The sequence below is a fragment of the Parasteatoda tepidariorum genome, chromosome 6 (genome assembly GCF_043381705.1).
Source record: "Parasteatoda tepidariorum isolate YZ-2023 chromosome 6, CAS_Ptep_4.0, whole genome shotgun sequence".
Lineage (NCBI taxonomy): Eukaryota > Metazoa > Arthropoda > Arachnida > Araneae > Theridiidae > Parasteatoda > Parasteatoda tepidariorum.
In genome coordinates this window covers 35,137,955-35,210,043 of record NC_092209.1, presented here as the reverse complement: position 1 = coordinate 35,210,043, position 72,089 = coordinate 35,137,955, and the positions used below count along the sequence as shown (strand labels likewise).

The window sequence follows — 72,089 nt, the reverse complement described above, 5'->3', positions numbered from 1 at the left end:
TGTTGTTTATTTAGTTGTATTTAGTTTCAATAACTTTTCTTTATAATGCAATAAAGTCTGGCGAGCAGCTATTTAAACGATCGAACACTTCGTTTGTTTATTTGTGGCTTGAAGTTAGGCTCGCAGAAAATGCCGTTCATGGGTTAAATTTAGTAGGAACAACACAACCTGTGACGTAGGCTATATTATACCCAATTGCAAGATGCAATGTTTCAGCTTCAACAGAAACATGCTTCAACTTAATGCCTTATTATAGTTGCAGCGAATTCACTCCACATTATGATTCAATATTGAAACGATTTTTGTGAGAGTGTCTTATAATTAATTAGAACTGCAAAATTTAAATATAAATTTTTATATCATTTCGACAAAAATATTGCTGCTAAACCTTTATTATTTATAAAATTACAGAAATGGAAAAAAAAGGCGTATATTTTTTTTATTTATTAAGTGTTATGTTGAGTTTGGCGACTTTTGGCCTCAAAAATATCAATTGAAGAAACAAGTTTCGTTTTTTTTTCTAAGAGGGATCCATCTATCGACCTCTTCACTCCTCCTACTTGAATTTTTACTTTTAATCCTGGGGTCTCAGGTTCCCTCAACAGGTGCCACTGTCCCTTTTCTTCCTTTGACACAATTCGAGTTTCGTCCCTCTCCGACCTTGAAAAGGATGCCCTATTTATTCCGAGGTTTTTTAAGAATAGTTCAATAGTAACCATAGAACATTCTGTTTCTAGTCTGCCTCTTTTTTTTTTTTGGTTGTTTATTTTGCATATGAATGAAGTGATATACTATTTTGATGTTCTTTTAATTAATGTTTAGAAATAATTCGAGTATTGCTCTTGAATGTTATATTGCAAAAAAAATACAAATGCAAATATAATACAGAGAACAAAACTAATGTGATGTCAAATATTTGTGTTTGAAAATCTATTGTATAAAGGCAGATATTAAAAATTGCAATTCCGTTCAATATATGTGTGTGTGTTCGTAATTAAAATATATATAATCCTTAAGCAGTTATAAACTTTTGAACAAATCAATATCGTTTGATCGCTCGATGAACAATATCGTTTAAATTTGTCGCAACCTAAATACGGTGACAAAGTGAACCATATTATAGAGCAAGTTAAACTTCTTAAACTGGGTTAATTATGATTAAACAAGATACAGTTTAATTAAATATTATTATAGTTTTGTCAACTTCGCATGAAATTATGTTTTAAGATTAAATCAATGGTCTAACGTTAAACCAATTTTTCATACTGAGAAAAAAATTATGTTCAGAATGTGGTAAAATTTATCATGCTTCTGTTTCTATAGGAACACCAAAAATTTCGATATTTTTTACCGAAGCTCTTAGGTTATGATTTTGGTAATAAGGTTATAAATTTGACAATGAAATAGGGTTTTATAACAGGTGATAAAATTTGATAAATGTGGTAAAATTTAATCATTTTTTCATAGTTTTTTAGAGCTTGGCACAAAAACCATTTATTCGGTCAAATTTACTTTTCAGTTTTGTATTATTTACTAAATCTGTGGTAATAAGAGCTATAATTTTGAAAACCAGAATATCCTGTAAAACGTTACCATCGGAATGGAAAATTACGAAATGAACTGTTCAAATACCATATATTTTTGCTTTATTAACCAGAATTATGTTGTTGTTTCCTTTTTTTCTCACAGAAATGACATTACCATACAGTATGGTAATTTTAACAGAATTTTTTTTTCTACCTGCGAAGAATATAAAAACTTAATTTCACAATTTTTTGCAATTTTACCCAGTCAACGTTTTTTATATGCCTTTATTACGTAATTAAGTTTTTTATATTCTTGATCTTATATATCATTAATCATATTGTCTGCAAAATTTTCGGATTTTACCCCTTGAAATTACATTATGGGATCTGACCTCTAACAAGAATTTTGTCAAAATTGTATCCTATTCTATCACTATTGTTTTAAATTGTAATTCAAGCAAAAAATTGTATCTGATTATATCACTATTGTAAGAAAACTTCAAATTGTTAAAAAATAAAATACGGAAAATTATGGATAAGAAAGGAGTTTTAGAGCAAGAAATGTTATTTTAAAGCTGAAAAAATAGTACAAAAAACATCATTCTGCGCTAAAAGAAATGAAAATAATCGAAGACACATAGCTGTTTTAATTCTTTTTTAATAATCATTATTATAAATAAAGAGTAGAGCGGTGAGAAATAGACCGAAAACACCTCTTCCGGCTAAGTCTTGGCACTGATGGTTATAATTCTTTACAGTACCGCGACAACCAAATATTTTCAATTATTTACATTTGTTCACATTATGTTGTTTTCCGCAGTATAAAATAGATGCTTGTCGCGTTGAAGACAATTTGTAAAATTGGAAATTAAAATAATTTAAAAAAAAAAAATATATGTTTTTTTTTTATTATTATTTTTTTTTAAACATTACTGGTTATAATATTACCACATCACTTTTGAAAACACGAATTTAAGAAATACATTCCTTTATTTATGCTAATGTCTTTTTCAAAATAACATATTACTGGTTAAAAAGCTCATGTTGTGATGTTAGTGCCATCGAAAAACAGCCTTAACTGATTTTCATCAGCTTCTTCTGGTCCCCGCTTTATAAAAGAATCTTTTTCTCTTTCCTCTAGACACTTAGAGGATCGTGAATACGAAATATTAGTTGATATACTACAAACAATTACAAATCATTGGGAAGACGCTTACTGTGTTGTGTTTCAAATTACAAGCATAAAATTACAAATGTTTGTTTTAACTTAAATCCACAGCGCTATTTACTTACTTATTTATTCTACGTCTTGCCCGAATTCTTCTTGCCTCGATCTCGCCTTGGACAAGCTTGTCCATCCCGCCCGCCTTCTTTCCTTTTCCACCTTTCTTCTCCATGTAGTGACAGGCCCATAACATGGGTCTGCCTCTTTTTCGCTTGCCATCTGGTACCCACGTTAAGGTTACTGATGGTATTCTTGTAGGAGGCATTCTCAATACGTGGCCTATCCTTTTCCATCTTTTTGTTTTCATACTGATGGTTATTCGTCCTTGCCTGGTTTTACTGTTGAGTTTTGAATTTGATAAGATCTGAGGCCAGAATACTTTTAGAATATTTCTCAGATATCTGTCTTGCCAACTATATAGTTTTGTACTCTGAAGTTTTGCTAATTTCCATGTTTCTGTTTCATACAACAGTACAGTCTTTACCATTGAATTAAAAATGTTAGTTTTAGTCTCCAGCATTAAGCTATTTGATCTCCAAAATTTTAAAAAAATTTTGAAGCAAAAATGTGCTTTTTAAATTCTTGCTACTACTTCTGCACCTGTTGCTATCAACAATTGCACCAATGTAAAGGAATTTTTCAACATCCTCGATTTCGCCACTTTCAATATTAAGTACACATTTAATCTTGCTATTTATTCTCATAGTCTTGGTTTTATTTTTATTTAATTTCAATCCAAAATACCTGCATATTTTTTCAAAAATAATTATTTTGGATTGCAGATCATCAAATTTGCTGGCAAATAAAACAATATCATCTAAAAATAAGGTCTTCTAAAGTTGTAAAGTTCCATCGAATCTCCTTTTTTTTTCATCTTGGATTGCACTTTTTATTATCTAATCAATTATGATTACGAACAATAACCCTGACATCACACATCCCCGTTTGACCACAATCTCAATGATAATAGGCCATTTCAGGCTTCCATTCACCTCAACACAACATTTTAAATATCCGTAGAGTTCTCTAATGATATTTAAAACCTTTTCCTTAATTCTATATAACTCTAGAGTTTTCCACAACATGTCTTTACTAATAAAATAGAAGGCTTTCTGAAAGTCCAGTAACATCACTATTTAGGTATTTATTAAGGATCATAAAAGGAAATTAACATGACCTTATTTGTCCACACGTTAAAAAATTCAAGAGATTTAATAAAAGTAACTACAATAAATCCAGATGTTGTCATGTTAGAATAGAGTACTAAATCTCTGTCGTGCCGTATAATAAATGCACACTCTTACCAAAAACGAGTATTTTAGGGTCATTATTGAAATAGCATTGATGAAATACTTTTTAATAATGCAAGTTAACACGAGTTTAAAGGAAAGGTCAAATATTTAAAAGTTTTATTTGATTCACGTAAGCCTTAGTTAAAAACTAAAAGTATTTTTTATTAATTTTTTCTCTTTCGAGAAGATACATTGTATATATAGATATTTTATAGGAATCTCATTCAACTTAAAATTCTTATTTCTTACTAAAATACTAACTAACTAAATTAACTTTTAAAAACTAAAGCAAGTGTCGTATTTGTTTTTACATTATGTGTCGGAAATTTTTTCATGCTAATACTAAATTAATTCGCACTAAATTAATATAGAGCTGCAAAAATAACTTGGAAATAAACTAACAAAATATTTTTATCGACATCAAAAGTTTAAAAAAGAATTATGCTAAGCATTAATCAATGAATTCAAACTGGTGTGTAGAAGTTGGTTTTGATATATATATTTAACAAAACTTCTATTATTCTTCTTCTACATATACACTGAAAAGTCTGGTCAAAATTTATAATAAAATTTTCTATGTTCTTGAATCTATGGGAACACAAAAAAGCTCGGCAATTTTTAATGAAGTGGCAATGATTTTGGAAAAATTAACTATAAAATAATGTTTTATAATGTGCCATAAAATTTGGTAAACGCGGTTAATTTTATCATAATACCTTAGAACAAGACAACAAAAAAAAAAATTTTTTTGGTAAAATTTACTTTTTTGGTTTTATATTTTTTAGTAACTGTGTGGTAATAATTACCACAATTTTTAAAACCAGAATTTCCAGCAAACCGTTACCATATAAATGAAAAAAAATACAAATTGAGTGTTTAAATACCGTTTAATTTGGTTTTTATAAGCAAAATTATAATTTTTTACCCGACATGCTTTTACAATACAATACAGTAATTTTACCAAAAAAAAATTTTTCTCTGCGTGCAAAGCAAAAAACAATGTGAAATCGTTCATCGAGAGTCCCCAACAATCAGTTTTTTTGCACAATAGAAGGTTATAAGACCGTCGCTATGATGGTGTGAAGCCAGGAAGAGGAAGAAAGTAGGAAACGAGGAACCAGTGGACATTCCAAGAAACCGACTAAGAAATGGACGAAATCCTAGGCATTCAAAGAAGGAAAGATGACTGAGAAACCGATTGTTTGGTTACAAGAAACTTGCACTTTATCTTTACAAAAGGAAGCCAACTCAAACGTTAGCAGCTGAAAACAAACTCAGGGGATACTGAAGTTAAGAACTCTTCATATGGGCCATGGGTGAGAGATGACAGAATTTTGTTTTCACAAACGATACATTTTTTTTCTTCGAGTGAACAAAATAACAGTAGCCAAAAATATAGAGTATAGTTAACAGATGTCCCTGAACCATCTTGTATTGATTTACAGTATCAATGACTCCAATACGAAAAGTTTAGGGTGAGATATGTAGCAGTGATAAAGCACTACTTGTTTTTTCTAATTAGGATAAGCTGACCAGCGTCTTCAAGAAACTAAAAATAAAAATGGTAGTAAAATTTCCATACGAATATTTGAAAACTAACTGTTTCATCTTTCCGAATTAATATTCTTACAACAGAGATTCCTCACAGGGATTTTCTAATATAAATAATTTTTGAATAAGGTAAACAGGTGAGTTCTCAAATGCTGTTTTGGAAATTTCACTACCAGTTTATTAGGTTTTTTTGGTGCAAGCTGGTCATCTTAATTAGGAGGAAATTAATCAAAAATCATATGACTAATTCATACCTTGGGCGCAAAAGTTGTTTGAAACAAAAACTGGACTAACAAAAGGATTTCGCTCCAGCACTAGAGCTTTAGAAACTCAAAAATTATGTAAGGCATATTTTCCCGATATGGTGCAAAACTTGCCATCTTATTCTTCGGTCTTGAATCCAATGAATTTTGCTTAATCTTGGACACAAGGATTTGTGATAAAGCTCATAAGACTTTAAAATTAATAAAAAATATCTTGCGATTGGGAATGAAATAAATTACCAAAAGGAGTTGCAGCTCATAGCAGAAAAATTTCGCGGCTAGTTTGTTCATCTTTATATAAAGTACAAAGGCGGTCACTTAGAAAATGTGTTACTTCTAAATTTGTTTGGTAGGGATGTTTTATTGTTAATTTGAAAATTCGGTTTCGATATGTTAATAGAATTAATATCATAGTGTATTTTGCACGTCTCATATTATTTCTTGTCACATTGGTCTGTCATTTATGTAATGTAGCTTTTCAATATAATATTTACATAAATCAAAATGATAATGCAAGTTAAGAGTTTTAACAACAACTTAGTGTTACTGAAACCTTTTAGTTAACTTTCTTATGCATAAATCAATCAATACAATTTACTTTTTATCAATTTCTCCTCTCACGAGAAGTAAATGCTTCTGTTTATAGCAGTAATACCATTAATATTATCTGAAAAAATTCTAATTTTTTTCTATAAATACTCTGTACGAAATAAAACTTCTTGCTAACATTAACTTAATCTGTACTAAACAAATATTAATTTACAAGTGGTTTAATTCATATATCCAAAAAACGAAACAACTTTATTTCTTGCATTTCTAAGTAAAACTTGCCGTTTTTGTGAAGAAAAAGCCAGCATATCGAAACATTGTTCCATACTATGGAGGATAAGTTATACCAACACTGCTGTCGGCGTAGATCTAGTACAGAATATAAGGTCATCAACGATCCAAACAAATTCTATAAAACCATTTTTTCGCGTTGGCAAAAAGAGCTGAAACAGACTGAGCTATCAGTTGTGTAAAAATAATAAATAAATGTTCATATCAACAAAAAAATTTTTTACATTTTTATTTTAAATTTACTTGTTAATTTAAATACCAATACCAATTCAAATACCAAAAATATATACCAATAGGAATATGTTTCTATTGGGACCGGAGTATGCATCGTTCAATAGGAATAGTGTAACTATATAGTTGCCCTTCACAAGCAAAATTACGACAATTGATAAATTTATTCCACACAAAAATATATTTAAGCCTTTGGCTATGATATCTGCATGGAGAAAATCACATTAATATAACAAATATTAACACAAAAAGTAAGTGACTTTTTTATTTTACTTCTTATGACACTATATTTGAAAACGTTATTCTAATAAAAGTTCCTGTAATAAAGCGGAATAATAGTTTTTCTTCTAGATTTGCATATACTTTTAGATAAAATAAGGTTTTACAGCGTGTATTGTATGTGGATATTTTTGTTTTTGACCAATTACAAATAAACATTATGAACGAAAAATCTTTTTATTTTCAATCAAAAATCTATTATTATTTAATTGACTCAAAGCTATTAAACAAATTGTGAGAATATGCATTAGTACAAGCCAAGGAAAGTTTAATTGAATTGGTATAATATAGCTGGACGGCTGAAAAGCGCTATTTTAAGTTAATTTCATCCGTACATGTATCGCAGTATTTTTCTCACGGAATAAATTATAACTACATTTTAAAGACAATCCTCTGCAAAAGGGAAGAAAAATCGAGTTAAAAATGAAAAATAACGAGATTTAGAAAATTCAGTGGTTATTCTCTTTTTTAGTTACGATGCTTAAAAATGTATTCATTCAATAAAAAGTTCATTCGCTTTCTTTCTATTCACGTTTCAATTAAAACTTAATTTTTAAAACTTATAAGAAGTAAAATTTGAGATTGTGAATTAAATACGTGTATGATTTGCAGGTTGCTGAAATTCTTTCGCAAAGGGCAAAAATAAATACTAAAAGCACACTTATTTGTATTTTTTATATTATAATAAAAATGAACTTCATATATTGAAGGAAAGACGATAATTGCTTTTATTTTGGAAAATATATTATTACTTTAAAAAGACTCGCAAATGAAGTTTTGTATTGAAATTAAAAAGAATCGTTTATTTGTATAAATTGTATTTTTTACAATGTTTAAGTATTTTCTTTAAATATTTTGTCCTTATAATGATAATTTGTCCTAAATAATATTTTGCCCTAAGTGATATTTTGTCCTTATAATGATATTTTATCCTTGCGTTTAAAATTAAAATGTAATCTTATTTTTATGTAAAGGTATTAAATGTTTTGGCAATGATATTTTGAATACATTTAAGCGTCATTAGTTCAAAAGAAAACAATTTTAAGGAAAAAAGGAATCTCGGACATTACTATGTATTGCTTGAAATCGTATTTTTAGTGCCTTTCAAGTAGTATTTTTTTTTAACTTTACATGTATTTTAATTCTGATTATTGATAATATGAATTTATTTACTATAAAATTAAAAAAAAAAAAAAGAAAATAGATAGATCCCTTAGAAAGACTTGCAGCTTAAAAAACTACTGCTTTGATATATTCAACAAATCCATATTTATGCATTACTTAGAATCCCGAAATGGTAGCTCCCCGTTTTAATTCTTATTTAACGTTTTTAAAATTTTTTTGAAAAGATTTACGTTATCTGGTATGCTATAAATAAGAACTTAGCACATGGCAAATTAAAATATACTTGCAATGCTTTCATTGGTAGACCAATAAAAATCTGAATAAAAAAGTTGTTTCTGTATGTTTTGTGTATTGTGAAGAGTATTTTTGAAAAATTGAACTATTTGCTGAATTAAAAATAAATTTATTGATAAATAATTTCGGAATTCAATAAATAACTATTGAAAGAAACAATATTAATCTCGGACAACTTTTTTTTAATTACAATTTCAATAATTGAAAATTTTAAATTTTCAAATTTCAATTTCCAACTTTAATTTCAGATTTTTCAATTTTGAACTTTTTAAATTTTATTCCAATTATGTTTCTAAAATTGTGAAGTGTATTTTCTTTAAAAAATCGAATAATTTACTGAATAAAAAATAAATGCATTCCTAAATAGCTTTGTAATTGAACTTATATTAATTTCATCTTTGACTCCTTTTGTTATAATTTTAAAAAAATTATATTTTTATATTTATATGGATATTTTTTATACATTTTAATTCTTTTAATTTCATTTTATAACATTTATTGCCAGTAAATTTAGCTTCAGTTTGCTAAATAATTGCATGGTAATGATATTCTATGTAATATTCACTTAAATGTTACTGAAAGGTGTTGAACAGCACCAAAAAAATGTCAAAATTGCATTTTGGTTGCCCCTTAGAATTATGAAATGCTGTTTAAACGATTAACTTGGCGCGTCAACTATGAAAAGGCTCCTTATCAAGTGCAAATAGGACGAGCTGGAATTGAAAAACCACAGTGAATTTTTTCTATCTGTATTTACTAAGTCTCGATGTTTTTCAAGTACGCGTACTTGGCCCAATATGCTGCAAAGAGCATGTATAGGTAGAGAATTGAGCCTTATGCTCCATCCAACGCATCCGGGGCATTTGATGGAGCGGAATACGGCATAGAGAGAGAGTTGGCAGCAATGGGTTAAGTGGGGAAAGAAAGGGTTACGTTATAGTCGACGTTTCCCAACCACGCCAGGAAGTGGGGGCTTTTAAAAAAATTATTTGAAAAAAATTTAAAGTCCGCGTAGCACAATGGCAGCTGATAACCCGTACAGGAACATCTGCGTCACGTGGGAACTGGGCCATAAAACTTAGTTATGGAGAAAGGATAGCAAAAACTTTCGAATGTCCACTAAGCTCTCTTTAACCCTTTCATATGCGGATGTCAAGGCGAAGGCTATGCATGTTTTGAAAGTAACAGTTTCGGTTACAATATGAAATGGAAAGACGATAGTTTATCCGTTTCGCCACCCTTCTTCCTTTCCTTACTCAGATATCTAACACATTTCGATGTGAATTGAGAGCACGATCTATCTTCCTTTTCTTATTGCTTATTCAAAATGTAGTTTTAAACGTGAGTTAAAAGCAATAAGCGTGACAAAGTTTTTTTTAAATTTCTTACTGATAAATAACACGTTATTTGAATGAAAAATTTCCTACTTGAATTGAAAGCAATGCGCTTCTCTAAAAAAAATCGCATTTTTAGATGTGAATTGAAAAAAACAAGTATACCTTCTTCATTTCCTTACTGATATCTTACACTACCCTTTTTTTTTAAGTTTAGTTTTATCTGAGAATTGAAAGCAATACGTATTACTATCAATCCTCCTTTTTCTTATTGATAGCTAATACTTATTCGAAATGTAGCTTTAAATGCGTATTGAAAGCAACACGTGTGGCAAATTTTTTTTCATTTCTAACTGATAATTGAACGTCATTTGAATGAAAAATTTCCTACTTGAATTGAAAGCAATGCGCTTCTCTAAAAAAAAAAATCGCATTTTTAGATGTGAATTGAAAAAAACAAGTATACCTTCTTCATTTCCTTACTGATATCTTACACTACACATTTTTTTAAAGTTTAGTTTTATCTGTGAATTGAAAGCAATACGTATTACTATCAATCCTCCTTTTCCTTATTGATAGCTAATACTTATTCGAAATGTAGCTTTAAATGCGTATTGAAAGCAACAAGTGTGGCAAAATTTTTTTCATTTCTAACTGATAATTGAACGTCATTTGAATGAAAAATTTCCTACTTGAATTGAAAGCAATGCACTTTAAAAAAAGAAATAGCATTTTTAGATGTGAATTGAAAAAAAAAAAACAAGTATACCTTCTTCCTTTCCTTACTGATATCTTACACTATACATTTTTATAAGTTTAGTTTTATCTGTGAATTGAAAGCAATACGTATAACTATCAATCCTCTTTTTTCTTATTGATAGCTAATACTTATTCGAAATGTAGTTTTAAATGTATATCAAAAGCAACACGCATGGCAAAATTTTCTTCATTTCTTACTGATAACTAACACGTCATTTGAATGAAAAATTTTCTACTCGTATTGAAAGCAATGCATGTTTGTTTGTTTTTAATGTAGATTTAGATGTGAATTGAAAACAAGTATTGCGAAACTTTTTTTTCTTTTCTTACTGATAACAAACTCATAATTTTAATACGAAATTTTAGGCATGAATTGAAAGTGTTGTAGTTTGCAACCATTTTTCTTTTCCTTATTGATAACTAAAACATCTTTTGTGAAGTTTTTATATATGACTAGAAAACATTTCCTACTCTTACTGATAACCAACTCGTCGTTTTAATGTGTAGTTTTCAACATGAATTTTAAGTAATACATATTGTGATTCTGTTTCACTGCTACTGATAATGCTTTTTTAAAGTTTGAGTTATGAATTGAACACATTATGCGTAGTTTTTTTCCTCCTCTCACTGATAATGTATAGTTTCCATGTATGAATGTGATATTAAACATAAAGCTACCATTTCCTATTTTCTTACTGATATCTTACATTTTTTAAGTCATATCAGGTATCAGTGTAATGTTTGGTATGAATGAAATGTGACTAAGGTATGAATTGAAATTTATTATCTACTTTTGAAACAATTATATTTATAGTAATAAAGAATACACAAAACCTAAAACTGGAAATAGCCTGGTGATCAATGCTCTAAATAAAACCCAACATAATACAGAATAGTTTTTAATATGAAATTTGGTGATAAAAATCTTAGATTGGCGAAACTCCACTTTGATCAGATCATGCATAAACAAAATCTCACAAGGAAATGCTAAAAAACATAAAAATTCTCGTTGGTAAGATTTCAAGTATCGCTATCATTTTGTATTCATAATGTTATTAGTATGTATCATTATTAGTACTTACAATAATATGTAAGCACTGAAAGTAATAATTATAAATTACATGTGACAGCAAATGAATGCGTGTGAGTATATACCATGTTTTAGTAGAAAATAATCTTTAAAATCCATTTTAGAGTTTAATTGAGGTATTAATATATATTTTTATAAGAAATTGGAAGTTATAAATAATTGTATATTCACATATATTTTCTGTAACTTTTTCCATGAATTAGTGATCTAACTACAGTAAATGGGGTCCTTTCTGATATACCATAACTACGTAAAGAGTTTTCCAAAAAGTTAAGAGATCGTAAAGAAAAAAATATATATAATAATGTTGAAAGAACGAAAACTTTGAAGCTAAATCTCATAAAAAAGGAAGAAATTTTTGCAATTAAGTAACCGATTGCTTTTCAACCCATTTTCATCAGAATGGAACAAAATTGCTTCTACACAAGACCAAAGCATCCAAAAGACGAGCATCACAAAAAATCTTATCAGTCATTATATGAAAATTATGAGAATTATGTTATTTTTTTTAACGAAAATGTTATAATTATGTCACTTTCTATTGAGAAATTTCTATCTAAATTGAACGGGCAGACAATTCCCGATCGAAGGTAATATAATCCCGTGCTCTTCGAGTGGTGTCATCAACAATTTAAAAATGATAATACCTAAATCTCAAATCCCTAAACTGCGATTTTCTTAAAAATTGTATTTGCAGAATAATAACTTTTAAAAAGGAATTATACATTTCAGGTAAGCACTTCTTAATAGAAGCAGTTTTCACGTCATAGCATTTAAGTTCATACTGTTAATGAAAGTCTAAATTAATTTTTCAAACTAATAATAGACTATATTACGTGACTAAAATAGAAAGAAAATTCCAGAAAATGAGCCGTCTCAAGTTTCTTTTAGTTCAATAAATATTTGTAGAGCAATAATTTTGTAAATAGTATCTTAAAATTTTCTAATGCTTTGTTTATAAGAAATACACAAAAATACACTATTAAAAAGAAATGATTTGATCGTTTAAAATGTCGACTAATACACAAAAAATCGTATAATTCCATCGATCTATTATTAGTCGTTAATATTAAAAGCTTATCGAAATATATATAGGATAAACCAACCAGTGAAGGAACACTACCCAGTGAAGGAACATTTCATATATATTGATTAAAAATAAGAATTTGAAAGTTTTTCTTTAGATTGATTGGTAATAATAGATTACTGCCAAGCAATAGGAAGTTATCTAGCAATGTTTCAAAAGTATGTTAAAAATTCGAAAAACAACTTCTAACCAGTGAGGAAACAGGCATGTTACTTTACTGGGCATAGATTTCCCAGTGAATGAACAGTATGTGTTAATATGTTGACACTTTAATTTTCAATTCATGATTACAAAAAAAAGTTAACATTTTCCAAGTATTCATATGTTATAATTTCAAGAATAGGCTTGTTTTTAAATATTTGTATGACTTATAAAATCATAAAGAGCATTAAAATATAACCAAAATTAAGTGTTCCTTTACTGGGTGTTTATTCACTGGTAAGAGCTGTTCCTTCACTTGGTCTTCTTACTACTTGTTATTTGAACCTCCAAAACTTTAAAACAATATTACGTAAGTTCTCTACAATTTTTTTTACATAATTTGCAATTAGTAACAAATATGTTGGCACTGTCATTTAACTAAAATTACGAATTTCGAAATTAATATGATTTTTTAAAAGGCAAGCGAAGCTTAAGTGCTCCTTCACTGGTTAGTTTACCCTATTTATCAACTAATATGTAAAAAAAAAAAAAAAAAAAAACGTTTTTAGCAAGCACGCAAATAGCCGAATCTTCTCAAGTCTACTGTAAATTGCAATTTACTCAATCGCATAAAGCAGCCATTAATTATCATTTTAAATAGTTATAAAATTATTTATAAACACCTTACAAAAGTAGCATTTATCTCTTAATTTCCAATACAGTAGAATATTCTACACTGTAAAAAATTTTAGTGTATTTATTTTAGTAATTTAGTAATTTAATTGTGGATGAAAAAATTCTGAATTATGAAGTATAAACATTTTTATACCATATTAATCTACGTATTTTTCTATGACAAAAACTACAGTTTCAACTGTTTTTATTAGGTAGAAGCCGAGAAAAATTAAAATAAATTTTTTTTAAAAAGTATTTTGGTGACAATGAAGAAATATTTAAATGGGGTGCTTAATATTTAAATGATAACTTGATTAAATGGTAACTTTCAAGAAATTTGACTTAGGCGCACGTAGTGTAAAATTTTATTCCTATTTTTTTCGCTAATAACCGATTGCTAATCCTTTTTTTTTAATTATAAAAGACGGTGTTTCTTTTTTAGTCGTCTAAAAATCTATTCGTAATTTAATTAAGAGACTTGAATAAAATATTTTATTGAATGAAAATCATTTTATTCAACGAATATCGAGTTTTATAAAAGCATGTTTCTGATAAAATGTGATTATACATAAGCTTTTTTTAAATTTTATTTTTAATTTGTTCTTTCCAATAATTGATACAATTTTAATAATATACAAACGTATGCATAGACTTGGAATAATATATTTGTCAATTTCTTCAATATATATTTTATAGTTATTATTACGAATACGTAGTCAACATTTTTAAGTATCTTAAAATATCTCAACATCTCAAAATAAATTTTAAGATTAACACGCGCGGACAGGTGATTAACCTGTCCGCGCGTGTTTCGCAGAATTATTTTACCAACTATTTAATTAAATTGCAACATTTCTCAAAATCTTATTCTTTACGCTGCCACGTGGATTACTTTTCCATTAATATACTAATCAATTGTTTTAGTACTTTAATTCAGGTTTTTCTTTTAAGTAAAATTCTTTTTTAAATTATTGTCAAGTTTTTATTAAAAGAAAACTTTGCCAGCTAGCTTAGAATTAAATCTTGTTAAGAAATTAAAAATAATTATTTATTCTGCTGATCAAAATTAGAAACAGCTGACTATTTATCAAGCATGCTATTTTTTAGAAAAATTAAGAGAAATTATTGATTGTCTTTCTTATTGTTTCTTATTTATTTGAGTAATGAAAAGTAAATGAGTATATGTGCATAGCAAAAAATACAGCAATTTGTTTTATTTTTTAAATGAACAAAAAAAATTTACACTTTTTTTGTTGACATTCAAACATATTCTAGCTCTCTACATTCAAACATATTCTAGAAACTCTAAGAAAATAGCCCTTTTACAAAGGATAATGTTGAAAAAATTTGCTTAAAAGGTTGTTAACATTATTTCTTAACTTTAGTACAATTAAAAAAAATATATTGTTACACCAGAAAAATGCTAAATAATGATTATTTTGCTCAACAGCAAATGCCAAAAATAGAAAATTATAAAAAAATTCCAAAACCATGTTATTTTCAGAATCATCATCTCTTTCTAACTTTTGAAATTTCCTTAATGCTAAAATAAGATATATTAAGAAATTTTGGGATAACCAATAATTTTATAGATGCAATTAATATGTTTAGCAAACAGTTTTAATATACTTTTTAGAAATTATAAGTAGAATATTTCGCCGTAAAAAGACAAGACTATTAATGTTCCTTTTATGCTCTATTGAAACGTGACAATGATCTAATTAACCCCAAAATTGAAATCTGTTTTGACGTAGCATTTAATTGCTTGAATCAGTTAGAATTAATTAAACTTATTAGAAATTAAACTTATTATTTTATTTTGTTAAGAGCGGCAGGAAAAATGAGGAAAAGTAGTGAAAAGCCCGATTTACCATCATGCTTACTATTCATACATTTAATCATATAACTTGAGTTACTTAAGCAAAAAAATAAAATAAAGAGTGAAATACAAATTTTATTAAAATATGTCCTTAAATATACGCTAAAACTTATCTAGAATAGATTTTGAACTGATGAATGAACACTATATTTTCCAAAAATTTTGGCATGCGAGCTTCGATAATGCCAAAATTCTAACCACCCCTGCCACATCAGCTCTTCTTAATATCTTCTTGTTATCTTGTATCGGGAGTCTTGTTTTGTTCATATGAATGCCAATTCTCTCGTTATGCGATATTAGTTTCACACCATCTCTCCATGGAACGAGGAAATGCCTTGATTTGCCTTTGCCGGCTAATGTGACTTTTCTAGTTTTGTGTTAGTTTTTATTTAAATTTTTATTTTCTATTTCACTCTTAGGGTACTACGGTTTTTCCAGTTTTTTTCCCACTTTTATTTATGCTTTCTTGTTGCAACTTCACAATTTCGTTTAATATCACTTTTTATCCATTCATTCACGTCATGCGAGTAGTAAGAATAGGCGTTTATTTTCTTCATATTTTTTTAAGCCAATGAAGTTCTTACCATCAAGTATAATGGATCTTTCTTGATCATTATTTTTATCAGAATCTTATGCTGAAAGAAGCAAATATCAATAAATTATTATTTCAACACGGTTCATGTTTTCGTTAAAACATTTAGAAAAGACATATGGGACCTGTATTGAAATAAAAAAAATTTTAGCTTTAACATTAAAATTTAGAAACTTAAGACTTTGTTACCAGATATTTGAAGTTATATATTGAAATTGATTATTTAATACTGTGGTAAATATAACCATAATACATTACAAATACATTTATCTTCTTAGTTTTCCTGCCACTATTACAGTTTCTTAAGGACCTTACGAATTTCGTTTAAAAGGAGACTATCGTATCTGATATATGTATATAATGATGATAAGAATCGTAAAATAAGTTGGCAAATAAAATGAATAAAGCAAAGAAATTATTATAGTAGCAATATTTAGTGATCGTTAATGTCAAACATGTTGAGCGACAATTTATGGTGAATTTAAGGATATCCGCTTCAGAATGTGTAAAAAGATCAGGGTGCTATTTGCAAATTATCTTTATCTAAAGAAAGCCACGCAACTCACATATTTGGTATAATGAAACGATTTTTTAAAAAAATGAATCATACAATATTCTTAACGTACATTTTAGAATCTTTTTAAAATATCACATAACATTCACTAATTTCTTCAATTAAAAAAGGAGAAATATTTCCGTAAAGAAATTAAAGAAATATCGTAAAAAAAGAAATAAAAGAAATATATATAAAACGTTGGGAATGTGCATTATAATTTCTTCAAGAAAGTTTACAATGCTTATGGGATCTTTTTCGTGATTTGCCCTACAACCATGTACATAATTAAAATAATGCAAATTTGGTTTTAGTATAAAATCTTCATAATTAAAGAAGTTTAAAATAACTTAAATAGAAATAATGCCTCTTCAATAGTTCGTGTGTTCAAATACTATTACCTTGGAAAATTACAAATAAAGTAATCAGCTAAAAATAAATCTGTAGCCTAGAAACTTCCAGATATTTTTCTATTAACTATTTTTTTTTTGAAGTCTTTCTGACCCGAGCTAACACAAAAACGAAAAATAACTTCAGTTTGTATTTTATTCTTTTTTACTCTCTAGCTTGGTTGCTTAGTAGTATTTCTAATAGCAACGGAGTATTTCTCTCTTTTTTATTACGCGGCTAGAGTATGGTTTGATGAAATTTCTAATCCTGCTATGGCGATAACTTTTGGCCTTTTTTTGGGACGACGCCAAATATATAAAACTTCCCAACGCCATAAATTTTGATGCAATTTTTTCAAACTTTTGAGGGTCAGGAATCCAAATATGCTTAAAAAATGTGCTTTTATTCAGAGAAAATGCCTTTTTGTGTCTGATTTCGCAACTTAATTATAGTTAGTACTAGTTAATTAGCATATTCGAAGTCAACCCCAGAAACCATTGAGATCGGCACTTAGTACGTGAAAATCGGATAATTAGAATGAAAGTCATTGAGGGTGATATTTATATACAAACCACTCGAGATAGTCAACTTGGCGTTTCTTGAACTTTTTAATATTCAACGCATGCCAACATTGGTGTTTTTGGAAGTGAAAATGATGCTCCTATGGTGTGAAAGCGTAAGATTTTTGGTGTGTAAGATTATTAAATTTCAGTTGTTTAGATTTAAGTTACACCCTTTAAATCGCATATGAAAGCTCGATATGGTGTTAACTCAGAATAAAGTGTCCATCCAGGCAATTTCGCACAATTGGGTTGCTCAGCATCATATTCGAAGAGATATTACATAACTGATTTTACAGTATATGAAACAAAATAAAATGACAAAAGAAAGTTCAATTCTTCATAGCCACGAGATATATATTGTAAAGTTTCATAATGATTAGCAGTTACTGAATAAAAAGACTCAAATGAAATAATGATGCGTCCTCACACTGTATTTGTGACGCGTTATCCTCATACTGCATCATATTGTACGCAATATGCTGCAACATTATGTGCCGCAACACATTGCATGTAGCAAGAGGATAATATTAAATTGAAATATTTCCCATTTTTTAGGAATACAACGCTTTGACTTCAAAAATCTGAATAAACTTCTTACAAAAGTTTACCACTCTTTTTATTCTAGCAAAATGCTAATTTTTTAAAAAAATGGATTTATTGATTTAATATGCATAGTTATGTAAACAAATACGTTCATTTCTATGTTTTTCTGCAGCATGCATATTGATTAACTGTATGTTATTAAGTTATTTAATTTGAATACAATTTTACGGTTGATTTAAAATTTGGTTTCATGAAATTAAAAATTTATAGAGATGTTTTTGCTATTAAACAATATGCTGCTAAACTAAATTCATATAAAATTAACCTGTAAATGCTCGAGTCCAATTTTTTTCAATAAGGGTATTAAGTACATCAATGTAAGATAACGTGGAATAAATTAGAAAATTACTAAAAAATCCACATTAATATATATATTTTTTTTTGTCAAAATAAAAGCTTGTCCAAATTAGAAATGTAATGCAAAATGTCAAAAGCAAAATTTATGTAAATTAAAGAAATAAATTATTTTTACCATTTAAACTTCTGAAAGATTAGTTCAGTACAAATTAATTATTTAAAAAATTAAACAACTATCCTGACATTAAGAAAAAGTATATTCAAGTTTGAATTGAAAATGAAAAAGGCTAAAATGCGTGCGGGTAATTTAAGAAACTTATTTCAAATTAAAGAAATAAAACGTTTTTAAAATTGCAGTCATTTAATTATTTGCTAAATAAAAATCAATTAGTTATTAAAATGCTAAAGAAGTATTTTTCTTCTAGAAATTTCACTTAACTACCTTTAAATCGGATTTAAAAATGGAAGAAAAAAAACTATATTATCAGCTGAACTTGCTGATATTTTGTGGAATTTATGTAAAATTGAAGAATAACATTATTTTTACAATAGCTTTTACTAAATTATTAGATTAATACAAATACATTAATTATTTAAAAATTGAACTAACTTAACACTTTTTCTCTTAGTATTGTGAAAAACAACTTGAAAATGAAAAACCATATTATCAACCTGAATACGCGCTGCTGTTTTACGAAATCGTGTACAAAATATAAGTATTTTTACAATTGTATTTACTTAAATAGTTACTAATTGTAAATTGAAAGCATTTAATGAACTTAATACTTTCTCTCGGTGGCATTGCGAAAAATTACATGGAGAAAAAAATTCTGGGAAAATTACCGTACTGTATGGTAATGATTTTATTGGTAAGAAAACCATAATTCTGGTCAATAAAACCAAAATATATGTATTTAAATCATTCATTTGATTATCTTCCCGTTCATATGGTAACGGTTTACCGGAAATTCTGGTTTTCAAAATGTTAGTTCTTCATATATCACATTTGCTAAAAAATAAAAAGTAAATGAAAATCTACTTTTATTCTTGTAAGGTGGTAAAACTATCAAATTTTACCACATTTACCAAATTTTTAAAACCATATTTTATGTGTTAATTTAATCAAACTTATTACCAAAACGCATCAGTAAAAAATACCGAACTTTTTGGTTTTCCCACAGAGCCCACAACGCGCTAAATTTTACCATATTCTGGCAGTTTTAACCATATTTTTTCTCAGTGTATAATTATCAAACGAAATTTTGACGAGTGCTGCCATTTTATGAAATACGTCTACAATTAAAAAAAAAAAGAAATCTTCGAAAGTTTTTCTGATGTGTTTTTATTAGGATATATTTAAAATCCTTTATTTTGAGATTCAACTGAAAAGAAAATTCTGATGTCAAGAAGTCAAAATTAATATTTTGATGTTAAAGAATAACGAGAATGAAAGAGTAGCATTGAAAAAATTAAAATCGTTTTACTCTCAACTACTCAAACGTAAATTTAACGAAGCACATTATATATATTAATAAAATAGTCTATGTTTTTGTGGGAAGGTAAAAGGGCATTAAAATTCTGAACGATTATTATACTGAATGTTAAAGGAAAAGTGTTTCATAAAATGACTTGCACTTAGAGGGTAAGAAAAAAAAGTGAAGCAGGGGAGAGAAAAAAATACCGAAGGCATGGTACACGAACAACCCACACTTCTTTCCCTACATAAATAAATATCAATTTCAATTGTTCGTGACTCACCCGACGCTCAGTATAGAAAAGGCTTAGATTCACCTCTTTGCAATAGACCCATCTGCCGGAGGGGGAGAACGAAGAAAACAGCGATGGAGAAAATAGGAAGAAATAGCACGACTCAGTAAATCTGAATACGGAGTTGCTTACTTGGAAGAGATTTTAAATGGACTCTAGCTCCTTATGGAGCTCTTAAGATTCCCTGTTGTCACTTATACTCTTTAAGACTGTTGCTTTTTTAATGAGTAAGTTTAGTCTGACCATACCCTAATTAATACGTAAAAAAACTTTTTGATTTTTAAGGACATAGTATTGTCATCTCCTCAGTAATACACTGTAAAAAATTCCGAATCAAATTACGGTACAAAATATTGGCACTTTGGGTGTATCATCCGTAATTTAATCCGTCTATTTTTACCATAAAATTTTATACCGTAATTTTTTCTGTAATATTTATTTAACTAGAGGGATTTTACGGTAGTTATAACTGCAGAAATCAAGGTATATCAGATTTCTGTAACACGTTCTGACAAAATCGGATTTTAAAGTAAAAACTGCCCTGAGTGACGGTATTTTTTACTGTAATTTGATCCAGAATTTTTTACAGTGTATGCCTAAGACTGTTCTCTCACAAAATGTTTTGCCATAGTCTTGAGAGGGCGCTATATCACGAGAGAAACTTTTCATTACGATTTCTCTTTTACGTCCACAAGTAGTTCAAAATTTAAATTATGGAAAAAGAGAGTTCAGGGAAACCTAGAGTAAGTCATGAAATTTCAAATACTTAAAAAAATGCCAAATTATATGATGATAACTTTTTGACGGGAAAAATACTACGAATTATCAAAATAAAAACAGATTATGAGAGGATAAATTAGAATTACGCATTGGGAAAGTTTTCTTCCATAATTTGCTTTCATTTTATGGCCAACTATAGGTTTGACTGAACTTAATTTTTCTATACTTGAGTTTATATGTATACTTTCTATACACATTTTTCTATACTTATTCTCTATTTTTCTTATAGGGGTGAAAACAGAATTTGTGTTGAAAAGTTTCTCTTGTGGTGAAATATCTTTTTAATAATATGTTCTGTAATAATAAATATTTGCCATACTCTACAAAAATGTGCTTAATATTATTTTACTCTTATGTTAAAGTTTCACTATTTTCAATAATATGTTTAAGAATGTTGTTCTCTAGTAATAAACTTCAACTTAGTTACGCAATTGTTTTCACAAATAATTGTACTTTTTTCCTATTTACAAATACTAATTTTTAATTAAATAAAGCACATTGAGACGTTTTTAAAAAATAAAATGTTTTTTGCAGTAATATACATTTGTATTTTCTTTTTTGTAATTTTATTAACTGTGCAAAATTTAGTAAGTTTAATATAAAGTAAGTTTTAATATATTTCTTGCAAAAATGCCGATATATAGTTTTCCATGCTTAAACGATAAAAGGATTATTAGTTTCAACTATATGAAGCGATTATAATTTTTTAATTTTCGAAAATTGTAAACTAAAAATTCAATTATTTGGCAGTTCAATCTTTTGGAGACCATATCGGCAATGCGTTTCATTTTTATTATATTAACCCTTTTTAAACATAGAATCTTTGTAAAAAATAAAATATATTCAAATTAGTAATAGTAGTAATAACAATAAAATGTATTCTCTGAGAAAATGTTACGAAATGTTATGATCTATTTGCACCTAGTCTTTAGAATAAGAAAACATTTAATTTATATTTTGTTTTAAAAAATATTAAAATTAGAGCTTAGGAATATTAAAGGACATGCAAATTCCTGTTTCTGACGCAATACAATTTATTGCTTCATAAATTTTTAAAGACATTTTACTTTCGCAAAACTTATTGTTTAAAAATAAGGAGTAATTGAATGTTTGTATTTTATTAAGTGGCTTGTTCAATCAACAGAAAATGTCCCTTTAAAAAATATTTAGATTCCTAACTCTCAATTGGTGCGAATTTTTAAGATCCTAGCTTTCAAATAATAATTTGTTATTTAAAAAGTGCAACGTTGCTCAGATTCTATTAAATCTGAACATGTATAAAGGGTGTGGAAAATAATCATTGCTTCAGCAAAGAATTCCTAATTTTTTAATGCATTTTCTATCGAAACTTAATAGGTAGAAAAGTGAGACGAAATAATACAGTTTTAATAAATAAAACTTCTTCATAAAATCATTTCTTATTTAAGAAAGTATACTGATAGATCCTTTTATTTAAAAATTAAATGCACAAATTAACTGAAAAATAAGGACAAAATATTAAAAGCTACCAGATCTATGAAATAATTTTTTGGTTAAAAAGTGTATTTATGTATCTTATTTTCATAAAATTTAATAGATAAAATAAGTCAGGAAAAATATTACTATTTTTTGACCAAACAATTTTATAAAATATAATTGTGTACTGAAAATGTTAATTTATAATATGTATTGTTGTAGGGTATTCCATCAAAACTTGAAAAGTTAATAACTAATAAAAATAGTGATAATAAATAAAAAATAATGTTGAAAAATAACATAAAATAAGTAATAGGTGATAAAAAAATATTATAATTTGTTGCACAAACTAGCAAACTGCTCTATAAATAGATCCTTTTCAGAATCGGTGTCACAATTTTCTTTATTTTGAAAGAAATTACAACGCATTAAGATTCTTTTTATAAATGCTGCAAAATATGGCCATAAATGGTTATAAATGATGCAAAAATTTTAAATTATAATTCTTAAATCAACAAACTTTGTATTTGCAATTTATGTTAAGTTTTAAAGCTTGATTTGACGTATAAAAATTTATGTCTGCTTTTGCATATTCTGTGCATTGCATTAAATAAAGTTTCGGCCACTCCATTGAAGCGAACACTCATGTAATGTATATTCACTGTATCAACATTGAATCAACAAAAAAAAAACCAGATTTCTCTTACAACTTCCCTAGCGACACTGTTCCATGCATGATGCTTCTCTGCAAAAACAAGTTTACGTGATTTTCAATTCTACTCACGGCGAATCAGGTTAGTGCTGCGTAAACAACTTTACATTCGCTTTGCTCGTTTCTTCCACTTGATATTCGATCAAATAATTTATAAAGATTATAAATAATTAAAGTTTTACTGGTGTTTCACTCAGAATTAATGGAAAGCTGACGAAAATGCTCGAAAGGATCTATCACTCTTTTTTTATCGGAATTAAAACTGTTATCAACTTAATAATGATTCACTGAATAAAGTTCTGTTCAGCATGCTGCATAAAAATTATTAATAATATGATTATGTTTTTAAGTTTGAAATATTTGCAAAACGTGTCATATATCAGCAAGTTTTCAAAAAATACTCTCGACACTTATTTTATCACAGCATTTATTTTAAAGAGAAAAAAGGAAGACATTTTCTGCGTAAACGGCTTTTTAAAATCATTATATAATTATCGATTTTATACATTTGTTTCTGCATAAAATATTTTTATCAAGAGAAATTATTGTAAAACGACAAATTTAAGATGTGTGAAGTTGGAAAACTAATATTATGCATCCTAAATTGAAAGCTAGTACACAAAGTAGGCATTAGTAGTAGCAATTTCTTATTAGGGTCCATTATATTCTTAAAGAAACAGAAAACTGTTTTTTATGTTTTGAAAGCTGTAAGTTAGTCATCAATTTAATAATAATAGTATTTATTGTTGTTCAGCTCTATATATTTTATGAAATTTCTTTCAGAAAGATTTATTTTACATATCCATTCATGGATATTCGGAAGCTTACGAAAACTATTTTTTTAATAACGCATAGCATCAAAGGGCACACATGGAACAAAACTTTTTTTTACTTCAACATTTCAACATTACAAAACTTTTCAACATTTACAACTTCAGCATATATTTTATTAGGCTCGATGAGTGACAAAGGGCAGAGACCGAAGCCATTTTTTTTTTCATTTCATTAAAGAATTTCGTCAACTTAGAACAAATAATAGCTTAAAATTTGAACAAGTAGCACAGAAATCAGAATATCATATAATTAAAGCTCGGATAAATTATTTTTTTTACAGGAAATTCTGCTTGCTACAAAATTCTGAAATTTTTATTTGATTTTTGATATTTTTGATGCAAGTTCGTTCTTACAGACGCATGTAGATTGAATGCACGCTAGGATGCATAAAAAAAAAACTTTGTTTCGATATTTAAAACTTTAATTTGGTAAAAAGTCCCATATTTACCAAAGCATTTTTAGTTAAATATAAAACTATTTAGATATTCAAGGAGTGGATCTAAAGTCTCATTAGCCAAAAAATTAGATTTAATTTTTTTAAAAACACCAATAGTATTTTTAGATACACTGGAGATTTAGATACACAAAACACAGATAGTATAAATATTGATATCATTTAAAAGGTAAAAAATGTTCTCTAAATAATATTTTAGGGTAAAACGGATACAATATATTGAAAAAAATGTTAAAAAAAATTGTTTTCTCAAATTATTAATTGAAAATTTTTTCCTTTATATCAATATCATTTAAAGAAAAACATGCATTCTTACAAGCGATATAGTAAGTGAAAGAAGTAAATAATATAGTTCTTTTTTTAACATTTTTTTCATCAAACTATTTATGAAAAAACTGCACATTGTTAAAAAAAATATCACTTAGGTGGTTTAAAAGTGTTCTCCAAACTATATTGTTTGATATTGTAGGTAATAGAAAACGCAAGACTTTGAAAAAGTGTAAAAGCTATACTATATAGACAGCCCCTACCCTAATAACTTCAACCTTGGAGGGATCTCTAATTTTTTATTTATTTATTTATTAAAAGTGAAACTCTCTTTCAAACAAACACTTGTAGTCTGATATATAATGAGTTACTTCTTTTACAATATGACCTTGACCTACTCGTCTTCTGACCCAATTATTTCTAACTAGTTATTATAGTACCAGAACCAGAACCAGACTTAGTCCTAGCGTCGTCTACAATGTTCCGCATGATAACTCACCGTGTAAAGGAGGCGTGGTGTTAGAGGAAGATATTTCAACCTGTTCTTCATTATAAGAAAGTAAATAGTTTTTTTTTAAAAAAAATATTGATGCATGAACGAAAGTATTTCAACTAGTAACACATCTGAAATCAATTACATATTTTACGAATTTTTTATTATTGTTATATTTAATTATTACTATTCAGGTAATGAATTTTATGGGAAGAAAGTACCTCGTTCAATTATTAAAAAAATGCTAAATATTTTGTTATAACATGGCATGACTCTGCAGTTGGGTGCAGCAGCTTGCGATAATATTACAGGAATTATCTCCTAGATGATTCATTATTGTTGATGCTTTGAAAGTAATTTTTTAAAAAAATTGCAAGTGATGTTCATCATTAATCAAATCTTCTTTTAATATTTTTTAATAAAGAACCATATTAAAAACAAAGAATTTAAAAATAACCTTTGAATAATTTAATAGATGAAACACAAGGCATCGAACTCCGCAGAATTTTTTTCACCGTTTGCAACCGGAAAAAATATTCACTAAGATGCTTTATTTTCGTACGTTTCTGAAAAATGTTTTCGTATGTCTGTTCCACAAAAATGTTCATTAAATATATCAGTAATTTAAATAAAGCTATTGAAACAACAATTTTCACAAAAAATTACCTTATTAGCAGCATTTAAATTTTAGGACATAAGAGAATAATAAAAATCGAGTTTTATTCAATTCTTTAAATTATGTATGTTATATAAAAGGAAGAAAAATAAAAAAAAAGCTAGTTTTGGTATTCTAGACTTTTTTTTTCATTCATTAATAATTTTTTAATGCATATAATTATATCATTTTTTAATAGAATGATTTTGCCAAGCAGGTTTTATTTTAATTAAATTTCTCATATTCAGAAATATACACTTAACTAGTTTATACTATGTAGTAAATACATTATCTGCAATTGTAAAAACAACGTGAGTGTTTCATCATAGATTTAGAGGAAAGCGGGTTGATGACTATTTTCTTTTCCTTGCTCTAACTATTAAAGTAAAAATTATTGCGGAAACAAAGTTTTTATTTTGCAATATGTAGCTTATTATATAAAAAATTCTAGTTCATAAAATTTTTAATTTTGAGTTTTTTGTTTGCTTACGTTAATTTTTCTGTTTCACTGCAGTATGTGGTTGCACCTACTTTTATTACAAGCATCCAGTACACAGAAAAAAATTCTGGTAAAATTACAATACTGAATGGTATTGACACTTCTGAGAAATAGCATAACTCTGGTAATAAAAACCAAAATATGCGATATTTAAATCATTAATTTGGTTATTTTTCCATTTGTGTGGTAACAGTTAACCGGAAGTTCTGGTTTTCAAAATTATAGCTCTTATTACCACACATTTAGTAAAAATATAGAGTTAAAAATAAATTTAAACGAATCTGTTTTTATGCCACCCACGCTCTAAGGTATCAGGATTAAAAAACCAAATTTTACCACATTTAACAAACTTCATAAAAAATTATAAAACTATATTTAATTGTTAATTTTACCAAAATCATTACCAAATCTCTTGGATAAAAAGTACCAAGTTTTTTGGTGTTCCCATAGTGCCAAAAATTACCGTATTATGGCAATACTTTTTTTCTTAGTGTGTATGATAACAAAATCTGCATTGTTTAAAACCATTTTAATTCTACTTTACTACAAAACATAAGCTTTCATTCATATAATGGCAACTATCATTAGCTATCTAATCTTCCGATAATTTACGCTCTAAACATTTGTCCCGATAAACGGTGCATGCTTTCAGCAAAGCGCGAAAAGTATTTGCTGTAAAAGAATTTAAAAAGAAAAGCGCCATTCATTTAAATAGATTCGTTTTCTCTATATAAGGGCTGGTTGTTTTGATTCAAGTCATTGATTTAATACAATATTTTCTTTACGATGCGTTTCATTCAGTCGGAAAACTTCCACTTATCAGGAATTGAAATCAGTATCTCAGATAGTCTTACACAAGTAACACACAACACTGATTTTGTTGAAACATTATCTATGTCAGTGATAGTATAGTTAGAGATCGTCATGAAAACCTACCACCTTGTCGGGGTAGATTAAGATCAAGTAGTCTCCAAAAACTTGTCTGGGCAACATACATTTAAAAATAGTTGACATTTCTGATAAGTTATCACTGGTAGAGAAATGAACCTAGCACTTTCCTTTAATAATTAACGTAATTAAATCTTGTCTAAAAAGCGTTATCCAACACATAGTCTATAAGCTAGCCATTCTTGAATAATGATTGAAAAATTCAAACTATATGCTTTTAAAATATGTGCACGGAGGGAAAAAAATCTGGTGAAATTACCGCACTGTATAATAATAACATTTCTGTTTCGTTTTTTTTTAATAAAAAAAAAATTAAAAAACAAACAAACATAATTTTGGTTAATATTATCTAAATATTTAAACCATTCATTCGGCAATTTTTTCATTCATTTATTCATATAGTAACAGTTAACCAAAAGTTCCAGCTTTCAAAATTATACTTCTTATTACCACACATTAAGTAAAAAATACAAAACTGAAAAGTAAAATTTACCGAGTAAATGGTTTTTATTCCGTTGTCTAAATCATCATGACAAAATAAGCAAATTTTACCATTTTTACTAAATTTTATCACATGTTATAAGATCCTATTTTATTGTTAAAATCACTACCAAAATCACTACCAAATCGCTTCGGTAAAAATTACCCAGTTTTTGGTGTTCCCATAAAGCAAGAAACTTCGTAAATTTTGCCATATTCTAGTAGTTAGGATCATATTTTTTTCTTACTGGGGAATTATGCAATTAAAAAAAATATTAAAAAATATATCGATTTTTGAACTTAATAAGTCAAACTATTCTGAACTGTACGCTAAAATTATAAATAATGGACAAAAATTTCATTAATTTTTTTTCCTCTAATGTATATATGAAAGTGAAATAACTATAATCTTGCCGACTAAAACATTATCGGCAAGATGGCTACTCTCGAATAATGCTAGATAGAATAGAATAATATATTCTTTGAATTTGTGCTACCATGCATTTTTAAAAGAGGAGAACATACACAGATTTGTGTACTTAATTAGGTCATCAATTTATAACTAAAATTCTGTACTAAAAATAAAGTAACTTTTTGTTTTATATTAACAAGAAATTTCCATAATATATGTAATGAACAATAAATTGGGCCTCATTATTATTTTGTAAAATTAAAAGTAAAGCAAAAAATATAGAATTTTACCAAACGAAATAAAAATATTTAAAAATAATAGTTTAAATATTAGAATATATTGAAAACATAACTCAATTTGAACTCTTTGGTTGCTAAAGCATATTTGGTCTATTTTGTTTCGAAATAGTTGTTGTGTATATATTATTCAGACATATATCTATATTTTAACTTTTTTAAACTCCTTGATTAAAGAAATGCTTCATCTTGTTAGTTTATTTTTTATTATCAAAACTATGTTGATGTATGAATGAAATAAATTCATCAACAAGTTTTAGAGTTAAGTTGTTGAAAAATATTAACAGTTCATTTTTTATAAGTGGTATTTCTTTTTGGATTATTGGTCTGCACTAATAAGATAATAAATCAAAAACCATTTTTAAATGTTTTACGTATGTATACAAAAAAAGGGAAAGAAAAAATACTAAATAAAATGTTAAAAAATGAACAATCATGAGTTTTTTATTTATTTGTTATTAGGAAAATAGGTGTTGATAACTATTTTCATCTGATTTTTATGCACTATGATTGAGCTTAATATTAAATGATAAAATTAGTATTTCAAAGTTTAAAGAGAAGCGTGAATATTTTTTTTCATATTTGTTATTGGAAAAATAAATGTTACGTGGTTAGAGGAAATTGAAGTATCTTTTTTGAATTATCATACACCATGCTCAATGGAATGTTTCATTTGAATTTCAATAATAAAATAAACATCTCAAAATTAAATTAGCAAGCTAAGTATGAAAATTACTCTTTCTTTCATAAATAAATACATAGAAACTATTTTTTAATTAATCATAAATATCTTTTTTGCATCTGACACTTATGTCTAAAAAATTTAATTTTTATTTAAGGGAAGCAAGTAGGATCTTTAGTTCTACTGTTCAACAAACTGTTATTGTCATTAAAAAAAATTCGAATTACTTATGCTTTTGACCTTGTTTCATAAGAAATTTTAGGAAGTGTAAAAATTTAAATAAATTTAGTTAGAGAATTTTTTACATCTATATGTGAAAGCAATTACAGAGAATGCTTCAACAAATCTAATGTTCAGTTTCTCGTGCATTTTGTGTTTCCAAAAAAAAAATGCATTAAAAATTTTATCAATCGAATTGAAAACTTTTTAAATAAGTTTTAATATTCAAAGCAAGGAAAAGTTAGTATTTTTCATGACTGAAATTAGAGAGAAGTCTATACCAACATAATTCAATGCTATAAGTAAGAAAAATTTGGTGTTTTGAAATCTATCGAATGATTTTAACTTTGATCTCAAAATATTCAAGAAACGTAAAAAAAAAAATTTACAACCAATTGCTTAGGGCAGTGACTTTTGTGCAAATCTTGTCTACCATTCGTTTCGTTTAGCTCGCTTAATTACATTTTCAAAATAAAAAGCATTTGCTTTCTTTCCAATTCTGCTCGATCTTTTCAAAACAGTACAATTTTAATAGTATAAATACCAGAAAATAGTATATTTTTAAGATTAAAAAGATTATAAAAGAAATTAGTTTAAAGAGAATTTAGTTAATAGACTGAAAATCGCTGATTGTCAGAAGAATGCAATTTCAAACCTTATTGATGCACTAAGTTTAAAAAATTACTTTTAAAAGAAATTTCAAAGGAACTTTTATTTATTAAGGAAAAAAAAGGAAGTCCGCTGAACATAAAAATGCTCACAATGAAAACAGGAATCCTATTCAAGATGAATATTGTTCGTCCAAACACTTCGACAGTTTTTTATCTACATAAGCTAAGGTTGCGGTCATTTTCTAATGACTTCTTTGAACTACGCAAATAATGACGCACAGAATTATAATTATTTTTGTCTTTCTACCAATATTACTGTAAATAGAACGATTTAATCTTTAAAATTAATCTAGCACAAAATTTTCGCTAAGTGATTTGCAATAATAATTTCTTCCCAAATGTTTTGCCTGTCGAGCAGTTTGAAGTAGTAGCCGAGAGAGATGCAAAACCATAATAGAAACAAGATGCTAGAAAAATAAATGTCTGTTATATGTTACGAGTGCATGCCATACATTTATTTTTAAATAAAAATATTGATGTGTTTGTTGATGCAGTAAAAATGTAATTAATGAAAAATTTTCATTTAAATTGAAAGTAAACAGCCAGACAGATTGCACGCTTTAATATAGCAAACTTAGATATTACCCTCGATACCCAAAACAAGAGAGACGGACTTGTTTGTATACGGAGAATCTTTCCCTTATATAAGCCTTAATATTTATACTTTCAAAACTATGTATAAGAGCCACCGATATACTGTATATGAACCACGAGATGAATGTACGAGACACTGTATATAAACCACCACTACTGTAAAGACTGCAAGAAGTTAACGCATTTGTGCAAGATGAGAAACAATTGATAGCGTGAAGCCACAAAATGAGTGAAGCTAATTATATTACAAATTACACTTTAAACACATATGACTTTAATTAGTGTGCTATTTATCGTAATGTATACAACAGTTCTGAAATTATAAATATTTAAAATCCAGTCATTTATTCATACTGGCACTGCAGAGTGAACACAGCACCCAGACTCTATTCAAGTGATGTCTAATTTAGAACATATTCAAGTGCAGCCCACGAAGAAAAAAGAATGAATGTAATTGGATTAAAATGTTAATTTTTTTTTAAATTTGCAAATAATTCATCAAAATTAATTAAAACTCGTATAATTGCTATTTCCAAAGACGCATCATTTATAAGCTGAAATTAAGCGAAAAAATACTTCCTTCTCCTTTTCCCTATAGTGCAGAAAAATTTTATATAGATAACTGACATCAAAATTCTGTTTCGAAATTCAATGAATACCCTCGAATTTTTTGTAATTTTTTTTTAAAATAGTTTTTATTGATTATAAAGTGTATTGATTATAAAGTATATTGTTTGTACTGATAAAACAAATTCTGGTTAAATTAACGTACTGAAGGGTATTGACATTTCAAATTTAAAAAAATAAATAAGTAAAAAAAACATAATTCTGTTAATAACATCCAAAATGTATAGTATTGAAATGATTCATTTCATAATTTTTCAGTTCATACAGTAACGGTTTGCCAGAAATTTGGCTTTCAAAATTATAGTTATTATTACCATACCTTTAGTAAAAAATACAAGACTGAAAAATAAGTTTAATCGAATAAAAGGCTTTTATACCATGTTCCAAGGTATCACAATAAAAATTTTACCACATTTATCAAATTTTGTCACAGATTATAAAACCATATTTTATTGTTAATTTTATCAAAATCATTATCAAAGCTCTCCGGTAAGAAACACCGAGCTTTTTGGTGTTCCTGTAAAAACTGAAGCACAGTAATTTTTACTATATTCTTGCAATTTTGACCATACTTTTTTCCTCAATGTGCTGGAAAGAATACTCTATTTAAAACTGTTTAAGGATAAAAAGAATTTTTTTTTGCATTTAATCAGTTGCTTTCTGCCTCTTGAGAATCTTAATCAATAAGTTAAACAAATTTGCGAAAGGTTTATCAAAAATAAGCTATTTATTGATAAAAGATTGTACTGATTAAAAATTTATTAACAAATTTTGACACTAATTCTTTAAATATTTTCGCAATTTTATTGAGAATTTATTTGATAATGATAAGGGACAATCATGACTCAAAGTTCATTAAAAATTTGAATATTGCATTTGACAGTAATTCTTTGGGTATTTTTACAATTATCATGAAAAAAATTTCCTTTGTTATAGTTATTTTATTTCTGCTTCATGTGGATTTAAATTTTTTTTTGATATTTTACCTGGAGTCAGCAAAATTTATTTAAATTTTACAGGAATAAATATTCCAAAAATCAACTTTTTTATTTGAATGCCTCGATTGCAGAAACAATTATTTCGGTAATGCATAGAAATATTGCATAGTCGTTTTTCTCAATTAATTTCATTAAAATTCATTTTCCTTCGTTCTATAACTCAGGCAAGTTGTGTTTTTATTACTTTTTAATTTGCTCGTCGCATCGTAATATTTATAACCTTCCAATCAATGAATCGCTTTAAATAACTGTGACTTTAAATAACAGCAATTTATATTTAAACTGATATTACTTAAAACAAACATATAGACACTCAGAAGTCATTTTTTTTAAAGTTTTTTTTTCTTCTAATTTTCAAAATATATACGTGAATGTAAAGAAAACATATTTCAAAACCATTCGGTCTGATTCGGCCGATATTTCTTTTCCCTAACGTATACAACTTTTCAGCACTCATGGCAATAGAAGGGGGGACAAAATTGTTTTTCTCCCTGATCATTATACCTGTTTTACCCTTCATACCCAACTTCATCACTTATAAATATTTTGAAGATTTTTTTTCTCACGCTACGTGCCTTGAAACAATAAAATGGTCTGGCGAGTACCAATAGAAGAAAATAAAATAAAAAAATAAATAAAAATTAAACATTTAGTCAAACCAGCAAATCTGAGTTTCTGGTTATATCTTAAAGAATTTTTAGTGGACATTATATTCGACCAATGAGAAAGCGAAAGCGCTTAAAAATAAATGCATCATTAATGTCCCGAGGCAATGTTACAATATATATATAAGAGTGGAGTACTCGCGATTTCAAGACCCACATGCCTTTACTATTCTTAATTTCACGTTTCTTAACTCTCTGAAGCTTTTTTTTTTATTTAAAAAGCTCCACCACCACCCGCCCCTCTCCTACCCCTCTTTTTCTCTCGACGCTTTCTAATATAACGACGATTCGGCCGAGGCCCTATCTTTCTACAGTCAGAGCAGCATCCGCTTGCATCCCAAAAGATGCCTCACAGGCTCATTTTCCAAGGCTTACGGGCCGTGACTAGAAGTAGAAGCTCTTCAGCGGCGACCGCTTCGGCGGCGGCGGCGGGTTGCCCGTTTCATCAACGGCAGGAGACAGCCGATGTGCGGACAGGAATTAAGCCCTTTGAGGCTATTCCTACTCCAAAAGGACTCCCATTAATAGGCACTATTTTTGATATCATTAGGACTGGAGGAGCAGCCAAAATTCATGAATATTGTGATATGCGCCATAAGGAGTTGGGACCCATTTTTAGAGAGAAACTGGGTCCCGTAGAATGTGTCATTATTTCGGGTAAAGATCTAATCCAGAAAGTCTATCTCGCAGAAGGACGTTTTCCTGAACATCTTGTGCCTGAACCCTGGCAGATTTATAATGTACTCCGAGGAATCACACGAGGATTATTCTTTATGTAAGTACTTCAATATATTTCAGAAGATAACGTTTTATCTTTTCTTTTACTGTTAAGAAACTCTTAAAAATCGGCATTCTGTAAGTAACAAAATTACGAAGACATTGTTTAAAAAAAAGTTTTCATTTCTTTTCCCATTTTTTCTACAAAAGTTTGTCTGCAAAATGGTCGTACTGAATGCGGCGCACATTAAGGAAATTCTCCATAAGTTCAAAAATGATGTCTGGTCAATAAAATAATGTAAAATAATGCTAGACAAAATTCTTCCCTGGCGTTATTAGACTCGGGATAGGTCATCTCTTTTTATTAATTGGCAAAAAATTTATAAATAAAAAGAGATATAGTTTTAATAGTGACACACAATTATGAGCGTTCGCATATTGCTTGTTTCTAAATGTCAATGCAATATTTAATAGTAATAGGAAACATGTTTTCTTGCATTAATTTAATACATTTTCACTAGATATTTATTTATTTTTGAAAAATGATATCAAAAGTTTAAATCAATGAAAAAATTTCATCAGTCATTTATTCTTTTTCGTAAAAATTGTAATCTAAAGTTTGAGTCAATGAAAAAGAAATTCAGTTAACTTCACGGATCCTTTGTTTACAAGTATGTTATAATTAAAAAAATATTTCATTAGTCACTTATTTATTTTTTCGAAAATATTTATCACAACTTTACAAAAAGTGTCTATTCAAGAGGCAAGTATCACATACGAATGGAAAAAGTATTGTTTAGGTAATAATAAAAGTAATTAATAGCTTTGCAATGCAAAAAAATTAAAGAAAAATTAAAGAAATAAAGAATTTAATAGTATTGCCATAAACATACATTTCCGACCTACGTTAAGTTTGAAAATCAAAAAACAATTTTTCTTAACGTGAAAATGAAATAATTCCTGAATTGATGTTTTAGAATTTCCAACTTGCATTTTTAAATTGTAATATCTATTTGTTCATTTCAGTTATAAAAAGTTAAAAAAAAAAAAAAAAAAAAAAAAAAAAAAANAAAAAAAAAAAAAAAAAAAAAAAAAACGTGTTAAAGTATGATATTATGTAACTTAAATGTAAGCTACAGTTATTTATTAGTATATGATGGTTTAATTAAGATAACTAATTATTAATAATTAAATCAATAATTATATTTTATTATTTTAAACTTGTTTATTAAAATATATTTGATGATGACTATTGTGTATTTTTATTAAAAAAATTTTGAAGATGCAAAGAACAGAAAACATTACAGAAATAATTTTGTTTTGTGGAAAATTTTTAATTTTGTTAAAAATATAATTAAAATTATAATTTAACTTCGGTAATAAGTAATATAAAATAAGTAAAGTTGAAAACTATTAATTGCTTTAAAATTTAATTTTAAAAAATTAAGTTTTTCGTATTTTAATATTAATTAAATATTTGGTATTAATTTGTAAAACATTAATTTAATGTATTGTTCATTTTAAATTTTTTCATTATGTTCATATTTTAAATTTTTTCATCATGTTCATATTTTAAATTTTATAAATAATATTATTTAATTGATCTGAAAATATTTTAGGGATGGCGAACACTGGAAAAGTAGGAGAAATCTGTTAAATCACACTCTGATGGCACCACAAGAAGTTGCGAAGCATGGTCCAGATTTCAACGGTGTTATAACTGATCTTATTTCTCGTTGGGAAGGATTAATGGAACAAAATAGTGGAGGGTTTATTCCGAATATGGAGAACGAGCTTTACAGTTGGTCAATGGAAAGTAAGACACTTTGATATTTCGGATTGTATTAAATTTATACACTTAGGGTTTGAATTTTTTTGGCATTGGTATTTCGTGTAACAATTAAGAGTTTCTATTGTCTTCTCATATAAAATTATAGTTGATACTTCATTTAAATTTTTTATTTTGTGAAATACTTGCTAAACTAAAAATAATTATTTTAACAAATCATTACTTTAAGAACTGCGAAAAATATATATATATTACAGTGAAAAAATATTTTGCCTCTCTGACAATAAACAGCATAATATCATATTTTAATTAAATTTAGTAAAAATGATTACATAGCATTACATTATTCGACTGATAGTTTATTTTATTTTTGTTAAGTTTTTACTTTTATGTACTCCGCATTATTTTTAAATAATTCATCTTAAAAGTTTACGTTTTCTAATGCATTCGGATTTGATTGAAGAAGCAAAAAGGACAAATATGAACGGTAGTTTTTACGATGATTTTTTTATAAAAAGAACACTTTTTTCTTTGATAAAAAAAAATTTAAATATTTTTATAAGTTAACAACATTGACTATTAAGATTTACGCTTATTAAGATGTATACTAGGAAACTACTAGTTTACTATTTGTGTGAGTAATTTTAAGGAATTGTTTTCTTGTAATTGCTTTTTCTAGCAGGATATTGTGCAAAAGAATTTTTATTTCTTGTACAGATTTATTTTCAACTCATTAGTTAAAGAAATATTACTTCATTGCATGTTTTTAATTTGTTATTTATTAACAAAAAATTGCTTTTTAAAGTTGACTTTTACTTACTCTCCAAAATCAGATTTTTGTTTCATTATGTCACTTTTTTTACAAGCGTACAAAAAACAATTGTTCAGAATCGTCTAGTTAAATTAATAATACTATTAGCTTTGCTGCCTCTTAAATCTATATACTTATCAATCAATGTAAATCAAATATTATCTAGGTGTCCTTTTATTTATCTCAAACAAAAACATAATTATTAATAAATAGAAGAAAAACTTTTTATGAAAAAAAATATCATGACCTTTTATTCCTCTTAAATAAAATGACACAATGACGAATTTCGATGCGCATAAATAAATAACCTCTCCAGTTAGCATTCAAATTACCACTAGCTTTCTAAAATCCACCAGGTGTCGCCCTAATAAAACCGAAACTTATTCAAGAAGGTCAGCATACTTTTTGCTTCCGTAATACTTAAGTTTCTGTCCTCGTATAATGCCAATTGCCTCGGGTGTAGAAGAAATAACATTTTCTTCTTCTTATCAAAGGAGTTTAACCCGTTATTAATGGGTATGAGGCAGGTACAACAAAAATAATGTATACGAAAACAGCACGTTCCGTGAAACTCATTTGCTTCCGCAATTCTGGATACGGTATAGGCTACATTATAACTTTAAATACACGCTTTTTGGCAGCATCATAAGTATCGTAATTAAGGAATAATAATTCCGCGAACATATTATTTCACTATCAAACAATTTATCATTATTGCTAATTTTTAAACGTGGTAATTTCATTGCATTTGAAAATTTTCATAAAGCGTAAACTAAATTAATGTTTATTGAATTAAAAAAATATAAGAAAAAACATAAATAAATTTTATAAAATAATAATTGAACTTATATTTTTTACTAAAAAATGATTTTGTTTCCTATAAATTGAGAAAAAGATGTAAAAGTACTGATTATTAAATTGATTACTGAACTTGTATTTTAAATCATCGATCTCAGCAACAAAAGATTAGAAAGGGCCTAAAAACTCGATTTAAATATTTTCTTAAAGTTCATGTGACATTTTTCGTCGATTTTATGTAAAGTAATTTTAATAATGAAAAGTGAGTGAAAAGTGAATGGTTAATTTATTTTACGTGAATATAATTCAAACATTTTCTTTCCATGTTCGAAACAAATATCCACAAATGTTTTTGTTATAATTTTAGTATTATTACATTATATATATCATTTTCACTTGTCAAAACATAAAAATTTTAATAAATAGACATTAAAAGTTTTTAAAAAAAGACATTTTTAGTATCAAGTTACATTTTCGCAATCAGTAAGGTAATTAAATAAACTATAAAAAATTATTGTCCTTTTTGTCTCATTGCTTTTATTTTGCTTAAATAGTGGCTACGCTTTACTTTTAAGCTTTGTTTACATATCTATTAAAAAGAAAATACAATGTCATTAGCATAATCTCTTTGTTTTTATTGTTACATAATTTGAACACTTCGCCGTTTTGTTCCCTAAAAAGTATTAATACATAGAACAATAAACCAACAACAAAAGTCAAAAATTAAAAAATTAGAAAAGTATTTCAAAATCACCATTTTTTTTAAAAATTCAGTTTGTTTCCTTTCTTTCACATTTTTTTCAAAATATTCAAAACACAATTTTAGATTTCATTGCTTTTAAAAATACTACGTGCAAATGTAGCTTTTAACAAAACAGTTTTTAAAACGAAAAATCACGAACGTCATTGTATTAATCTGATATTATGTAACAAAAAAAAGTATTCTGTCACGTTTTTACTCATCTTTACAAACGTCACGTGAAAAAATGCTTTAAACAGAGTAATTAGACTGATTTAGATAGAGTGATTACCGATTAAAAGAGCCTTACCCGTGACACAGATTTGGTGTTGATGAAAGTTTTAACTATGTCAATGTCAGCAGGGGCGTTGGAAGGCCGTGGCCTTGGTGATATGAAAAGATTCACCATAACCTCTCGCGTATTAACTATTTGTTAGTTCATAACCTTCTGCTCTACTTACTTAATTTAGAAAGAAGATAAAAATAAAACAATGAATTCTTGTATACATATTCTTAAATTTCTTAACGTATGTAATGTCAATTAGATTTATTAAGGCGGCAACAAAAGTTTCCCTAATCGCTAACTAATTGCTTTCATACTAAGAATTTTACTACAGATTATAACAGCTATGTGTGTTTATTTGAATTAATTTGTTTCCAAGACCATGAAATAGACTCATGAAATAGTAAAAGAGAAAGTATTAAGAAACAGAGATTTTCATTTGAATTAATGTTAAAATTATTCATTAGAATAAAATAATTTCTATACATTTTAGTTGTAATTACTCAATTACTTTCCTTATAATTTTAATTAAATATTCCTGGTAATGAATATGACTTATTGTCTCTAATAATATTATGACACTTTGACTGTTTTTTGTCAGAACTTGGGAGGAAATTAATTTTTTATGACTTAATTCTTTTACCATTCTTGCGTTACCTTTCCAATCAATAATAACATAACATTAAAAACAATAAGAAATCAAAACCAAAAATAATAATTTTGCTTCATTGAAATTTTATTTATTTTTATGCTACATCTTGATTTAACTTAAAATTACATATTTTATTTTATTTATTCTTTTTTAAATTCAATGAAATATTATTGAATAATAATATTAAGATTCAAAAGGACATTGCTTTAAACAGTAATTGGTATAAAAATAATAGTAAAGGTACATGTTCAAAATCTTATTTTAAGTAGTTGAGCATAGATATTTGCTTCATTTTATCCGTAAAAAATTGTGTATGATTTTAATTATATTTTTTATGTTAGGTTATTCAGATTTTTTACGTAACAGGGAAAAGTTGGCAGCCAATCACTTTATTACGACGACATTTATATTCAATTGATGAGTTCATGTATTTATTTCACTTAATTTTATTTGAATAATTGAGTAAAAAACAAAAAAATAAATGACATATTAAAAAAAACATAAAAAGTTGGACAATCACGGTTTATTTTAAAACTTAAGCATATGCTTATTTTTACTTCATGTAGTTTATAATTGCAAATCACCTAATATAATTAACAAAATTACAAAAGAAAATGCAAAGTTTATATTTTTATCTTATATTAATTTCACTTTGTGCTTAAAAAAGTTTTTATTAAATGAATTTTAAACGAAAACTGTTATGTAAAAAGCTAAAAATAAAATAGTCGCTCTTCACTAATGAGTTCATAGACATAATTCACTTCATTTTGTCTGCAAATGTGAGTTCTCTAATACGTGATTTAATCAAATGAATTGGAAACAAAAATTTTCAAGAAGAATATACCAAATTCGTAATTACAAAATCACATTTACATCATAAGTTTTAAAGTTTTATTGAGTCTTACTTTTTATTAATACGAATTATACTGAGAAACATCATTTGTTTGCAATTTATTTAATAAAATAGTTACATTTTGTACATCATTATTTTAGGTCTAGGGTCAATGCTTTTTGGAAGAAGATTAGGCTGTGTAACACCAGCAGCGGAGACCAGTAATATGCACGAATTCGTTCATCATGTACAGCAAATATTCACAGAATCTGCTAATATGTCCTTGATTTCACCAAAATTAGCTTCTAAGTGGAATTTACCTGTTTGGCGGAGATTTGTTAATGCTGCTGATCAAGCAATAGCAATGTGTAAGTAATTAGACGATACTATTTACGCTGCTTCAACTTAATAAAATTTTGATACTTTGTAAGGAATTACATCTATTTCTTTGAAATGCTTGTATTTTTGAATCATCCGATAAATTAAGAAAATTTTTCTCATAACTTTCTTTAGGCATTTATTAAAATTTTAAAATTTAAAATGTTCGAATAAAACAGTATTTTTTCTTAATTTTTATACAACTAAAAATATTATGCCTTTACATTAACAATTTTCAATTCTTTAAATTTCAATTTCTTTTAATAAAAAAATTCATACTTAAAATTATTGTTAGCATTTTAACCACCAAATATTTGCATTCTAATTAAGAGAAAAAAACTACTTTTTATATAATTTTTAAAGTTATTAACAGTTTTATTCTTTTTTTTAAATTGTTAGCGAATTCAATTTTTGTGTGTCAGATTTAATTAATTTGTATCTTTTTTTTACAGCTCGTTTTTACGTGGAAGAAAGAATTTCGGAGATTGAGCAGTTGAGAGAAGGAGGACAGGAAGTGCGAGGCGTGCTCAGTAAAATGCTTGAAGACTCAACTATGGATAAAAATGAAATAGTCAATATTGTCGCAGATTTGATTTTAGCTGCAGCTGATACGGTAAGATATTTTTAAGTACTTAATTTTTTGATTTGAGCATATAATTTAGCTACAAATATTTTTAACGAAAATACTAATTGGTAATAAATAAAAAAAAATCCACGTGATTACAGTTGAAATATTGATGAAAAAATTTTTAATTTTGAAAGAAATTTTGTATTTTGATACAATTAATGTTTTAAATAGCTTGAAAATTAATTTGCTCATCATATTAAAGAAGTTTCAAAACACATGCAATTTTTTTTCTCTTTCAGAACTAGCAAGCAAATGAGATATCTATTGAAAAAACTTTCAGGACAAATTTCATATCATTAATTACAATTAATATGCTCAATTTCCTAATTTATGCCATCTAATGTGCTGATTTTTATTATTATTTTGCACTAATTATGATGTAAATAAGTCTAATAAAATATAGGGAACCCGATTAGTCGTTCCCGCTGGTAAAACATAGCAAAATTTTAAAGAAAATATACAATTTTGTCCGAAAATCGCCATTTTTCTATTTTCTCATCTTATCGTAATGCATTTTAAATGAGTAGCCTGGCGCAAAATTTCATAATTGTGTGTACGTGCGCGTGTATGTGTTTTTTTTTTTAAAAATGCGATTACAAACCGCATAACAAAACGTGTTTTGTCAAATTTCCTTTAAAAAAAGCTTTCAGTGTTAAACAAATGAGAATTGAAGTATATGTATGTCTGTATGGTAGCGAAGAAAAAAAAATTATACAATAATAAATTTCCCACATTTTTTTTTCCTTTTTATGAAATTGCAGGTAACAGGTATTTCATCTAAATGACTTAAAAAATAATCATTAATTACAATGAATTGCTCATGAATTTAATAACCATGCGCACGAAAAAAAGGTGTCTTTTACTATACCAATTTTTATCTACTTATAGACTTCCCATGCAACACAATGGGCGTTATATTCCTTGGCAAAACATCCTGAATGCCAAGATAAACTACTCTCTGAAATCAAGGCTGCTGTACCAGATGGTGAAATGATTACTGAAGAACATTTGTCTAAAATACCTTATTCAATGAATGTCATCAAGGAAACATTACGGTAAGTACTAACATCTGAATAAAATGAACATATAATTTATAGTTCTAATATTAAGACTGTTCCTTGAAAACTCTGTTCTCATATGAAATAAAACAAATTTCGTAAAACATATGCAATTTTAAAAACTGTTGTATTATAAAACAATAACAGTTTCAGGTTAAGTTTTGTCTGTTTTAAGCCAACATCCTCTATGCTTATCATAAAAATTGAATAAACTATAAATTCTTCGAGAACTCAAAGTTTAGTGAAAATAATAAGCGTTTGCGATCTATTTTTTTAGATATTAGAAAATTATTTTTGTTTAGAGTTTAAAAATATTATCTTTATCTGTTCAAAGTAAATATAGTCTAAAAAATTTTAAAAAAGGAAACGATTTTCATACTGGTCATTTAAAGTTTTATGCATAACAAACAATAGCTAAAGCATTAATGTAGCGAGCATATTTATTTTTTAAAATATCTAAAAAATGCGTCTTTTGATTCTTCGTTTTCGAGACAAGAATCTGTATGTTGCTTCTAAAGAAAGCAAGTTTTGAAGAGTTTTTAGAATTAATTTTACAAAATGTGTCTATAATATTTATTTCTTATTTCTCTTTAGAATGTACCCAATAGCCTCCTTCCTAACAAGAAGATTACCTAAGAAAATAATATTGGACAACTACGAAATTCCTGCTGGGGTAAGATTAATGGTTTAATTATCTTACATACGAATTATAATGAAATTCCTTAATTGAATTTCCTAAAATTAATCGAAAAGATAAGATTACTAACAAAGACGAGAATTCACTGTAAAAGTCACAAAAAGACAATTTCCTTTCGTTACATAATTCTTTGAAATGCTTATGTATATATTATATTTACATTAAGCATTACTAATATTCTTTATAATTTTTACATGCGTTTTACAATTTTATTTTGTTATTTTTATGATCTATAATTTGGTTGATTCAGTTTTGCTAAAAATGTATATTTCTGTTTAGTTAAAAATGTTTTTTGTTTTCAGAAACTATTCGTGATGTCCCAGTACACTGTTGGAAGAGATCCTATTAGATTTCCTGAACCACATGAGTTCAAGCCAGATCGATGGACTCGTACAGGCCCACGTAGCGAACAAACAGCACATTGTTGTATGCCATTTGGCATCGGTGCACGTGCGTGCATCGGTCGACGTGTGGCTGAATTGAAGATGCGTCTACTGTTAACAAGGGTAGGAGCATTTTGAAACTATATTTGCGTAATGTTTTAAAAATAACTTTGCATTTCTGCATCTAATTTCGACTTTTCATGAAGAACATTTCAAAACACCGGACTAAAAAAAATCACTTTATTTTCTTAAAAAGAACGTTGGAAAAAAGGAGTTGAACTTAAAGTTTCTTGTTATTTGTTGCTTTTTTTTTTGCTGACTTTATTCTATAAATACAGGTGTACTGAAATCTTTTATGCAAAAAAAATAATAAACAAATAAATAACACATGATTTTGAGCTTTTTAATATTATCATTTCTATATTTAGAATATAAAATGTTTTGCCATAGAAGTCGTCAACTTTTTATACCATATCTACTATAAGAAATAATCGTTTTCGAAAATGGGTAGTTTCTTAAACAGTTTACCAGAAAATTGTATTCTTTACTTACTCTTAATAACATCAAATTAATTGCAGTTTTTGCTTAAAATCAGGCATATTAGAGGTTTTTTTCTGTTTGATATAGCTAATTAATATTTTGAAAGGAATTTTTTTTTTGTATTAACGAAAAAAAATATTTCAGAAATCGTAACTGAAAAACATATTTTTAAATAAATTAAAGAATGACAGGTTAAAAGTTAAATAGATTTTTAAAAATTTTTTAAAATGAACCAGTTAAACAATAAAATCCACATTATATTCACAAATAATTAAGAATTCAAAGGAATAATGTTCTGGGACAGTTTAATGTTTTTTTTGGAACAATAGCTTTAGAAAATATAGAAAAAGTTTAATTATATTTCATACGTATTTCATATATATATTCATATTAAGTTTAATTATATTCAATTCATTTAATTTTTAGCTTTTATTTTACAAAATTAAGACGTACATGTGCACCAAAATGTGTTATTATTATAAATGTCTTTATATCAAACTTAAATCATTCAATTGCACTTTTTTTCAAAACTAAATTAGTAGCTGATATTAAAAAATATCTTTGTTTAAACAAAAACGTCATACCACATTTTTAAAAACAGTTTTCCCGTCACTTTAACGCTTCCTCTTACTTCTTTCTCAACTTCTTTAAGTTAGCTTATGTTTCGTTTTTCTTCCTTATTTAGGTGGTACAACGATTTCATCTGGAATCTGCGAATGAACAGGACGTTGGAATAGCACTGAGATTAATCACAACTCCAGAAGTACCAATAAAGCTCAATCTGCATAAGCGGTGATGGGGTGTCAGTCAATGGTTCCAATTGACGAAATCTAATCAATATCGCCTTCCAGGAGTGAAAGTTTGGTTAGGATCAAGAAAAAATCTACTGCCGTGCTTATAGATCTCTATCAACTTCATCTAGTCTTGATGATATTCTGTCCAGCGGTATTCTCTCTTAACTCTCTTTGCATTTGAGCTCTTTCTTCCTGTACCAACTCTCATATGAAAAACGATATAACTATTATTCTACGCCGTATATAGCTATGGACTGAAAGTGTATTGAAAAAACCTCGGAGGAGGCAAGTGAAAAGGTATTTCGGTGATATACAAAAAATTCTGAAACAAATGCTGTTGTTGTGAGAAAAAAAAATATTGTTACTCAGGACATTTATTTGTGAGAAATGTTGCAATAATTTGTGTTTTATTTTAATAGTTTGAAAGCGAAATTATATTTATATAAGTGTATACATGCTTTTGTGCGCATGTACATCAGAGGCGTACGCAAGGTTTACCACTGCAGTTTCATTGTTTTAATAAAAACATGACCCACCTGTAATTTTAGTTATGATTGAAAAAATGTGGTAAAAGACTTCATACTTTATTCAAAGTTATAAATAAAAATAAGAATATATATGCTTAAATCAAAGAGCCAGGTAAAAAATATGTAATTCTAAAAGTTTTTGAAAATAAATTTTTTTTTTATTATTTACATATTTACCAATTAAATTATTCAAATATTTTCCCAAATAATTCATTTAGAACCATTAACAACCCTTTAAAGATCTGATTTTCATTTTATTATCCTTAATACTAACTTTTTTGTGCTAAATAAATAAGTAATTGGGTATTTTATTAAAATTATTATCATAAACAAAAAACCTTTTTTCTTCCTTACTTTACAATTCTTTGATTAATTGAGATAATAAAATCACTATACAATTTTAATCATTAATATATTTTCTTTAAAAAAATACTTACATTTTTGCATCAATTATTTTTTTATTCTTATGGAAAGTCCAAGAAATGAGTACGCCACTGATGCATATGTATTTTAAAATACTGATCACTTTTGATCATGTACAAATCTGTTAAATATATAACGGGTGCTTAGATGGTAGATTAGTAATCTTTATTTATGAAAATTAACCCTATATAGAAGCTTAGTTCATTATTGAAAGTACTGTTTATATTAATGCTTGTATTCTATAAATAATTAGGTGTTGACTATGGTTTTAGTAATTATGTCTGCTTTTTGCTGAATAAATAATTTAAAATATCCTATTATAAATTTATTGAATTAAATATGCGAAATCTTTTATTTAGTTTTTCAGTCTCTCTTTTCTAAAATTTGGGCAAAATTTACGGAAATCTTTTGTAAGCTAGATTTATTTTTCAGTATATTGATTAAAGATTATGGGGTGGAATAAAATACAAGTTTTACAGTGTTTGAAAAAAACGGGTTTTGTCACGGGTTTCAACCATGCAATAATGATGTGGGTAAATATGTAGTTTAGAAAACTTTTCCAAGTTGCTACAAATAGAAATTCTCAGGAACTACGATAAAGTAGAGCAATTCTTATATATTATCTTGTTAATGCATGTTAAATTATGTAAGAAAATTTATAAATTGATTTAACGTAAATTGTAAGAATATTGGGAAAACGTTGAAATTTATTTACTTGTCATGGTGAAAGAATTAGAGTGTTTACTTTAGTTATTATGTAAACAAGTGGTTCTCAAACTGATTATAAGAGTGTTAAATCACTATAATATTTAATATTGATAAAATTCCATGATTATTAATAATTTCATTGCATTATACAGAACTTAAAACTTATGATTGTGAATTCATTGCTTCCTTTATAGGCCACTCCCGTCTGCTACACTCTCAAATAAAAGGAAAGAAAATTTTAAAAATTCTTTTATCCTTTTATTCCACCTTAATATTTTTAATTGTGTGTATGGGCCACAATTTATCATCCGACTTAATTAAATTTAAATTCATATTATATTTAAAGAATTAATTTTCAGAGGCTACTATTTTCCTTTAACTTAAGTCAATTGTTAGACCAAGTGAAATCCGTATCATAACTAAGAAATCAACTTGGCAAATTTTCGATAATTTTGATAATAATCATTATTTTACTCCAAAAAAAGTTCTCAAAATTTCGAACTTTTTAAATGAAAAGTCATAAATTAATTCAATATTTATGATAAAAAGATTGTGAAAAATCAATTTATTAAAACTTTCTGGTCAGTAATTCATGCATTTTGAGCTATTTTACAAACAAACAACCATTGGAGAGTTTGTTTTTTCAGACTAAATTTAACAGTTGCAAATTGCCAATCAAATATTTGACACATGTTTTTGTCATAAATAATTATTGACATTTAAATGGAAAAATAATTAATTGAACAAGACATAAACGAAAGTTTATTTTCAATCCAAGCACAAAAATGAAAGGATAAACTATTTTTTATCTCCAACTACAAGAACAGAAATTAACAAATAATTTTAAAAAGAATGGAATTTTATTGTAAAAAAATTAGCTGCACCAGTTTTATATCTTTTAAATAACAAGTGTGTATTTTAAATAACAAGTGAAAACTACACAATTATTCACGAATTTATTTTAACATTATTATTAACAAATTTATTTTAACATTATTATTCACAAATTTATTTTAACATGACTATATTTTAAGTCTTCATTTCGCATTTTTGAAATGTATTAAGTTTAATACATGTTTATTTTTGAAAAGTCAAATTTTTATGATTTTTTTGTATAGTTTGCATTTTTACAAGGCAGATTAAAGTACATTTTAAATTAGTTTGGTGCGGATATTGTTATATTATTGCTGTTGTATTTTTGTAGTTATTATTTTTGTATTTTAATTTTTGTTTGTTTACGTCTTTTTAGAATTGTTAACCATTTACAAAATGCAATCAAAGTATATCAGCTATGTTTTACAAAAAAAATGAAAAACGCGTGAAAATTTAGCTGAAAAATGTTTGAGAGCCACGATTGTATTATATTGTACATAGTTTGTATTCAATTGTATGAAATTATAAATTATACTTATTTATATAGTGAGATTTGAAGCTGGGCTTTAAAATGTCAAATCAGGTATACTTCGGAAAAACTAAAGAATTTTTTTTAACGACTCGCATAATTTGTTTTAAATCCAGATTTTGCCGCTAAAAATGAATTCCAATTTCATTTGATTCAAAAAATACTATGCAACAGCAGTTTGTTTTACGAAATGTTACAAAAAAAGTTTAATATTGTAAAATATAGATTTTTTAAAAAGTAATTTCTCAATAACATTGATCTTAAAAAAATAACAGACATCGTTAAGATATATAGATTCAGATTTATATTTGATAACAGATTTTATGTATTTAACGCAAGCTCCGATTTCATGATAAAAAAAATTTCTGGGTAGAAAATTTTAAAAAAGAAAATATAATCATGAAGTTTTTGCAAAAAGGCTAATGAAGATATCAAATATTAAACACATATTTTTTTGAATACCAAATGACTAAAGTATCTTTAAAAAAAAAAATTTTTTTTTGCTTAAATTGAAGGAGAAATTATAAAAAAAAACAGAGGCAGAATAAAAATTCAGCTGTTACGTCATAAAATTGAATGCATACAGGGAAATGATATTTTTAAGTTAACTTTTTATGAAATGAATTATATTAATTATTTCTAAGAGAAAATTATCACGGGTAAATGTTGCTTGCTTGCAAAATAAATAAATAAGTAATGTTTAAAGGTTTTGAAACAATTCTCCATTGTTAAAAGAACTACCATGTTTAAATTTTTAATATTTAAATATGCACAAAATCTAGAATGTATAACTTGCATTGAAAAACAGTTCGGAAGTTTAATGTATAGAAATTTTAAAAAATCAGACTCAGTAGACACATGATTTTTTTTTTAGTTTGAATAAAGTTTTAGTAACAGAGAAAAAATGTTTTGTGATATTATATAAATTAAGAAACACTTAACAATTCCCAGCATTTTTCGTTTCTACCATGCATATTATGTCATTTCTACTAATATTTATTTTAATAGATATTGGGTATTATGTTATGGTAAAAGTCTTTTAGATTTCTTCACTTGATTGTGTTCATATAAATCATAAAAATTTCTTTGAACAATACAAAAACTGTTATCTCTTTCCCTTTTTCCAAAACATGAAAATCAACAATGAAAAATCATTATTTATTCATATTTTGTAAATGTTTTAAATTATTATGAAAAATAAAATTTTGTACTTTTTTACATGATGTTCCTTATTCTTAATTATGTTTTCTCTTTTATAGTTTATTTAAGTTTATTTTTTTCCCTTCTTATATTGATAAAATAAAGCTACATTTTAAATCTAGAGAGGCAGAAGGGTGCCGGTACTTCTGACCATAAAATTCATTTTATCGGAACATGCGACTGTGCACAAAATATGATACACCACAATTATTACTATAATACTTATCTTAAAATCAATGAATCACTCTAATTAAATAAATGTTACTGCAAAAATGAAGGTATAGTATTTTATTTTAAAAATGGATTTTACGAATGATGCATCAAAGTGCCGGTACTTTATACCGTAATTTGAGCAGGAATTTTTACAGTGTATTTAGTCTTGTGATTAAAAGTTCACAATCTAAAGCACTACAAAACGCATTGCAATCATCACCATATAAAAAGTAATGCATTCGGTCTTGCAATAATACTGTAACTTATCACTAATAAAAGAGACAGTTAATCTGTGATTAAAAAAACAATATTATCATTTGTATATTGAAAAACGCTCATCACTGAGGTAAAGTAATCAAATTATGAATAGGAAGGCTGTTAAGTGATTTAAAGATATGGTATATACAAAATGGAAAATTTCCTACGATATCGCATGTTAGCTGAGAAGATACGATAAATACGTATCCCAGATATAAAGCTGTCACACTATCTTGTCTTTTTCAGCAACTCCACAATCTACGGCTTTCAAAAAATACAACTAGACAAATGTTTTGATAAAGTAAGTTTTATATTGCACGCAAAATACGATGGGTTGTAAATCAGCTAATAATCTACTGTTGTAAAAAAGAATTCTCAAAAACCTGTTCGACTCACCATCAGCAACAAAATTTTAAAATTATTCATTAAGGGAAGAAATTTTCAGACAAATTTAATATTTGTACAGAGATCAATATAGGAGGTAATTCTTCACTGAGGAAGAAAAAGTAAGGTACCGACTATCAGAATATGGTAAAATTTACTGTGTTTCTGGCTCTATGGCAGTGTTTCCCAAAGTGTGGTACGCGTACCCCCAGGGGTACGGGAATAGTTTAGCAGGGGTACGCGTTCTTATGCGAAATATCTCGTAACCAACGAAAATTTCAAAAATGTTTATTTAAAAACAAAGCTAGTCATGAAAATTTACGATTACGTATTTTTCTATTGTTCGCAGAGTTAACAGTTAATAATTAGTGGTGTCAACAGCCAGTTGTGATTTTTAATTGTATTATCCATTCTAAATAAACATATTTTAAAAAATACATTAATTTCTTTATTAGTGGTACACAGCGTTACAAAAAATTTAGAAAGGGTACACAAATGTCATAAGTTTGGGAAACACTGCTCTATGGGAACATAAAAAAGCTCGGTAATTTTTAACAAAGGATTTTGATAAATTTAACAATTGTATGTGGTTTTATAATATGCTATAAAATTTGGTAATTTTGTCATGATACTTTAAAGCATGGCATAAAATCCATTTATTCGGCTAAATTTATTTTCTAGTTTTGCCTTTTTTACTGAAAGTGTGGTAATAAAAACTAAAATTTTAAAAACCAGAATTTCCTGTAAATAGTTACCATGCGAACAGAAAAAATTACCAAATGAATGATTTAAATACCAAATATTCTGGCTTTCTAAAACAGAATATTTTATAACTAAGATTTATTTTACCAGAAATGATATTACAATGCAGTATGGTAATTTTACCAGTATTAAATTTTTTTTTCTGTGTACTTTCCTAGTGACCATGTTTCGAAACAAAATTCAAAAGCATTTTCTCAGAAACAAAAAATATGTAATGAATAATAAGAAGAATTTTTACATTTTTTATTTCAATCTTTTATTGAAGAAGTTTAAAAAACACACAGGTTTTTTAATTTGAAAGTTGCATAAAATAAAACCGTTTTTATTATCGTTATAATCAAGAAATCCAGATATAATAATACACAACGAAAATGCGGTCTTAAAAGGAGAATTATTGACCTAAAACCAGGGCAGAGGAGTTACTAGGGTATCTACTAAATCTAGAGTTTTTAAATCCATGACTTTGAATGATTTTCCATGACTTCTACCAAACACTTTCCATGACTTACATGATAGCAGAAACATTAAGAAGATCTAAACGAGTATAACTTTCTCTCTTAAAAACAATATTGTTTTATCTGAGTAATGCTTTGCTCACGTTTTAATAAGACAATTCAAACAAATACAATAAAAAAGAACTGGACTATAAATCAAACTGAAAAAAAAAACTCAGCAATTAGCGGTAACAAACATACAAATTAGAGCAGGGATTTAAAGATATTTACTACATTTTAAGGTCAATTCTAGGGAATATGTTAATTTAATTTCAAAAAAGCAATATATATATATATATATATATACATTACAAACAAATTTTGATTCTAAAATAGTATTATAGATAGTATTTACAGCCCATCATAAGTTTACACCTAACAGAATTTCAGTTGAAAAAAACTATCCGAAAAAACATTTCGCAGATTATTATACTCGTTTTATAATTTTAAATAGGAATTATTATTTCGATATCGTAACAGGGTCTAGTTATCCTGAATCAGAGATAACTAATTTTTAAATTTATGATAATATGTGTTATAACAATGTTGAAAGTTTACAGAAAGTGCAAATACATATCAAAAATAAAAAATGAAGCTACAATATTTGTCAGCAACAAGAGCCCTTATGGCACAATGGATAAGGTAATGAACTATCATTATGTATAATCAAGTTCAGTTCCCGGAGGCTAGATAAAGCCTACTAAGAGATCGATGGATACCGGCAAGTCAAGAAAATAAAGACGTCCTATGCGTAATGCTCGCTATCAAGTAGTTGGCCTCAAAATTGAAGAATATTGAACTCCATAGCCAAGCCACTAGGGATACAACAAGCTGTGGTGGATGTGCCTTAGTTTAAGTGTCCTAAATAATACAAATCTTAAACATTTTTATTTCGGAATTAAATAAGGCACTTCTACAAACTACTTTACTGCTATATTTAGCAAGTTGAGCAGACTTTTAAGGCTAACTTTTAGAAATTATGAATGCAGTTGAAGAATTTTTATAAATACTTTAAGTGTTCCCCAACTTTTTTATCGTCACGGACCGGTCAACATTTGATGATTTTACTGCAGCCCACTGACCAGAAAGAGCGGATATTGATTGATTATATTTTAGATTGCTTTAATTTAATAATTTTAATTTAATACTTTTAATTTAATTGTCTTTAAACTAAAATGTCATGCGTGGTATTAGTACGACTTTAAATGATGTCTCTCAGCTCCCAATTAAAATCTCGCCAATGGAAAGTCGTACGAACCCTTTAAACTAAAATGTCATGCGTGGTATTAGTACGACTTTAAATGATGTCTCTCAGCTCCCAATTAAAATCTCGCCAATGGAAAGTCGTACAAACCCGAGAGAAATACACCGAAAGACACTGCTTTAAGAGATAGAACACAGAGAGTGAAAAAATAAAATGGAAATAATTTAATGTTCTTCGAGTGATCCAGTACAATTTTATCCTCTGACCGGTACCGTTCCGTAGCCCGAGGATTAGAGACTACTGCTCTAGAAGACAGTACACTTGAAAAATCCGACATCAGACTAAAGTGGATTTGACTGCATTTTTTTTTCTAAAGTCATCTTCATTAATGAATAAAGTGACCACATTTTTATTGAGACAAAGCGGGACAAATGGGATGAAATGAGAATTACAATTTAGTCAAACTTTCAACACGCACAATATATATATAAAAATATACGAATAAATGTTTGCAAAAATATTTTCAACATCAACTGGAAGTAAGTCAGATGCTGTTTGAATAGTATAGGTATAGAATGTGCTCTGCACAACCTACTAAAATATTTTTTTGCTTCAAATGTTCGTTAAGTTTCGTGAAAACGTTATTGATGCCTCTTCTAGCTTTTCCACCAAAATTTACGTTAGTGTTATCAGCACAATGGGCAATAATTTTATTGTTTAAATTATTATTTTTTAAAATAGTACTTATTAAATCAAAAATTATTTGTGAAGTTTCATCAGGCAATGAAACAAAATCTAATATTCTAATTTTAATTCCTGTTTCTGGATCGAAAAATCTAACACCTGTGGGATTAATTTTAAATCTTTGCGGTTGGAAGCATCAAAATATATGGATATAAATGCGCATTTTTCTAATTCTTTTTGCAATTGTGAAAACGAATATGGTGAAAAAACATTACAAATAATTGCTTCGGTTTTTGTCCTTGCACATGCATATTTTTTGTCGTATAATGTTTTGATCACTTGCGACGTACAATCCATTGATCTGAAACTTTGATTGTGGTTTATGGTGCGGAAAGCAAATAGCCCTTCCGCTAATGCTAGCTGTTTTTCCGTGTTGCTAAAGCTAGCACTGCGAAAAAACTGTTCCATTTTAGATGAGGAAGCGGCATTATTAAAAAATCTTTTGTGCCTCTTTGTCGCTAGATGTTTAGTAATATCGTTTTTTCCACCATGTGAGACCGAAAATTCAGCATTGCGTTTATCACACCGTACCATATAGTCTATTTTGGTACTTTTAATAAATGGAAATTCTCTGCTTAGCTCTTCATTAAATTTGCATCCTCTTTTTTTACTCATCTTTTATTTTGTGGGTAAATACTAGAAATAAATAAAAAAATTATTACAAAGGCTAAAAAAGAGTATTAAATTTTACCTTATTGACCGTTACTTTGTGGCGACTATTGCTCAACCTTTGTCAATCAAATAATGAGTCAAACCGAACGTCAAATTGAAAACAACAAACCGCACTGTCTAACGGCAGTCCGCACTTATCTGAATTAAGCCGAGACGTAAAGACAATGATCGCACACCACCGAGTAAATCTAACTTGGTACATTGCCTAATTTAGTTTACTCTGCACGCATTTTATGTGTTTTTTATGTATTTTTTATTTCTTTATATTCACCATAATACTTAATAAATAATAGGAATATATTTTTACAGTACATTTAAAATAAGAAATGCAGATATTTTCTAAAAAGCGGGACATTTTTAAAAATCGGCGGGACGCGGGACAATCCACCAAAAAGCGGGACAGTCCCGCCAAAATCGGGACGTGTGGTCACCTTATTAATGAAGGGTATTGAATTGACCTTCGATATCCTTCAAATATTAACGGAACTAAAAAGAAATGAGATTCTATGAAAAACAACTAATCATTTATCATTTATTCTTGTAAACAGAATTTTAATGGGCATCTTCACCAGGAGGCTAGTAAGCAACGGCTTCATCACATTTTCTCTAACGCCAGGCTTTAAAATATCTATTAACCCGCTTTACTTATCCAAGTAGTATTCACAATCAAAACTTGTATGAAATATCAATCATGAAGGGAAAAAAAATCAAGAGTATGGTGCAACGATACCTTTTTTTATTTCGTTAATTTTGTGTTCCACTAGAAGAACATTTGTCAACCGAGTCTATCACGTGATCCAAAGTGTCCTTGGCGTTTTTAAGGGTGGTCATCAAAACCCAATACACTTTATCTTTAAGTCTAGTTATAAGTTGAAATGCTACACTTAGGATAAACCTATATCAATTTTATACCGTTGTTCCGCAGGTGGTTGGGAATACCCCTAAGACACGGGACTATAAGGAAAATTAATATATTTCCTGCAAAGATTTGTCGTTCTAGATATGTCAGAAACTTTCCTCATATAGTATCAATAGATATATCTAGTGCCATGAATAAATTTAGCATTTACTTAAAGTTATATTTTTAATTACACATGATAAGAATTCTTTGTGAAGAATTTTGCAATCTCAGATAGCCTGGCCGAAAATTTATATCACTCTTCCGCCATTTTGTCGTGTGTAGAGTTTAGTATCAAATGCAGTTTCTCTAAGTAAAAATAAAAGAAAAATAATTTTTTTTTTTCTTAATCCTTACTAGGCCTATAATTTTTCTCTTACGCAGCGCTTTATTCTGCATTATATTACTTCCAGCCATTCAATTCCCAACTCATAAAAACAAACCTAATTTGCTCTGTAATAAAAAAAATTAGATAATTAGTATTCCGCGAAGAAGTGCCATTGAAGCACAAAAAAATTAGTTTTTTTATTAATAAAAGCAACAAAGGCAAAAACTAATAGTTTCTCTAACCAAAACAAACTTGAACTTAAATATTCCTTTCATGCATGTAAATATAATTTAATATTTTAGGTATTTTATTAAAGTAATTAGGATTAAACCTATACACCCAAAATTCTTTGTTTGATTGAGATATGTTTTTATTCATTTATTTTGTCTCCTCTCTTGGGTCGATTTGATTCTATGGCTTAAAGCCCGATGTTCTAAAATGGAATACAGCAGAAATAAATAAATATAAGTAAATCAAATTAAACTTTAAAGACGTTAGTTAATAAAAGTTAGTTAATAAAGGACTGGAATAAAAATAGATTAAATTGGTTAATTTTGTTTTTTGGAAAGTTTGAAATTTCAAAACAAAAATTTAATTCGTAAATTAACAAAATTTTTACAAATTTAGTTTACTCAGAATATAAAAATGCTCCATTATTATTATAACAACGATTGCATTTTGTCAAGATGTTTGATAACTTTTAAACTTTTTGAAAATTTATTTTTCTTTTTGTTTACAACAATTTAGATAATATTACGTTTTATTCTAAATAGCATAATGTTTTGATTCAATTTTTTTTTACTTCATCATTATTAGCTCAATAATTTACATCATTTCAATACAAAACATTATTGAAATTATCTACTGTAATTGAATTGCAAAAATGCTCTCTTGCATAAACAATAAGAGTTCATTCGCCTCTTTAATTTCTAAATATAGCATGCCACAAGTAATTAATTTTAAATTACTCTTTCGTCAATGAATCTTCAGAAAATAAAACTTTGATTTTTCAATTTTCATTTACTTTTAATGTTTAAAATTAATTAGAGATTCGTTTGGAAATTTACTTTAAAAAAAATTTAAGCTTTGGACCTATGATGAAAAAGCTTCAGTCGCTGTTATTAGAAAATTAGAAATGATAGACAATTTCGTTTCTAAGATTTGTTTTTATCATTTTATTGGTTTTTATAAAAACTTTAACTCTAGTAATTATACTTTTTAATGATATTTATACAGTATTTGTATTTTAAGTTATCAAATTTAGCTTTAAATGACTTTGCAATATGTTATATTTTTATCTCATAAAAAAAATATTTTTAGCAGCTAAATGTGGATGAAAATATATAAATTTATTTGTTTTGTTTTAGAGCATTTATTGAAATGTTAATGTGCATTTTCAATAAATTGTTATAGGGTTAATATGGGATGTTTGATCACAGTGTAGTTTTGAATCGTATGGTTGTTATTTATTTTTCGATTATGTATGTAAAATCAGAATAATGCTAATAAAAATATAATGATTTTATTTACTTTAAATAAGCATTTAATTTTTGCCAGTAGGAATATTTTTTTAAGTGAAGATTGCGCTAATTTGAGCATATTTTTTTAATAAACTTTGACGGAAAAATTTGAAAATTTAATTTAATTCGTATATTTTTTAGAATGTGAATGTAAAGTTTGATTTTTGATAATTAGTACATATTTTTACAGGACTTTAAATAAAAGTTTAAACTTTTCGTATATAAATTTAGTACAATTTATTTCAAGGAACATGAAGAATGACCTTTGACGTTCGAGAAATAGTCCATTTCCGTTAGAAAATAGCCTGATCCGCATTATTCTATTTTCCTCATGCGTCTTTTTTAATTTATATATTTATTTATTGTTATTATCAAAAAAAAACTTGTAGAACTATATTTTTGCAATAACTAAGATAACGGGAAATTTCCATTGTGGATAACCTTCAAACAAAATACATTCAATATTGCAACAACACCAATTTATACAGGTTATCGTAGCAGTTAATATATATCCTCTGTTTTAATTCCAACATCTTGGTAGCTTTTTTTTTATCCGCGTGTCGCAACAAATAGAATATAGTGGGTAGTATCATCTCATAGACAAGACATGATTTTTTCCATTATTAATTACATTGAGAAGAAAGTTAGGAAACTATGAATGAATCCTTGGTGTTTCGTAAGGTTCGACCTTAGAACTAGTATGGGCAGTAAAGTTATTTTAAGGTTAGCCTTCAAATCCTAAATGTTAGGAATAAATAACATATTGCGATACAGTTGAAGCTAATATATGATGGAACTGACTTTATCAATCAGGGTTACAGTGAAAAAGGGATGGTATAATTCCCGCAATAGTTTTGGCAAGGACAAACGATTAATCTTTAACATACGAACACCTAAGGATCAAAATATACACAGTTCCTTTTTTAATTTTTTTTAAACATGCAAGAGTCACTTAATAAACAGAAATTTAAGAAATTTAAATAAAATAAGATAGTTTTTTTAATGTAAATATATATTTGCCAAATAATTATTGAAACTATTTTTCTGATTTCAATTATTCATTTATTTTAAGCATTATTTCATTTATTTTATTTATTTTCATTTTTTTATTTATTATTCATTTATTTTATTTTAAATGAAAAAAATTTTTAATGCGTACAGTGCACGTAAAACAGAAAAAAAGAATACCCTTAGAAACTTTTTATTTACTGATCAGATTTTCAAATACTATGGTGCAATTATAATGGCTTCAGAGACTAATCTTAAACATGCTAATTTATCTAAGCAAACAATATTTTTGGCCACGAAATCAATCACAAAACCGTAATTTCACTGGCAAATTTTTTCTACAAGTTAGAATTTTTGACAATCAAAAGGTGAGAAGGAGGGTCGAAAATCTGGTCTCATTAATAATATATATTTTTGCGTATTCCGATCCATTTTTGTCACTAATTTATACGCATACAATCCCATGAGAAACATTGATTATTATTATTATTATTCATAATTTTACTACTTTATTTAATAATGATCAAAACAATTTTGAGTATACAATTTTATACATCATTTTTAAATATGTGATTTTTAATCATTTTCCTTGTTGTGCCTTTAGTTCAAGATATAGATTTAAAAAATTATCTAGATCATGCTATCAAAATAAATCAAAAGCAAACATTAAAATAATAATTGTACATAGCTAATGTAACGAAATTATATATGTCTACAAGAAACGGAATTAAAACATTCCATAAACTCAGGCTTTTCTTCACAGGCAGTAGAAAAGAAGACAAATTAGAATCCTTTTAATCTGCATGTGCCAAAAAAATTTTGTTGTTCAACAAACTTTATTTTTTTATGGGAATTTATTAACAAAAAGATATTCTTTCAATAAAACAATTATTCAAAGAGTACAAAAAAAAAGAGTTTAAAAATAAGTGCATTTCATTCCATTAGCAACTTGGAGAATGTAAAAAGCCCTGCAGCAGCAAGGAATTACTTATCTCTACATAAACAAATCGTTGACTCACAATTTAAAGCAACCGCCTTCACAAATCTAAACTGAAAGCTATAAAAATAAAAGCTATCAAATACAGAGACATTGAAACCATTTGTGTACCTATTTCTTCCATACGTGACACACCAAAAGATATATACCTATCCATCGCAGATTTAGAATAAAATTTCGACCCTATAGGCACCAATACCTCGCGTCAAACTTCGTGGTAAAAAGTTTCAAATCTTCTTTTGGTATGACTTTGATTCAGTGGCGTACGCAGAATTTTTTCAAGGGGGGTGTTCATAATCTTCTGAAACTACTAAAAGAAATTCGAATCTGTTATAAAGCACTATTATTTCCCTAATTTCGACAGCTAGACAATTTTGACTTTTTATTTAGACAACATTGTTTAGTTAAATTTTGATTTGATTTTTTAAGTTTAAGAACATAATGTGATATTTTCTGAGAAAAGTTTAATGTCATATGGGTGGAAAGTAACACTTTGAGGGCCACTTTCACATTCATCAGATTTTGTTATGCTAGAAACATTTTCTTCAACTGAAGTATCACATTTCTGTACAACAGAAAAACTTAAATTGGTATTAGATGCTGTCACCTCACTAATTTCAGATCGTGATTTTTTCTCAAAATAATTAAAAATTGCTAAATATTTGTGTTAAAAATTGTTAAATCCTAAAGATCCAAGAACAGCAAATATATGTATATATTGGCACAGAAATATCCACTATGCTACGATCTCAAAGTTTCGAGCTGGAATGAATAACTTCAACGAGCACAGTATCTCTGGTATTGCTACTGATTTCTTCAGTAGTCGAAATACTGGCGACGACGGGTTCGGCGATTGAATGAACTTTTTGTTAAGACAAAACAAAACCGATTTAGAGACAAGCTCCGAAAGACAAGCGGCAGAGATAACTCTTAGTCTGACTAACTAACTTCACTGTACTCCGTTCCTCTCTTTTTTATGTAATTTTTCACCGCGTCTCCAAAATTCTCGAATTGTCTCAAAGACGACAGAACGTCTAGGATTCCAGAATCATCGCGTAAAGACCTCGCGAATGACAGCCAGTCTCGAAAACTATACTGGCAGGACAGAAAGGAACCAGTCCATAACAGTATCACGTGAATTTGGTTTCAAAAGTACAACCCTATTATAGTAAATGTTTTTTCAGTATTCTGAGAAATACCGTGAGAAAAAAAAGTAGGCATAAGGTTAATAAAAATACATAGTCTTAAAAAATAATAGCTCGCATAATTTCTACTAAAATTTTTATTTTTGCCATTTTGTCTGAGCTCAAGGGGGGTGTTTAAATCCCTAAACCCCTCCCTTGCGTACGCCACTGCTTTGATTTAAAATAAATTTATTTTATAACCTTGATTTAACCTATACACGTGAATGCCGCTATTCACGTGTTTTGCGACACGTGAATTAATAAGACGTGACATTACTACTACAAATAATAATGGTCGACAACCTGAAATTATAATGTTAATCTTTGTCTGTTAAGATTGTCTAAAGGAGATTTTGTTATACCCTAAATTATTTTCTCACGTGTGGAACGAAATCACTATTCATTATTCACAGATCCAAGAAATGACAGTGTCCAAGTCTTCTTTTAATTAATTGAGCCGCTTTTATCTGATGGAGTCAAGAATATTCTATCGGAACTCTGACCATTCTGGATAATTCTGGAACTGGTCGGAAAGAACAAATCAAAATTCACGCCATGCTCCATGATATGTTTACATTTATGTAGCTGAATCACTTTGTAGAAGTTTGTAGAAACTCTAAACAGACAGGCTTGTTAATTATATAATTATACAATTTTGAACTCTATTTAAATTCTGAAATGAGGAGCTATTTAGAAAATTTATGAGAAGCGTTTTCTGACATTTTTTATTCTCTGATTAATATTTATATAGATGAACCACTTAATGGAAGTTTGTATAAATTATAAACAGGAAAGATTACAAATGAAGTAAAGCTATTTTAAGACCTTTGTGAGCAGTTTCTGACATTTTTCGTTATATGGTATTAATGGCGTAGACGTGTCAATTACAAAATTGTTCAATTTTGCACTCCATTTAGCCCCTGAAGGGAAAGGCTATTTTAAAATTGTCCTCACAAAACGTTTTTGATATTTTTCATCACATGTTTATGCAGTTGATTCCCTCTGAAGTAAATTTAAGTAAATGGAAACAGACGAGTTTGTTATTAACGAAATTATACAGTTTTGAACTTTATTAATTACTAGGAGGCTTCGCCCCCCGCTCGCTGGCGTTCACCAACCCCCGGAAATGCTTTCGCAGTTCATTTCGGATTGCTTCGCAATCCAATGCTCGCTTTGCTCGCTCATTGGATACGTTCTTAACGTCTAGTTTTTGTATACTTTTTTGAATACTGAAGTTCCGAAAACTTTTCACTGTAGAAAATTCTAAACCTGTACATTTCAATAGTAATTTGAAATTGCAAACAGTTCACATATTTTTCTTAATCACACTGTTTTAAATTTCAGTTGTTGAGAAAAGTAACTGTTGTAAGTTTTGTTTTAAAGTCCTTCCCACCAGAGGGCTAAGGCCATGTGTTGTAAAACAATATGAAATAGTAGTCTGTCACTGAACGACGGATGTAAAGCATCGGCTTTGATGAATATAATTTTGTATTTTTAATTCTCTGAGGGGCGCCACCTTAATAATATGGAATTTGTAAAATAAATGTATATATTTTTGATTGTTGACGAAACCCATCATTTTGTGTTTTCATCAGTGTTCAGAAGCAGAACAACTATAAGTTTTTTATTTCATCACAAAAATATAAAATGTATAGAAAACAAAGAAAAGAGTAAGAAAATTAGTATGGTCATAGAAAAAGTTAAAATTATAATATAGTATTTGCCAGTTAAAATAAAACTTTTTGTTTAAGTCATTGCTAACAATTCAAATTTCTCCGAGGCAATTCTAAAATATAAATTAAGGTAGTATTGTTAAGTTGAAACGCAATATTTTTTGTTTTGATGTCAACAATACAATTCAATTTTTTACAAAAACGATTGTTTCCATTGTTAAGTTCAATGTCAACAATTCAAATTTTTCTGAGGCAACTCCTAACCTCTAAATATTATTTTTTTATGCACACATTTTTGTCAGTATTCAACCACAAAACAACTTAAAGTCCTCAAATTTAGCATGAAGTTGTAAAATGTAATGAAAGAGGGTCATAGCAATAATGAAAGTAGAAGTAAAGTTAGTACTGTAAAATTAAAACAATATTTTTAATCAATGAGCCAAGTTCTTCAAGAAGCAGTTGTAGAAGTAGGTTGTTTATTTAAAACTTTTTATAGAATTTCTTTAAGAACACAATTGTTAATTTGGGCATTTGGCGATACAACACTTTTAGAATTGAAGGATTTGTTACGTCAAGCGCTCAGGTATCATAATTTTGATCTAGTTGCGCTTCTATGTCATTTTGATTTATGTTGCTAAGTTAACTTTCAAAAAATTCTATGGCTGGCAACAGCATTTTTATTTTTTAAGTTGTTTATTTTTATTTCTTTTAGAATTCGTTATTTTTTTAGCGAAATGTTTTTTAACCTAACAGAATTCTTTGCCGACTGTTTTCTCTATGAATGAAGAAAATAAAGTAAATATTTAACTGTTGTGAAAAGAATCTTATTTAGTTGTACAAAGTACTTCAGCCAAAATTTGGGAGCCACGTAAGAGAATTATATATATTAGATCAGAAACACATCATTAAAAGGCAGAATGCTTTGGTGTTTTCAAAACAAGGCAAACGTTTCCACCGGCGGAAAAGAAATACAGCCAAAATTTAGGAGCCACGTAAGAGAATTATATATAATAGATAAAGGAAGGGGAAAACTATAAAGGAATAAACTAACGTTTTCCATCTGAATAACTAAAAAAGAAAAATGTTCTAACAGAAACATAAAGCGACAAAGTACAAAAATTACATTATAAATAAATTATTATTTTACAGGCTATAAATTTAAAATAACTAACAGGTAATTTTGTGATTAATTCTTAATTGTACGATGCAAGTAATTGAATCTAACTGTGTTTCAGTAGTGAAACTTTTTCACTAATATAAAAATAGACTTACAAATGCAGCAACAATAATGAAAATATTTGTTTTGTCAAGTGTTAAATGAATAATGAGTGTTGGAGAAAAACAAATTCTGATTTATTTTAAATTTAACATTTCCCCCCTTTTGGGACTGAAAGAATGTTCCAGGCATGCATTTAATAAACAACAACATGAACAACCTTTTACCATTTATATTAGTGCTACAAAGTAAAGAAATTGTTGCCTAAAGAAAGAAAAGAAAAAACAATTCCTTCCTATTTCTATAAAGATTAAAACTTTTAATTTAATTAATTGTATCGTCACACCTCTTCACCTTACAGGTAAGATTTTATTCCATTTAACTGTATTACGTTTACTAGCTTTTCGTTATTTCGTTTCATTCTATGCATTTACCGACTGTAATATTGCATCCCATATTTGGAAGTTTTATGCAGTTCAGTGCTGAGAGTACTACCACAGATAGTGGCAAAACACTCAGCTTTTGTATTACCCTCGATGTTCCCATTCTACGAAATTTTCAAGAGCGCTGGAATGTAATACACTGGTGTTCAGAATTAAGAGAACTTTTATACTTGATCAATTATCTCCAGAACTACTGGATGGTTTCAATAAAATTTAGTTTGATCATGGGTTGTTATAATACAAAAATAATATTCATTTAGCAGTTAAAGTATACACGCATGATCGTGAGTAACACTCACCAGAGTCGGGTGATATCAAAAGTTGGTTACAGAATTGAATTAAAAAAATGGTTTAGTAGGAATATGGCCTCACACCATGATTTATATGAAAATAAGACAGTTTGTGAATTCCAGTGACAGATTGTCCCACTCATCCATTAACGCTGTTTTCAGACAATGGATAGTTCTCATAGGGGGTCACGTGATGCATTATCTTCCCCAAAGCATCCTAAACATATTCCATAGGGTTGAGGTCTGAAGATCTGGCTGGCCAATTCATCCGGCGAATATCTTCATTTTCCAGAAAATAGTTGACCAGAAATACTCTGTATAGTGTCGCATTGTCTTCCATTAAAATGATATCAAGAACCGCTGCATCCCTGAAAAGGCGAACATAGGACTCCCAAATCTCATTCCTATACCTCACATCAGTCGCAGAACCTCTTTCAAAGACATGGAGGGGTGTGCGAGAATCCAGCATTATGCCTCTGTGAAGACCAGCAAACCTCGGCCACCATGATGGTTGACTTCTCAGATATTGGAGGGCAGGTAGCGGATTTCTGGTTCTCTCAGTATGAAAGTACGTCGAAAGTCAGTGGTCAAGCTGAAGTCAGACTCATCAGTGAAGATAATGTTCGAACACAGATTTGTGCTCCAATCTCTATGTATCAGTATCCAATCTGCACCATCCTAAAAAAAACTTTTCTGTTGGCAAAAGCCAGTAGAACGCAAACAACAAATCTTCTTGCAAATAGCTCTCTTTCTCATGAAGTTTTTTGGAAATAGTAATCCTTTGAAACTCGATTTTTAGTTTTTCTCTCCACAGATCCAGAATCTTGAAACTGTATCCATAAACTACACACGACGCTGAGTGTTAAATTGAATCCTCTACAAATCTGAATTCGAGGCTGGCCTGCTTCAAGTCTCCCCACAATTCACCAACTCATTCGATCATCTAAATGTAAGTGGTTTCTAATTTTTTGTTATTTGAAATTAAATGAAAGAATCTATTAAGATTGCTGCAAAAAAAGACCTAAAAATTCGGTAAGATGTGTGAATGAACGAAATACAGATTTTGCCTGCGCAATTAGAACGTCTATTCCTCTACTAGGCCCATTCACATACTCTTACATATTCAACACACTAAATTTAACTTTTTGTTTCGAAGTAGTAGTTTTACATTTTACTCAGTTGTTTGCAGGAAATTCAAATGAATATAGAAATCTTTTAATTTTGGTTGGTAGAGATACTTTATTGACGACGCACTAGAGCTGCACAAGATATACCATCACAATTTTTATATTGTGAGTCACTTCCTCAAATTATACATATATTTGAAAAGGAAGGAAATTTTCTCCAGATCTTTGTATTCCTGCAACTGCTCAGCGACCGACCACACTACTTTCGATTCCGCAAATTTTACAAGCACGTATATCACATGTACTCGGGTCTTAACGGAGTCGAGGTTAAAACCTCCGGCTCTATTATTAACAACACTACCCATACGCACTTGACACTCAGATATCTTAGTTTTAAAACATTATAACACGTTATTATAAAAAATAAATAATGTGTCTGAAATATAATTCCAAACGACGCTATTATTTTATTATAGATTTCCGGCTTGAAACTTTTGGTGATTTTCCAATTATTATTATTATTATTTTTAATTTTAGATCAGAATCATTGATGCTCTTTTTTTACCGCCACTTAAAATCCACGATTAAACAACAAAATATCAGTTTAGAAAAATAAAATAGCATACTACACATAGGGATAATTTATTTAATTTTCTTTTTCTTTTTTTTTTTTTTTAATAANTTTTTTTTTTTTTTTTTTTTTTTTTTGCGGAGTTCAACAATGAAGCTTTTTTTAATTTTACGATGCCTTCAATTTCCATGCTTTCAAATCAGAAAATTAGATATTCAACAAGTTAGCCAAGGCCAAGGTTAGATTAAAAGAAATCTCTTTCACTTATGTTCTCGTGATGAAACTGACACGTTTTGATACTGCGATACCACAGACATGTGTCGTAATTGTCTCAAGAGCTTGATGATCTCCAAAAGTTTCTTTTTTTATTTAATCTTAAGTAGCTTACTTAAAAGCAGTAGCTAAGTTTACATTAGCCACTCTACTTTAATGATACACTAAAGTTTTGTTGGTTTCACACTGTACTATCACTAAGAACAGTGTTTGAAAAATATTTAACCTTTTTCATAAGTTTTTTCACAGGCAGAATAAGACAAGATCTGTTTTAATTCCAGAATAAAAATCTGCTTTTTCAGCTTTTGCTTTAAAATTAAAATTATGAAATATTAATATAAGGCTATGGTTTATTTATTTAGCTACCATGTGTTTATATGCATTTGTTGAATCGTTAATATTTCTTGATGGTCTAAATCAGGGGCACCCAAACTACTGCCGAAAAAGAGCTGCCTGCATCACCAAACAAGCCTACCGACCAAGTCTTCATCAATACTTCAAATATTTCAAAATCGTTAGAAGAACCACAATAACTGATATACATAATTTAATCGAAAATTTTAATGGTAGTTAATGATATGAAATTTTTGTTCTAAATACTTGGTATAATCCCAAAACCGAGGAAAATTAGCAGTCTTTTCTTATGCCTCTATCACACGAGAGAAAAATATGTGCAACTGCAAGTGTAACTGCAACTGTAAGTGCAACTGTAAGTGAAATTCCTCCGTTCGGAGTTGCCGAAAGGGTTGCTTAATTGCCTGAACGGTTGCATGAAATTGGGTTACCATATTTTGTTATTTATCTTTACTTTTGGCTCATATTTAATTTTATCATATGATTCTATTATATCATAGTTTCTCAACGATGTTCGTAAAGATGCTGTAGAATATTGATTGATTTTGATTTAATTTTTTACATTTGTATTTGTGTTAAGTCTTTTCTTCAGCAGGAAATTAAAATTCTGAAAACTTTATTTCCCCATTAGTGAAGTAGCATAGTATAAAAAGGATTATGATTTCTACCTCATAATATAAAATGATATTAAGATATCAATGAATTTCATGTTGTGTCCCTAAAAGGATAAGGGGGTGAAAGGGGGATGGACTTAAATACTATCTAGAATTTTGACGATTTTTTTTATCTTGATTTGAGTGACTAAGGTATAAAACATGGTGCGTAGCGTTTTTAAAAAGTGCTTAAAGGTGCTTATTTTTGATTTTCATTTTTTAAAGGCCCTTAAAGGTGCTTTTCTTAATAAGTGTTTTTAAAAAGTGCCTTATTTTCCTTTTTCGAAAAAGAGATTTATGAAAAGGAATGTCGATTTTCGCCACATATTATGTAAAAACGTACTTTTCACATTTTTCTATTTCACGTTTTCAGAATTCATTCGTCCCGCACTGGACTGATCGTTAAGACACGGTTCCCAGCAGATCACCGAAGTCAAGCATCACTGGCTATGGTCAGTGTGCGGGTGGGTGACCACTTGGATCAGTCTGCGTAGGGACCGAGGGTGTGCGGTATGGGTCCTCGTTAAACTGTGCTACCGCAAAGTGCTCAACTTCGCTCGCAGGTCGTCGGGCTACCGAGGCGGGGGTGCCATCCCCTCCGCAGAGGATCAAAATTGTGATGGCATGTCTTCGGATCATCCTCCGGGATGTTTCCCAGACCGTCGCCAATAGCCCATTGTGCAGCTCTAGTGCGACGTAAATTAACAACAACAGCAGAATTCATTCAACCATGATCAATTTCAGCGTACCGTCAGTCCATAGCGTATGAAAACGCCAATCATTTTACAGGTTTGGTGAAATACTTGCGAGTCCGCATGTGCGTCTAGTGAGCTGGGTTCGGTGAGATTCTTGCTCTCTCATGCTGTATTTTGCAAGATATTCTCAATTTCAGGCTTTATTTTCCACCCTCTGAAATCGAACCGAAAAATCTCTTGATCATTTTTTTAATGGCTAATATAATCAAGAAAACAGTTCTTTGTCAAATTCTAGTTATTTTATCATGATCATGTAAAGTCTGAGAATTATTTTGCATTTTGTCAATTTACCTAGAGCTTTAAAATATTTTTTGAGTGCCTAAAATGTTCTTAAAAGTTGCTTATTTTTTGTTGAAAGATTTGGCTCCGCACCCTGTAAAAGCATAGTTTATTTATATATATTTACTATGTAACATGCTAGCTAGGCAAGTGCGGTATCATTATCTATGTAAACACTAAATCGAATGAGAATAAAAACAAGCTGTCTGATTTAATAGTTTAACAATTCGAAAATTTATAAAAAGTTTAATGTGTAGAAAGGACAATTTTATGACTTATACCACTTTATGCAACTGACATTGCTATCTAATCAAGTAAGGCATTTCTTCAAATTTATTTTTTAAGCTTAATTCAAAAACATAGTCCTTTGAAATAATTCTGTAGAAGAAATGATGGTTTAATGTATGAAATATAAATTTTTGAATTACCTTTCACTCATAAAATATTTATAACATCAAAACTATTAGATCTATCAAATCAATTCTATTTTTTAAATTCAGTCTAAAAAATACATAATAAATAATGTCAGACTTGTCTATACTACAATGTCTCAGAATTTTATTTTCATCAAATTAATTTACATTACATGAAGGGATCATCAATTTTATTCATTTACACATTGCATATCAGGAATATCACTTTTATGAAAATTATTTTTTCCACTTTCTTAGTAAAATTGCTTTTTAAATATAAGAGGATTTTCAATGTCATACTTACATTTTATTATTGTAAAATTTATATCATTCATTATTGGTATAAGATAATTTAATTAAAAATTATAGGATTTATTTTGGGACAAATTTATTGTAATATACAGTATATAAATTAAAATTTATTTATAACTATAAAAAAAAAACAATATTTTATTAAGAACATACTTTTAATGTATCATATTATTTTGTTATAGCCCTTTACGTGTTTTGTTTTGCATTTTAAATAATACAAGAATCAATTTAAAAAATAAAACATTTATTGTCAAGTGAAACATTTAGAACATTATTCATTTTTATTTCTTATTTTTTAATTTCTTCCATAAAAACAGTATTACATCTCTTTCCTTCTTTACCAGATAAACCTTACAGGATTATACGAAATATCTGAAATAAAAGAAAGAAATCACTTTCATGATAAAATTTTACCAACACATTATTAGAATAAGGAAGATTAAATGCCATTAATTTGAAATCATTTAAGTCCTTAGGTATCCCTTTTAAACTTATTTTAAGTTTGACAGATATTTTGATTATAGTTCTAAGATTATTCTATACACTAATGAAAGATGGCAGGTGTGTTTAGTTTTGTAGTTCTTATGTTTGGATTGAAATTTGTTTCAAGAAAAATAAATTGTATTTATAAACGAAGACTCTTAAAAATGTAAGTATATTGAAAAATTAGTAAGGTACACTTACATACTTACTGTCATTATAGAAAAGCTAAGTATCAAGAGATAAATGTGAAGTATAAATAAAAAGTAAAGTATCATTAGTTAACTTTGAATAATTATAAACAAAATATTATGCAAATCATCATAAAAAAAAAAAAAAAATAGAAGGGATGAATGTAGAAACAGACAAGGAGATTGGGAATTTGCATTTTTAATAATTACTTTTTATATATAATATACTACCTTTCTTGTAATACTTTTCAATAATTACTGGAAAATGGGGTAACTTTGTGAGAAACAAGGTAAATATTTACCACACATATTTTCTAACTTGTTTTAAAATGAGATTTTCAAAAATTAAAAGAATTCTTAGGGAAGAATAAAATAATTATTTCACTAATAATTATAAAACTTTCAAATAATCGGACACATGCTTTTACAATCAACAGAAACAAAGATTAAAATTTAAAAATAAAGAAATATAATCATTATTATATTTTATGTTATAATACTGAAACAAAGTTTGGCGAGTTGCTTGGCGAATATTTCAAAGTAAAGCTTTTCGCCAGTATAATTCTTTACATATATAAAAATAGAAATTATTTCTATTTAAAGTAATTAAAACTTTGATCGGAACAAATTATAATAAGTTTTAATTTTATTAGCTTAAAATAAATAAATATTTTAAAAGAAAATTTATCGCAAAAATAATGTACTATACTTACCGATACTAAAATCGTGTGCAGGTTCCTGTTATGGTAGTACATCAACTGCATTGAGATGGTCATCTCATAGTGCGAAAGTATTTTTAATGCTTTCATTTTAAAGGAAATGTTATTATTAAACTAAAAACTTGTTCCGTCTCATCTATAAAAAAATTTCATCCGATCATCCTCTTCCTAACGTCGCCGCCATTTTTATTTACATTTGTATATGTCATCACATAAAATTGAAACGTCATAAAAAGCAAACGATCTGATTGGTTCATGAAAGAAATTGCCTGAACGGTTGCAGATATTTCGTGCAACCGTAATTTCTATATCACACGAGCGTTTTTTGGAGAAATTTCACTTACAGTTGCACTTACACTTGCAGTTGCACATATTTTCTCTCGTGTGATATAGCCATTAAACTACCTAAGTTTTGGACTCTAGAGCTTAGCTAAGAAATCAGTGTACCCCTTTGATTAAAAAGTTTGGATACTCCTGCTTTGTATGAAAATTTTGTTTGCATTTGTGGAAAGAAAATTTCAATTAGATTGAAGCAAATAAAGTATTTTCTTGCTTCAATCTGTTGAATTGATCCTGATAACACAATCGAAATATTTGTAGGTGATAAAAACTCTAATATGAAGGCTTTTTTAAATTTCTAAAACTAGTGGAGAGAGAACCTTTCTAAATATCGCCTTCAATGATTATTTTTAGAGAAGTCAGTGTGACCTTTAAGCTGAAATATTTTTAGAACTCTGTTCCAAATGTATTAATGATACAATACTATCTATATACGAGTATATAGTATTATATATTAGTATTATATGTGTATTATATATTTGTATCATATATTAGTATTATATATTAGTATTATACATTAGTATTATATATCAATACTATATATTAGTATTATATATTGTACTATATTTTCATGACTTATATTTTTAACTTGTTTAAAATATTTTTAAACTTGAACAGTGTTCTAAAGAAATATTTAATCAAGTCAACACAAAATTTAGCAAATCATGCTGGCATTAAACAAGTACTAAATGTTTCAGAAGTGATTTGGTAAGGCGATAATTTATTTACTTTGTAGACATGAAGTCATGAACGAAAACTGCCTAGTTATTTTATTTCATTGTTGTTTATATCAAAATGAACTTCATTTTTCTTATTTTATTCTTCTAATGTCGAAAATCCAACCCAAATTATAATTTGCCAATCCAACCTATAACTTGAACACTATATAAGACGTAAACCATGAACCAGTTGAATATTGTATTTCAACTTTAACTCCTTTATGTTACGATTTTCTCCCTTTTTTTAAGTTTATTGAACCTTTTGTTTGTCCAATTCATAACATTTTATCTACTGTCGTTAAATAAGAAAAGGATATAAACATACATACAGACAACTATTACGATGGTGCAATTACTTTTGTCCCTAAAACCACTATCAAGACGATACATTTATTACATTAAATTACTTCTCTGCCAAAATATTTGGTAATTCTAGAAATAATGTTATTCAAGTCATCAGTAGGCTTGTCTACTGTTCACTAAAAGTAGCTTAATCTTAGAACTTGTATCGTTTAATTATTCTTAACTTATCTGGGAGAAACATACTCGTGAAACATTTCTGGAAGTTACAGGAAATACTCTCTAGCATACACACAGAATAAATAAGGCTGAATTAGTACACAACAAGATTCGGTTAAGTAAAAAGTGAGAAATGATGGTGTCTCTTCAGAATGAATTTTGAAAAAGAAAAAAAACAGGTTTGATTTATAATTTTTTTTTTTCATTAGTGATTCTAATAACTGCAAATGGGTTGAATTTAGCAGTTAGATAAATATTGCTGTTTACGCTGCGTGACATAAAGTATTGAAAGTTTTTGCTTGAGTGTATCAAGAAGGATTATTTAATAATCGGCAAAGGCCTTTTTCTAAACAGACGTTACGCGACCTGACTATTGATTTGTATTTAATGAAAATAATCGCGCTTCTTAAAACGTTGCCTAGAATTTAACTAGGTGGTATATTTAGCTCGAATCTATTACCTATTCCTCGTAGCTGACATAACCAAGTGATTTAAGATGTCTATCTGCTACTGAGAGGGTAATAGAAACTATTATTTTTCTCTTCACGTGTTATAAATAATCGTAGAGATGCAAATGTGGAAAAGAGAAAAAAAATTGGATGATTAATTAACACTTATTTTTTATCATAGTCGGCAAACTTGAATGACTTTCTAAAAAGTAACTTTTTTTTCTTTCTCATGCTTTGCTTAAAACCGGTATCAATAATCGTTCTGATGCTTATTTGAAGACGGTGAATTCGATGCTTAGTACTTTTCCAGTTTCAACTTCAGTCATAAGAGAAAAAATTCATGCATCATTTTAAACTTTGATAATATCTCACGTACATGCAAATTTTGTATAAGCATAAAAAAATCTGAAATATAACGCAATTTCTGATATTTTTATTGAACTAAGTCGATCATACAACTCTCCTCAATAAATAACGAAAATTTAACAAATGTCACTCTTTCGTCATTACGAGATTAATAATCATGACTAAACATACAGACGCATGAAAGCATGATACATTGTGTGCCTACATATAAAGTCCAACGAAGATGTCTTACCGTAATATAATTTGAAACATTCAAATGACTGAAGAGCTTACTGGAAAGTACATTTTAAGTTACTTTTTGAAAATACTGAAATTTTCTTTTCAAATGTTTTAAAACATGGAAAAAAAATGCTTTGCTAACAATTTATTGACCTTATTTAGATTTTCTAAAACTGATTTTCCATAAACATTTTTCCTCAGAATTTTTCCTTCGTGATTATCTTAAGCTATTTAAATTTTGTTTATTAGTGGAAGGAATGGAAACCTGGAAGATTATGCTACGATGAAAGGAAAGGTTATAAATATTTTTGTTTAATGTTTTCAGTAATGTTACTTTATATCATTGATTTCTTGAAAACTTGTATTTCGAATTCGTTTACACACCATAGAAAAAAACATAATTGCGGAATAGCTAATCTTAGAATTAATGAGAGGCAGCGAGCAATAATCTGCAACTCCCAATGAATTTATAATGTATATTATGTGGATTCTATTACATAAATATGAAGTTTTATTTATTGTTTTGAAAAATTCGTGTTTATGAATTGAGATATTTTCTCTCTTTGGAATAGAAATGGATTTTAAAATCTCTTTCTCATCGATTTAT

At 27.8% G+C, this 72,089-nt stretch overlaps 1 protein-coding gene and 1 long non-coding RNA gene across 2 annotated transcripts; one reads left to right on the top strand and one right to left on the bottom strand.

Annotated features, from left to right (window-relative positions):
- Window positions 1-33,245: 33,245 nt before the first annotated feature.
- On the top strand, window positions 33,246-46,675 carry LOC107441287 (Cytochrome P450 family protein sad). Its single transcript, XM_016054492.3, has 8 exons — window positions 33,246-33,872; window positions 35,434-35,630; window positions 39,880-40,086; window positions 40,549-40,709; window positions 41,613-41,779; window positions 42,377-42,455; window positions 42,782-42,985; window positions 44,088-46,675. The coding sequence occupies exons 1-8, from the start codon at window positions 33,442-33,444 to the stop codon at window positions 44,196-44,198; spliced, it is 1,557 nt and encodes a 518-aa protein (XP_015909978.1). The 5' UTR covers window positions 33,246-33,441; the 3' UTR covers window positions 44,199-46,675.
- Window positions 46,676-67,708: 21,033 nt separating this feature from the next.
- On the bottom strand, window positions 67,709-69,268 carry LOC122271525 (uncharacterized). Its single transcript, XR_006226419.1, has 2 exons — window positions 68,866-69,268; window positions 67,709-67,853 (listed from the first exon to the last, which is right to left on the bottom strand). It is a non-coding gene; the product is annotated as an uncharacterized lncRNA (long non-coding RNA).
- Between the last annotated feature and the right edge of the window lie 2,821 nt (window positions 69,269-72,089).

Excerpts from the sequence above, each read along its gene's own strand:
- LOC107441287 (XM_016054492.3), top strand. The coding sequence starts at position 33,442 with ATGCCTCACAGGCTCATTTTCCAAGGCTTACGGGCCGTGACTAGAAGT. Across the intron at positions 40,710-41,612 it reads TTTTAGCTGCAGCTGATACG|ACTTCCCATGCAACACAATG; the intron begins GTAAGATATTTT and ends ATCTACTTATAG. Across the intron at positions 42,456-42,781 it reads ACTACGAAATTCCTGCTGGG|AAACTATTCGTGATGTCCCA; the intron begins GTAAGATTAATG and ends TTTTGTTTTCAG.